The sequence below is a fragment of the Papio anubis genome, chromosome X, assembly GCF_008728515.1.
Source record: "Papio anubis isolate 15944 chromosome X, Panubis1.0, whole genome shotgun sequence".
In the NCBI taxonomy this organism is placed as follows: Eukaryota; Metazoa; Chordata; class Mammalia; order Primates; family Cercopithecidae; genus Papio; species Papio anubis.
In genome coordinates this window covers 136652365-136724453 of record NC_044996.1, presented here as the reverse complement: position 1 = coordinate 136724453, position 72089 = coordinate 136652365, and the positions used below count along the sequence as shown (strand labels likewise).

The window sequence follows — 72089 nt, the reverse complement described above, 5'->3', positions numbered from 1 at the left end:
TAGTGATGTGGACAATGTCAAAGAGCTCTGCATTTCTATTGTCTTACTTAATAACAGATGATCTGTTATAAATTTCTGTGGCCATCTAGCTTTTCCAGGCATGAATTGTATGATTGCAGAGTCTTATAAATTTGGAAATCATCACACTCTGAGTAGTTGATAAAGTTTGGATATTTGTCCCGTCCAAATTCATGTTGAAATGTGATCCCCAGTGCTGGAGGTGGGGCCCGGTAGGAGGTATTTCAGTCATGGGGTGAATCCCTCATGAAAGGCTTGGTGCTCTTCCTGAAGTAATGACTGAGTTATCACTGTTAGTCACCTGGAGATCTGATTGTTAAAAAGAGCTTGTCGCCTGCCCACCTTGTTCCCTCTATCACCATGTGACATGCCTGCTCCCCCATCACCTTCCACCATGAGTAGAAGCTTCCTGAGGCCTCACCAGAAGCAGATGATGGCACCATGCTTCTTGTACAGTCTGCAGAACCATGAGCCAAAACCACCTCTTTTCTTCGTAAATGACCCAGTCCCAGGTATTTCTCTATAGCCATCCAAAATGGACTAATACAGTAGCCAAGACAAAACAACCTGTGTACCTGGGTAGCTGCTGAGCCTCTACAGGAGATGCAAATGCTATTCTAGTTATATATCGTGTCCCACATCATTTCATAAAACCAAGCTGTTGACTATTGACACACTCAACAACTTGGATAGCTCTCAAGGGAGAGGCATCTAAGCGAATCATGCTGGGTGAGGGTGGAGAGACAATCTCAGAAGGTTATATATGGCACGACTCCATTTACGTTACATTCTGGAAATGACAGTTATAGAGATGGAGAACAGATTAACAGGTGTCAGGGGTTAGGGATAGTGGGGAAAGTCTCATGATGGCTGTTAGTGGAGAAAATAAAGGCAATAGAGAACATAAGGCAATTTCATGCTATTCTCAGCAAATCAAGACTCCCCAGTCCAGCTTGGGGCTCTTCCTTACCTGCTGCATATCAATGCACAGACACACTCATCGTTCCTGCTCAGAGAGAAAACCCAGAGCAAAAGGGTAAGATTGCCAGGAAACTATTTCTACTGAATGAGAAGAAAAATCTTCCTAATGCTCAGAGATGCCCAACAGAGTGCCCTGATGACCCTTGAAAGGCAGGAATATTGGGAGGGGGGACACTGAGCCAAGGCTGGAGAGCCAAAAGTGACTGTCCATTGACCACCATGCTTCCGTCGGGTGGGAGACCAGGCAGAAAGCCTCTGAAGTCTTTTCCAGTGCAAAGTCTCGAATTCCTCATTCCTCCTCTCTAAACAAAATACTTCAAAGCCATCTGCTTGCTCTTAGTTAACCTTGCCAGCAAAAGCATACAATGATACGAGCAGATCCAAAAATTCTCCACTCTTAGATTTGTAATGCCATACCATTTTCTTGGTGTGGAATACTTGGATTCATGCCTGCTTTTCCTTTCCAATACCATCTCCCTTACTGAATGCAATTCAGTCTTCCTTACTGAAGGCAGAGGAGAGGTCTGAGCATCTTGAGGAGGAACCATCCTGTGCCTCAGACAATGCACAGAGGCACATCCACAAGTTGTAACTCCCTCTCCAAGCATCATTGGGAGCTGGGCAGCAGTTTGTTAGGGCCAGTGGGAAGACACAAGTTGATGCATTTGCTTTTCTTCTGTGACCTTCTTGGCTTCCTTTAAAAGTTCATGGCAGACCATGAAAGGTTCTCTCTTCCCTCTTATCCTCTCCTCACCCATTTTTTTAATGTGGCACAAATAAGAGTTCAATAGTTTTGCCTTTGCTTTTATACAGTTAATTTAGAATAAAAAAATGAGCCTGTTCCTGCCTTCCAGCAACATAAGCCAGGAAAAAACACACACGATGAGTCTCTCCCTACAAATCACCAGGAGGCCTCCCACTTCCAGGCTCTCATTACACTTTTGTTGGGATTTTGTTTGTTAATTTTTATTTTATGACAGAGACTGGTTTCCCGAAGGAATGTTATATCTGTATTTTGGGTATTTTAAATTTTTCTGACAGCTTTATTGAGGTATAATTGATATGCAAAAAAACTGTACATATTTCATGTATACAATTTGGTGAATTTGGACATATACATACACCTGTGAAACCATCACCACAATCAAAGTGACAGACATGTCCATCACCTCCAAAATTTTCCTGTGTCCCTTTATTCTGAGGTAGCAACAGTTAACAGGAGAGCTACCCTTTAAGCAAATGTTTAAGTGCACATTACAGTATTGTTAACGATAGTCACAATGTTGTAAAGCAGATCACTAGAACTTACTCATTTTGCATAGCTTAAACTTTACATCCACTGAATGCAAAGTTCTGTAAGCATCTCCTTGAGGTTCTTAGACCTTAATGCTACTTACGTAATTGAAATTGTAGATGTTGACCCTTGTCTACATTTAGCCAATCTAGCCTGTCTTCTGTGCATATTTGAAACCACTTCTCACCCTGCCAGTTTAGCTCATAGCTTATTGACATGATAATTCATCTCTATCCCTCTTTGCACCTACTTCTTCTATGCCTTCCTTTTCCCCGGAAGCTTGCATCCCAAGTTATGTGTCTATCAGGAACCCCCAAACTTGGCACTAGTGACATTTGGAGCCAGATGGCTGTTTGTTCTGGGGGCGGTGCTGTGCACTATAGGAGGTTTAGCAGTGACCCTGGCCTCAACTCACTAGATGCCAATACCACCAGCCCCAGCTGTGACAACTAAATAAGTCCCCTGATATTGTCAAATGTGCCCTAAGGAGAGGAGAAAAATCAAACTCCCCTCCCACCCTCATTGAAACCGCTTACTACCTAGTCAATAGGAAAAGGGGCTCTCAGATCCCTCCAGCGTGATTTTTAGAGCAAGCACTCACCTGGGCTGACAAGGAGACTGCTGTGTAGACCCCTGAGGGGAGCCGTTGTGTAGACACCAACATGGATGTGACTGGGAACAGGAGAAATACACAGAGAATGCAGACTGTCCTCCAAAACAGTCACAGTCTCTCAGGCATGCCTCTGAGAAGATGGGACCTGGCATTTGGAGGGAATGCTACAGGGGAAGCACTGTGGCTGAAAGGGGTAGATGAAGTCTGCACGCTAGGCAGGCCGGGGAGGAGATTCGAGAGGACTCAGCTCACACAGAACAGACCCGTCAAGTGCAGAACATCAGGACATAATACAGACCTGCATTTCTGGGAGCCAATTGTTGAATGAGAAAGGCATGGCCAGATGACCCAGGTTCAAGCAGGCTGGATCCACAGTAACAAAGTCAAAGAATCACAGGACATGCTATGAAGCCACTGAAAGCACTGAGTCACACCCAGGATGTCAGGCCAGGCTTGGTTTCCTCAGAGCCTTTTTGATGGGGCCCGGGGCCAGAGATGAGGGAACTTTAAGTGAAAGATGGGTGCTGGGCTGACGAAAATGGCTTCACTTCCCGTTCACCACTTTGCTTATCCTCTGTATGCTTGTGGGAAAACATTCCACTCACTCCTTCCCTCTGAGAAGCCTTATTATTTGTCCACATGACTAGCTTTCTTCCAACACCTCACAGCACTCACATGCACCTATTAGAGTAAATTACCCTGCAACCAAGAGACCCTGGGAAATGGAAAAGCAGAGGAAGTAGAACACTATGGAGGCAGGGAGCCAAGGGCATTCTCCCACTTATAGACTTATTTCCATATCCAAAAACCTAGGATTCAGTTGTTTAATAACTTTACTTTCAGGCCAGTAGAGCCAATTTGTCCTCCTGCTACTTCCCTCTCCAAGACAAAAATGTAAGGTGTTTTCCCATCAGAAAGAAGGAGCTACCGGTCCCTGCATCAACCTGGATGAGCATCACAGCTACTGCTTTGAGGAAAAGCAGCCAGACATACAAGAGTCCACGCAACCTGCTCCCACCTCCATGGACTTTCCAGAACATGGAAAACATGGATGATGACGGAAGTCAGAAGAGTGGCTCTCTCAGGTGTAGAGACAGAGACTGGCCAAGGGCAGGAGGGGTACTGCTGGCTATAAAGGTGTAGACAGATGTAAAACGCATCATGCTGTATGCTTAAGATTAAGGGCATGTACACCACATGCCTTTTACTGATGAAGTAACCACTCCATTTAAAAGTTAAGTGGCTTTCAAATAATGTAAGATCTTAACAATGAAAGCAACCCAGGAAGCACAGTGCTTCTAAGAAATCTCTTCTTTTCTGACCTGAGAAGAAGGCACAACACGTTTGTTCTACATGTGACAGAAAACATGACTAATTGTCCTCAAAACGTAAAGTGGTATATTTCCCACTCTATGAGAGTGACATTTTGAATTGGGTGAAAAGCTTCTTGGAGCCTTGTTTGTAGATGAGAGGGTCATAAAATGTAAAAGGATGTATGCACAATGGAGTGCTATTCAGTCTTTAAGAAGGAAATATCCACATTGGCAGCAACTTGCATGAATCTGGAGCATATTACGTTAAATGAAATAAGACAGGCACAGAAAGTCAAGTACCGCATGGTCACACTTACCTGTGGAATCGACAAAAGTCGAACTCGCAGAAGCAGAGATGAGAATGGTGGTTACCAGTGCCTGGGAGTTGGAAGGTGAAAGAGATGTTGGTCTAAGGATACAAACTTTCAGTTAGAACAGGAGGAATAATTTCATCGTGCAACGTGGCCAAGATAATAATAATGTATCATATTCTTGAAAATCACTGAGAGTGATTTCTAGGTATTCTTACCACACACACACACACACACACACGTGCACACACACACACACACACACAAAGATAAGTGAGAAAAGGCACATTAATTAGCTCAATTTAGACATTCCACAATGTATACATGTTTCAAAAGATCACGTTCTACATGGTAAGTGTATACTATTTCATTTGTTCATTTTATATATATATATATATAAAAATTTGTGTGTGTGTGTGTGTGTGTGTGTGTGTTTGAGACAGAGTCTCGCTCCATTGCCCAGGCTGAAGTGCAGCAGCATGATCTTGGCCCACTGCAACCTCCACCCCCAGGGTTCAAGCGATTCTCCTGCCTCAGACTCCTGTGTAGCTGGGATGACAGGCGCACGCCAACATACCTGGCTAATTTTTTTATTTTTTGGTAGAGACCAGGTTTTGCCATGTTGCCCAGGCTGGTCTTGAACTCCTGACCTCAAGTGATCCGCCCCCCCACCTCAGCCTTCCAAAGTGCTGTGATTACAGACATGAGTCACCGCACCCGGCCTAAATAAATATATGTTTAAAGGTGAAAGGAAACAGAGGAAATTATAACCAACAGCAGAATCTACTGTGGATGGCAACCACGTGGAAACAGCCTCCTGTGCCATCAACATCCTGGGGGTGTCACGGATCCTTGTCCCTGGGGTTCACTATGGATGACCTCAAAGGTGGTGTGCAGAATTTCCGAACCTGGCTTCAGCACCTTGAATGCAGACTCCCTATGATGTGATTCGCAAGGACAGCTGCATTTCAATCTCCGTGAGGGCAGGTCCATCAAACCTGATGTGTCTGTCTGATAATTACCACAGAGCAGCTGAGACGCTGGCCACCCTCCTTCAGAGGACCTGAGCCCAGCCGAAGCTGATGGTCACCTCTACCAAATAGGCATATCTACCGTGTGTTTTGGTGTCTGCATAACTTCTAGCCCTTGTCGTGTTGCCTCAGGAAGACGTGAGTAGCTTGCATCTGGAAAATCAGACTGGAAAAGCAGACTCAAGTCTGAAATCTGTCTCAAAACCACATGGCCTGGAGAACTATTTTCATCTTTTTGTCTGCTCTTTCAGTACTCAGGTTCTAGGTTATTTAAATTATTTTTCTTTTTTTTTTTCAACTTTTATTTTCGTTTCAGGGGGTCCATGTGCATGTTTGTTACCTGGGTATACTGCATGATGCTGAGGTTTGGGGTACAAATGATCCCATCACCCAGACAGTGAACATAGTACCCAACAGTTAGTTTTCAACCTTTCCCCCCTCACCTTCCCCCCCTCACCTTCCCCCATCTGGTACGTTCCTGTGTCTATTGTTGCCATCTTTATGTCCATGAGTACCCAATGTTTAGCTTATAAGTGAGAATTTACTTATAAATGAAATTATGCAGTATTTGGTTTTCTGTTCCTCCATTAATTGGCTTAGGGTTTTTTCTTTTTCTTTTCTTTTTTTTTTCTCCTCTTTTTTTTAAACTGAGGATCTAGATCTAACCCAATGGGGTCGTCTTCTGTTCCAGATAGTTTCAGGAGTGATAACGAAAACCTCTCTGCAGCCTCCAACTTAGAAATAAGACATGGAATCTGTGGAATGCCGTATTGTCAGCAGTAGGATGGTTTCCATGGTAAGGACCAGACTGTTTCAGTGAGGTCACCCAGACCGTGCAGTCTTGTCCCTGAGCTGCTAGAGACACAGATGAGCCAACCAGAAAAGCAATAAAGGTATGAAAAAGAGATATTAAGGATGCAAGAGTGTTGTTTACCACAAATATTGTCTCCAGGCTGTCTGCACAGTAAGTCTGGTGCTACATTTTAAATGCAGCCAGTAGTGACAGGAGAAAATTTTAAATGTCAAGCAAATTCAAAAGAAGACAAGAAAATGGTTTTAAACAAGGTCTTAAGGCATTCACTTGAAGAGCATCAGGGTGAAAACGAGCATTTCCTGGAAATTCAGCTGGCAAAATATCCCTACCCAACAGTGAAAGCTCTCCCAGAGCATCTTATTTCTTTATCTCCTGACTTTTCCAGGCTCCCTCTCCATTCACTTCCAGCTGGGCATAAACACGGACTGTGGAGTCATAAAGTCCTGGGTTTGATTCCCATCTGTGCCACTTATTTAGCTGCATGACCTTGAGCAAATTGCCATTTCTGCTGAGCCTCTGCTTCCCTTTGTTGTTTGTTTGTTTGTTTGGTTAGTTGGTTTTTTGTTTTTTTGTTTGTTTGTTTGTTTGTTTGTTTGTTTCTGAGACTGAGTCTCGATCTATCACCCAGGTTGGAATGCAGTGGCACTATCTGGGCTCACTGCAACCTCTGCCTCCCTGGTTCAAGTGATTCTCGTGCCTCAGCCTCACAAGTAAGTGGGTTACAGGTGCCTGCCACCACGCCTGGCTAATTTTTGTATTTTTAGTAGAGACGGGGTTTCACCATGTTGGCCAGGCTGGTTTCAAATGCCTGACCTCAAGTGATCCACCTGCCTCAGCCTCCCAAAGTGCTAGGATTACAGGCATGAGCCACCGCACCCGGCCTGCTTCCTTCTTTCAAATGGAGATCATAAAACCTTTGTCCTAGGACTTTGAGAAGATTAAGCAAAGCATTAGAACACATAGCATTCAATAGGCACGGATACACTAATTAACACCCCGATTCCCCTTTCTGCCCTTGTGAACTCTCACTGCTAAAAGTAGGCTGCGTAATGTGACCTAAATTCCAAAGTGCAGAATGAAGCAAGCATGCCTCTTTAGGAACATCATGAAGATCTACAGCAGATGTCAGCAAACTTCCTGTAAAGAATCAGATAGTAAATAATTTTGGCTTTGTGAGCCATATGGACTCTGTTGCAAATTCTCAGCTCTGCCATTATAGCATGAAAGTAGCCATAGACAATAGGTAAACAAGGGTGTGGCTCTTTCAATAAAATTGTATTTACCAAAACAGGCTGGAAGCCATAGTTTGCCAACCTCTGGTCTATAGTCTATTGCTAAAAGTAGACTGTTGATTTATGGTTTATTATAGTAAGTATAGTCTTTAACGGCAGAGGATTAGAGAGAAAAGAACGTTGAAATTGGGAAAATTGCATTTGACTCCCGACAAGTCCACTTGCTGCTCATTTACTCTTGGGCAAATCACATAATGTCCTCAAGCCTTGTTCAAAAATTTGCTGAGAGGCTTAAATGCAGGAGTAGTAGAGTAAGTGAATTTCATGTATCAACTGGACTGGACTACAGGGTGCCCAGATACTTGGCAAACATGGTTCTGGGTGTGTGTGAGGGTGTTTCTGGATGAGATTCTCATTTGAATCCGTAGACTGAATAAGCCATAATGCCTTCCCCAATGTGGATGAGCTTCATTCAATTAGTTAAGGGTCTGAATAGAACAAAAGAGCGATCCTTCCCGTGAGTAAGAGAGAATTCTTTCTGCCCAACAGGTTTGAACTAAGGTATCGTCTTTTTCCTGCCTTCAGATTCAAACTGAAATGTCAGATATCTTCCTGGGTCTCAGTCTGCTGCCTTTCAGATGGGAGCTACATCGTAAGTTCTCTTAAGTCCCCAGTTTGCTGGCTGCAAATCTTGGGACTTCTCAGACTTCTTTTATTTATTTATTTATTTATTTATTTATTTATTTATTTATTTTTGAGACAGGGTCTCACTGTGTTACCCAGGCTGGAGTGCAGTGGAGTGATCTCAGCTCACTGCAACCTCTGCCCCACCAGGTTTAAGTAATTCACTTGCCTCAGCCTCCCAAGTAGCTGGGACTACAGACATGCACCACCATGCCTGCTAATTTTTGCATTTTTAGTAGAGACAAGGTTTCACTATGTTGCCCAGGCTGATCTCAAACTCTTGACCTCAAGAGATCCAGCCACCTCAGCCTCCCAAAGTGCTGGGATTACAGGCATAAGCCACCACACCTGGCCCATAATTATTTCTTAAGTATCTGTGATGATTAGTAGATGCACAGGACCTGAGATGGAAACAAAGAGGAAATCACATGCATCTTCCAAACTCAAGGCCATAAGACTTAAATTGAATATTATTTGGGCCATGAAATTATAACCCGAAGATACAGTCCCTAAAGCCTAGAAGGGTTCATTTCTGGTGAGAAAATCCTCATTCACCCCAGTAAAAAGGCAGCAGAGATGTATGCATCTTATTGATGATAATTCTCTCTTAAAAGAATTTCACGTCCAAGCTTTCCTTCATAGCCTGGAATTGCTTAAATACACAGCCTCCTCTAATTTGCCTGACTGGCAGAAGCCCAACCTCAGCTTTCTCAGCATCCATTTCCCAATGGAGAAGTCCCCATTGATCCCAGCCTCATGTCCCCACATCCTCTCCTTGCTCCACTACTCTATTGACAGACTCTTGTGTAGACCTGCACCCTGATTGATGAGATAAAGATGACAGAGGCAAAAAAAAAAAAAGTCTGGCAACAACCACAGCACCAAAACCTAACATTCCAGTGGGGTTTAGATGACATGCATGTTGCCTGGAGCTGGGTTTTGATAGTTTTGCTCCAACTTCTGGGCTCAGGCCTTTCTCCACCTGCTGCCCAAGTACTGGGACACTGTAATCCTTGTGCTTCCTCCAAAGTTGTCTAATCATTCAGCCAGCCTACTCCTCCAATTCCTGATAAAGAGCAATCATTGATGGGGACCACAATCCCTCACACCACCTGCCACAGGGAGACTGCACCCTCAGTGCCATCCCCAACCCTACTGATGTCAGATGAGACCATTATCGAGCAATACATCCTCCTCCCCAATCTCTCCCTCTCTCCTTCCTTCCCCCCTCCCATCATTAAATTGGCTGTCACTTTACCAAGTTTCCTAAGCTTTTTACACCCTTGGAAACTGTTCCTTGAGTAACACACTGCAACATGGGTGTACAAGAAAATCCACTGGGATATAGAAAAAAGTTGTTATATTTTCTACTTATGTTAGTTTACTTGGCCCTTTTTAAACTTCTATTTTTGCATACATTTATCATGTATGTTAGTATACTGTTTCATATAAAATACGTTTAACTGTAGGTATGTATTTGCAGATATGTCGTTCACATATATGCATACACAATCATATAGATGTATGTATGCATCATTATATGTGTATATATTTATGTATACTCAAACACATCTGGTAGAGGCACTCCTAGTTTTTAACAGACAAGGGTGCATAATCAATAAAGCTTGGAGAACACTGCTTTAAAATGCATAGTCCAATTCTACCCCAAAGTCACCTGCCTGTTTGCCATCCTACATCTGTGAGAAGCTCTGCACCAGCCTATACATCATCTTCCTCTTCTTTACTGGCTATTGAGGTCCAAGCTCCCTCAACTTCTAAGATAGTCCCAAATCATCTCTACCATCTGGCATTCACACTCTTGTGTAATCCCCTCCCTTTGAGTGTGGACTGGCCCAGTGACTTACTTCTGACCAATAGCATCTATCAAAAATGATGGGATGACACTTCTGTGATTAGGTTATAAGACCGTGACTGTTTTGATAGCAACTTTCAATGGCCTTCTTGGTTTGCACACTTCAGTGTAGCAAACTGTCATGTTATAAAGGCCCATATGTCAAGGAACCAAATGCACCCCCAAGCAACAGCCAGCTAGAAACTGTGGCCCTCAGTCAAACAGTCCTTGAAGAATTATTTGCATGACAACCAAATGAGCTTGAAAGCAGATCCTTCCCCAGTCCAGCCTTTAGATGAGATGTCAGTCCTGGCTAACACCTTGACTGCAGTCTTGAAAGAAACCCCAATGTAGAAAATCTAGGAGGCTGGGCCCAGATTTCTGTCCCACAGACACTGTGAGATATAAGTGTGTTATATTTTAAGCTGCTACAGTTTGTGGTAATGTGTTATGCAGCAGTAGCTAATTAACAATGCTTTCTCACCAAGGCTACCTGAGGTTTATTATTCTTAACATTTCCCTTGTGCATTGTGGTAATTTAAGAGTTTTTTGCTTTTCTCCCAACTCCCATTTCTTTCTGACTTTCTTCCTTTCCTCAAAAATTCCCAGGCACAAAGTGCCATTTCTCTCACTGATCCTGGCTTCCAATGGTAACTACTGTACAAACTACAAGCCCATCAGAGACACAAGGCAACATAGTCTGCCTCTTCCAGCCTTCCTGTCCCTGGAAGGTATGGAAAGTTGTTCCTTATCTGTGATAAAGCATGGAGCCTACTAGGAATCAGGAAAATTTCTCCAGATCTAAGAAAGGAGCCCTGAATTCATAGGTGTTCTAGCCCATCTGAGCTTTTGATATATGGTAGAAGCAACAGCCAGGATCTGGACAAGAGACAGCTACTCTCACCAACCCAACCCACCATGCCTGCCCTGAGTTATAAAGTCATGCCTTAGGCATTCAGTGAGTAGGAGAAGAAACTTGAAGACTCTTTGCTCCCATCTAACTCTGCCTCTCTTCCATCTCTTACGCTGGTCACCAGCCCTACCCTTCCCTACTAGTTACCTTCAAGAGACTCCAAGCTTTCCGAACTCTGTTATAAACTTTAGACCTCTAAATCCACTACCTAGTTCTGGATCAATAAATGTTGAGTGAGGACATAAATCTCTGGAGGAATTCATGCAGCTGTAATAACAACAGTGCAACGATTAAAGATTCATAACTAACAAAAAAAATCCACTTGCTACTCTCAAAAAGAGTTCTAGATACACACTAAAACGTTCTCTTGAATCAGTATAATCAAATGTTACATTATATTGGAAGACCAGAAATATATATATGCTCTTCATAGTACTGATACGTCTCTTTGTCTCATTTACTAATAGGGTACACAATCAAAGTTAGGAAACCACTGTTTTCAATCACCCAGAGCAACTTTTGCCACCAAAATGCTTACTCCTTCTGAATCTTACATCCTGACATTTTAATAAATTGTTTGTGAATAAAATATTCTAAGAGCAGGAAAAAAGCTGAATATGCTAGAGTTGTTTGTTTTCTGCATCTCTCCCTTCCTTGCATGGCTATCACTTAACTGCCTGATGTGGCCCTTTATAGAAGTCTCCTGCAGTCTATCAGCAGGAAGGACAGAGTTGCTGCCTCAGTGTTATATTTTTTAAAACCATGTGTTCCATTACTTTTCCAGTAGGTAATCACGTAGGTTTCTCAGTGTAAGGAAACAAGTTGGATACAGTGGTGATCAATTTTTCATCAACATGCCCAAGGATACGTGTCCCATGAATGCAAATTTCTTGGCATGCTAAATTTCCCAAAATCAGAGCACTCAAGTGAGTTTAAAGAAAAAGGAAACTGAACACTTGCCATTTTTAAATGCAGAATTAAATATTTGGTCACAACTCTTAAATTACCAAAATGCATTGAAAAGGGTAGAAATAGATTGAAGACTCAGAGAAATCAACACTCTGCAGGGCTAGCTGCAGTGAACATGCTCACTGCTTCTAAAGGTACCATCCTATTTAGTTCTCACAAGGAGAATATGTGTGGAGCCGGGACTCAAATCCACGACTTCTGATTCTAAGACTAGCAAATCCTTCTGACAACGAAAACCATCTTTATCCCAACAGAGCTCACCTATTGAGTTTGCACCCATTGAGTTTCCTTTGCATAGTCAGCACCATGAAGAGTGCTGATAGGCAAACAGTGGACAGTGCATTAAAGTTTGTTCCTTGCTGGTCTCAAGAGCCCTGCTGAGTTTAGGACCCCTAAAGGAGACCAACAGAGTTATGCAGCAAAGAAGGGATATTGCCCATTTAAGGGAAGGAAAGATGTGGAGCTTTTGAGATCCACAGGACATAGGTGAAGGTGCCTATACAGGACTGGTCTATAGAACATATCCAGAAATATATATATATTTTGAGACAGAGTCTCACTCTTGCCCAGGTTAGAGTGCAGTGGTGCAATCTCAGCTCACTGCAACCTCCACCTCCCGGGTTCCGGTGATTCTCCTGCCTCAGCCTCGCAAGTAGCTGGGATTACAGGTGCGCACCACTACGCCCAGCTAATTTTTGTATTTTTAGTACAGACAAGGTTTCACTACGTTGTCCAGGCAGGACTCAGGCTCCTGACCTCAAGTGGTCTGCCTCCCTTCAGCCTCCCAAAGTGCTGGGATTACAGGCGTGAACCACTGCACCTGGTCCATTTCTTTTAAAACACTGGAATATACAGCAGGGTTTGGCGTCTCCTGCTTTTATGTCTATCTTCTGCTGAAATGCTCTTCTTGAACTCCATATGTCCACAATCTAACCCCAAATTGCTGTATTTTCTTCTGCATGGAGCCTTTCTTAGTATATGGCGCCAGCATCTACACAGTTGGGTATCTTACTAAACTCCAATTTGTTCTCTCTCTGACAGAGAAAATTTCAATCCATCCTTCAACATCTAGTTGAAATAACATCCATTTCATTAATCCTTCCCTTAATCCCCAACTAGGAGGGAACTCTCCATCCTCTGGAATTCCATAGTGCTGTGAAAACTTATTACATGGTACCCTGTGTTGTAAATATTTGTATGGATGCCATCTCCCCTTCTAAAATGCAATCTCCTGTAAACAAGTTTAAGCAGAATGGCACAGTGATGCAGGAAAAGCAAAAGTTTTGGGAACAGGTAAATCTGGGTTCAAATTTTGACTCCCCACACTTAGCTCTGAGATCTTGGGCTATGTACTTAATTTTTCTGAGCTTCAGTTCCTTCATCTGTAGCGTCATGAGAGTCTGTTCAGCAAATGAATGGAAAGCATTTAAAACAGTGCTCCCCTCCCCAATATGCACACACCTTGTACTCTGTAAACCATGTAACAATAATAAATACATAGATACGCATGAGCTTCAGTATCACTTTCATTCCCCAGCCCAGCAAGAGGAACATACCCACATGATTGCAAGGCCAGAGAAAAGCACAGTGATTCACCGATGGGAAGAGAATAGTTGAGGTCCCCAGAGACCAGAGGCAGTAGTTCAACATGGAGTCGGAGTAGACATTTGAGCTGTGTAACCAGAGAGTGGTAAATCTACCTCTATCCAGTTCTGGATTCCAAGAAACAAAACAAAGCAGTCAATACTTGGTGAACAAGTGGTAAAAAGGAACCAGGTACTGACACATGCTACCTGGGTGAAGCTTGAAAATATTAGGCTCAGTGAACAAAGCCAGCCACAAAAGTCCACATACTGTATGATTCTATCTACATGAAGTGTCCAGAAGAGGCAAACCCATTGAGACAGGAAGTAGATTTGTGGTTGTCAGGGGCTGCAGCAGGGGAAATGGGGAATAACTGTAAACTGGTAAGAGGGATCCCAATGCGGTGATGGGAATGTTTTAAATGTAGTTAGAGTGATGGCTTTACAACTGAGTGCATTTACTAAAAGTCATTGAATTGTACACTTACAATGGGTACATGTTATGATATGCAAATTATACCTGCAAAAAAGTTGTTAAAAGATATAAACACAGGCTGGGTGTGGTGGCTCACGCCTGTAATCCCAGCACTTTGGGAGGCAAAGGCACTTTGCCTGAATGGACTAAGACACTTACTTTACCTTGGATGTACAATCTTCACACCAACTTCCACCCCTCATATTCCAGTACAAGTGTCGCCGGCAAGGTCACTTAAGATCCTGTGGATCTCTTCCCCTTAAAAATTCCACTGTCCATTCATGTCATGAAATCACTATTTCATAGTTCTCTTACTTCCTCTGCCACGCAGTCTCCTTACATGCTCTCCTGGTGATTTGGAGCGTCCCATCTTTAGCCTGTTTTTCTCCTCACTCTGGGTACTTTCCATAGGGGATCCCATCCATTGTATATGCTGATAGCTCTCAAATATATATATACACACACACACATACATATACACATATATCCCATCCCAGATCTCTCAATGGTGCTACAGGGCCTATAAACACAACTGCACCAAGGGGGCATGCTCACGTCAAACTCAATACATCCAAAAATGCGATCAAAAGACAGGTGGGGTTAAAAGACATCACCATCTACACTGGATCTTGTGCTAAGTTCCTGCTCCTCTCTCAGCCCTCATCAGAGTGCCTAGTAATCTCTCTAATCCATCTATTCATCTCCAGCCGCACTGTTCCTGGTACCAATTTGTTTGGAATACAGGACTGGGCTTCCACCTAGTGTCTCTACACATGGATTCTTGGGTATCTAGAATCTACACTATCCAAAACATTAATATGATTGTGTGGTCTATCCAAAACATTAATCTGATTGTGCAATTCCCCAGCTCAAAATATTTCAGGACCTACCATCACGTGCAGGTTCCTTTAGCAACTTTCCTTTCGCTTTTCCCAGCACATCCTCTTACTACCTATCCACAGGCACCCTGTTGTAGCCTTTTGAAGCTACTTGCAATAGTGCCTTATTTGTCTAAGGCACCATGCTCTTGATACATTTATGTGAGTTACCTCCTGTGCCTTGACAACCTGTGTTTTCCTTCTCCCATCTAGCTAGTCCCTCACAATTCATCAGGACCCCATGTAGCCTCACCTCCCCCGTGGTCTTCTCTGACACTCCCAGGCTGGATTAGCCTTCCGCTGCCTCTGCATCTTTCAGCACTTTGCACATTCCTCCTCCATCTGTTTTTATTACCTGTTCATTCTCTGACTCATTCACCAGACTGTGGAAACCTTGGGGCCAGGATTGAGTCTTTATTCTTTGTCTGCTCAATGGTTAAGGCAGTGCTTTCCCACAGCAGGCACTCAGTAAATATTATTTAAGAAGTGAATAAGAGTTGTGCCCAGACACATCAAAATCTAGTAAAAGTGTTATTTTCTATTTCTTTCTCTCCCAGGTGTTGCCTTTCGTATAATTATAGATTGATATATCATTCTGAGTTATGGCCCCACCAAAACACATGGACTGCATCTTTTTGATCTTCCATCATATGTCAGCCCTTGAATTTATTTCATCATTTCTTTCTCTTTCTGTTGAACTCTCTTCAAACGGTGTCTTTCAGCTACTAAAAGGTCTAAAATATTTATCATGATATTTCTGTGCTCCTTTTAATCTCACTGATTTCTTTCCACAAGAAATGGTAGCCTTGAAGCCCATCATGAAAGCATACCAGAATATAACATTTCAGAGCTATTTTTCACTGACATAATTGAAAGTAATAGAAAACTGAGATTAAGCATATTTCTCAAAATTTAAGATTATGGACAGTTTTATTTACTCATTTATCTTGACAACAATTTTTCTTAATAATTAGATATCATTTACATAGAATAAAATTTCATTACAGATAGCACATTCACAAGCAGTCCTAATGTTATACATATATATCTAATATACAAATAAAAGTAATTTGTTTTAACCTGGCACAACAAATAGCCAGTGGTTTCATCAGAAATCAGATGCCAATGACTGCCTTATGAAAGTAAGACTAATTTCAATCCCCATGTTTTTAAACATAGGCATAAACATATGGCTGTCTTAATACTAAATTTCTTAGAACAGCAACACATATTCTGATTTTTTTGGTCATAATAAGTGCTAAAACTTGGATAACTTCTTTTTACCATCACCCATTATTTCTAAAGATTTAACAATCATCACATTTTTCCATAGGTAGGAGAAATTACAAGTCTATAATAGCCTCAGGTGGTTTTGTATTTGGATGAGAAAAACATGGCAAGGAGAAAGTAAGAGTGTGAACAATAAGAGTTTGTTTTTCTCACATACCAAGAAGTCAGGAGGCGGGTAGCCAAGAGCTGGTGAAAATGATGCTTCTGGGGTCCTGTGCTCTCTCTGCATCTGTCCCTCAACCCACAGCACCTTGTTCCATATCCATCACGGCTGTGACCTTAGGGTCTTGAAGGCTGATTCATGTTCAGGCTTCCATGCATAAAGGATGGGCAAAACATGAAAGGGCATCCGTGGAGTCTCTCTTTATCAAGAGAGAAAAAGGTTTCCAGGATCCCTCCTGGCAGACTCTCACTCACATGACCTGGGCAGGACCATCATATCATGGCTCTAGTTGGAGGAGACCAAAGGGATGCAAGCTGTGGATAGAGGTGGAGTCCACAAATTAAACGTTTCCTCCACAATGTGAATGTCTAATTATCAAAACTGTCAATGTAAAAATAATAAATTTGCTTTCTTTTTGCCTTCTAAACTTTAGAAGAATGTGTCACTCTAGACATTGAGAGAGAGAAAAGAATATAGGTCATATCTCCTAACCCCTTCCCACCTATAGCTTACTATAGCTTTCAAGAAGCTACAAGAAAGAACCACCTTAGGCATTTGCAAAGACTTATCATCCATGCATTGGAGCCATTGCTGATCATGGTGTTGTCACAGATGGGTCCACACTGGATAAGACCATTTTCCAACACGTGCTGTAGTCTTACACAAAGCTTAAAACTACAAAGATTCCAAAAGCAGCTGAAGTAGAACCCAGGACCCTCTGAAATTAAATTGTTTTTTTGAGTCCAACAGGGACTAATTCCTATGAACTGGGCATTTCCTTCAGGGCCATGTGGGGAGTCTGTAGATTGGAAGGCAAATGCACTTATATCCAAACTGCAGGACCTCGGGCAAATTACTGACCCTCTCTGAGCCTAGTATGCTCAACTGTATGATGAGATTAGCCAGGCCCATTTTATACTACCATTTGGAAGACTTAAGAGATGGTATGTATACATAATCACCCAGGAATGGCCTGGTCTGTTGTAGCTTCAAGTTTTCTCCTTTTTGCTTTCTCCTTTGTATCAGATCAGAAGTAAGATCTGTGTGGGAGTGGCCAACCTACCAAAAGACTAATATAAATGAGCTTTCAGTTAGAGGGATCTTCTAGATTCTTGCACATTGATACAGGGAGCACAAATTTGCACAGTTCCTATGAAAGCTAATTTCATTTCTATTTCTCTCAAAATTACTTTTTTTTGTGGAGGGGACAAAGGTTCACTCTTGTTGCCCAGGCTGGAGTGCAATGGCACAATCTTGGCTCACTGCCACCTTTGCCTCCTGGGTTCAGGCAATTCTCCTGCCTCAGCCTCCCATGTAGCTGGGATTACAGGGTCCAACCACCACGCCTGGCTAATTTTTTTTTTTTTTTTTTTTTGTATTTTTAGTAGAGACGGGGTTTCACCATGTTGGCCAGGCTGGTTTGGAACTCCTGACCTCAGGTGATCCACCTGCCTCAACTTCCCAAAATGCTGGGATTACAAGCATGAGCCACTGCACCCAGCCTCGAAATTACTTTTAATGAATGAAAGGGAGGAAACAAGATTCATATCCATATATACTATTTGCATAGAGAAATTCAGTAAGTATATATAAGATGAAGAGAAAAGTGATTACCAGAGATTGGGGATATGACAGGGAGTATGTGGAATCCATACTTTTCACTATATGTATTTTGTGTTATTTTTATTTTGAAATACATGAGAGTATTATCTATTTAAAGTAGAAAATGCAGCCAGGCATGGTGGCTCATGGCTGTAATTCCAGCACTTTGTGAGGCCAAGGTGGGCAGATCACTTGAGCCCAGGAGTTTGAGACCAGCCCAGGCAACATAGTGAGACCCCATTTCTACAAAAACATACAAAAATTAGCCAGGTGTGGTGGCACATGCCTGTAGTCCCAGCTGCTCAGAAGGCTGAAGTGGGAGGAACACTTGAGCCCAGGAGGTTGAGGCTGTAGTGAGCTGTAATTGCACCACTCCACTCCAGCCTGGGTGACAGAATGAGACCTTGAAAAAGAAAGGAAGGAAGGGAGGAAGGAAGGAAGGAAGGAAGGAAGGAAGGAAGGAAGGAAGGAAGGAAGGAAGGAAGGGAAGGAAATACATACTTCTCAAAAGTGGGCCTTTTGTGCTCATTTAGGGGCAAGAATTCTGGCTTATGCTCAGTAGATGCCTAACTAAAGACAAGGATGAAGGATTGTGTGTAAAAGAAAGCTGCTCTGTCTATGTGGCTAAAGCTCACTTTTCAGAGGACCAAAAAGGTAATCTAAATATGAAAAAACTTAATCTAAAAAATTATTTTATGATATTGCTTTAAATAATTACTTCCTTTTGGTTCACCCATGATACTCAGTACTGTTATTTTTTTCAGTCCCAGCCTGTTCGGGAGAAGGGTTTTGTCCAAATTTGTGCTCCTTTGTTCAAGTTTGTGCTCCTTGGTTCAGGGCAAATTTATGACTGTGAAAGTCAAAGTGAAATGCACCCAGTGAAAAATAAATCTCAAGGGGAAAGTAGATAGCATAGTTCTACCTTTCTATCTGAGGATCAAAACTTCCCTACTAAAACCTAGGAACATTTTCTGGTTTGATTTATGCTGTTGTACTTGGTGGTGGTGGTGGTGGTGGTGGTGGTGGTGGTGGTGGTGGTGGTCGTGGTGGTTTATCTTCTTCAGTGAACCATTGCCTTACTTTGAAAAGCAAACATAAATCCAGCGAAGAAAAAAAAAATGGATCATGGAAAAAGCATTAGTACTGTCATTAAGTCCCAAGAGAAAATGTCTTACTGGACCAGGTTTGTGAATAATTTCCTTACCAACCATGACCTTGTTCTGCAGGCTCTCCGTTGCCAGAACGAGAGTAAACCATCATCCTGAAAATCAGTTTCTACTCCTTGACACCATCAGTGGAACCAAATGTCAACATTTCTATATTGGTTTCCTATCCCAGCATAACAAATTACCTCAAATATCATGGCTAAAAAAGCCACATTTATTATCTCACAGTTTACATAGGTCAAAAGTCTAGCTCGGTTTTAGCTGCAGTTTTAGCTCAATGTTTCACAAAGTTGCAATCCAGGTATTAACTGGGCTGTGTTTCTTTCTGAAGCTTGGGATTCTCCTCCAGGCTCATTTCATTTCCTTGTAGCTGTAGGCTCCTATTGTTTTGCTAGTTGTTGACCAGGGGTTGTTCTCCATTCCTTGATGCTTGGCCCACTCTATAGCCCTCCTCACACTTGCAATCTTTTTGACTTTGGAAAGGTTGAGTTCCTCTTAACAGCTCACCTGATTGCATCAGACCCTACCAGATAGTTTCCCTGCTGTGGTTTGAGTATTTTTCCCCTTCAAAACTCACGTTGGAATTTAACCCACAATGAGGCCGTTCTGAGAGGAGGAGGCCTTAAGAGGTGATTGGGTCATGAAGGTTCTGCCCTCCTGAATGGATTAATCCATTTATTAATCAGTGGGTTAATGGATTAATGGGTTATCATGGGAGTGAGACCGGTAGCTTTATAAGAAGAGAAGAAGACACCTGAGCTAGCACATTCAGCCCCCTCACCATGTGATGCCCTGTGCCAATTCAGGTCTCTGCAGAGTCCTCACCAGCAAGAAGGCCCGCACCAGTTGTGACCCCTCAGCTTGAGCTTCTCAGCCTCTATAGCTATAAAAACAAATTCCCTTTATTTGTGAATTACCCAGTTTCATGTATTCTGTTATAAGCGACAGAAAAAAGACCAAGACACTCTCTTTTGATTAAATCAAAGTCGATTGACAAGTGACCAAATCACAGGAGTGATGTCGCATCATACCCGAAGGCTCTGCCCATGCTCAAGGGGTGGAGATTATATAGGGCGTATATACCAGGGAATGGGAATCTCTGGGACCACCTCAGGATTCTGCCCAACTAATTTCCATTTTCTTCTACAACCACAATATCCAAGTGGAAAACAGAGAAGTCTGGCTTCAAGCCCTTTAGTTTTCTTGGCAGAAACTCAGTCACAAGCGATGCATTGCAGATCACTTTTGGCAGTGCCATCTGGGTGCATCTGAATCAGCAGAAAGGGAAAGTTGTTAGGGCTACAGAGGCTTTGGTAGACTCTTGGCATTCCATGAAATGCTGAATGCTACAGGGGATTGTCAGTTGTTTCGCTGATATAGAGAGAGACAAGGAAGAAAGGAAGGAGAGAAAGGGAAGGAGGGAAAGATGGAGGGAAGAAGGACTAACAAATTTTTTTAATAACCATTTTTACCACAATGAGATACTAACTCACAGCAGCCAGAATGGCTACTATTAAAAAGTCAAAAGACAACAGATGTTGGCGAGGCTACAGAGAAAAGGGAATGCTTATACACTGTTGATCGGAATGTAAATTAGTTCAGCCACTGGGGAAAGCAGTTTGGAGATTTCTCAAATAACTTAAAACCAAATTACCATTTGACCCAGCAACCCAATTACTGGGAATATATCCAAAAGAAAACTAATCGTTCTACCAAAAAGATACATGTATTTACATGTTCATGGCAGCACTATTCACCACAGCAAAGACAAGGAATCTTCCCCAGTGCCCATCAGTGGCGGATTAGATAAAGAAAATGTGGTGCATATGCATCATGGAATACTACACACCCATAAAAAGAACAAAATTATGTCCTTTGCAGCAACATGGATGCAGCTGGAGGCCATTACTCTAAGTGAATTAACATAAGAACAGAAAACCAAATAATGCATATGCTCTCTTATAAGTGGGAGCTAAACATTGGATGCTCATGCATATAAAGATGGCAAATCTCAGCACCATGCAAAATAGCCAGGTAACAGACCTGCATGCCTACCCACTGGATCTAAGATAAAAGTTGAAAAAATAATGATAAATAAATATTTTTTAAAAATTTCCTCTATGCATTTATTAAGTACATGTTTAAGGAAGGCCTATCGAGCCTCGAACTGGCTGAACTGGCTTAGGTTCTAAGGATGCAGTGTTGGACAAATGACACATGCAACCTGCCCTAATGGTGATAACATTATATTGAGAAAAACAGCCCACTGCGATAAAAGTAAGCCAATACACAAAATAGTCACAAATTGTAATTTGCACCATTAAAGAAATTCTGTTCAGAAACTGTGTGCTATAGAAGAAAATATGTTAATTCTTTTATTTAACACACTAATGGTACATTGGTCAGGTGGCCGCATTTGCCAGTGTCATTTTGGCTTTCTGGGGTGTCATCTGTGTTGTGCAGACCACACCTTTGGAAACTGCTGTCTTTTCTCTCAGTCCTGGATTAAGATTACAAACTCCTAGCTCAATGTGTGCAGCTCCAGACTCTCAGTAAAGATCTCAAAGCAGGACACCTGCAGCTGACATGTCTCCTCAATCTGCAAGGGTCCGGGCATCCTCCCTGCCAGACATCTGTGGCTATTTACTCAGTAGATGCATCCCCGTGGGGAGGGCTTACTTGGATTTTTATGCTCCCCCTAACAGGGAATTTCTTCTCTCTGAGATTTGCTTCTGCACAATTGGCTTCTGCTCATCATCATCTCCACACAAGTTTCGACGACTCGTTGACTCCAGGTCTTTTTGTTTTCTGTTTTTCCCTGTTAAATCATGTATTCCTTTCCGGGTACGGAAACTGCATTCTTACTTAAAAGCAAGAACCCGAATTTCCCTTTTCCTCTAGCCAGGGGACTAGTTGCATCTATAGCTCACATGTTTTCCATCCATCTCCAAGACAAGCTCAGCATACTGGAGGCATGTGCAGCAGATGTCTTCCTGGTTAACATTTTCCCAGTAGAAGGCCTGTTAACCTTGAGTACCCAAACTTCAGAGAATGTTCACATTTATCCAATGCAACATTTGTGATGTATTTTAGGCTCCTTGTTGGCATTTTCCTGCAGATCTTTGATTTTCCAAGAACAGACTGCTGACGTTTGCAGGGTAGAAGGTGGCTGTGTCTGTGCCAGGTCTCAGTACCACTTCTCTCAATGCCGATGCCTCCTCTACCTACTTGTGATTCCCCATGAAAAACGCCCTCTTTTAATTCACCTGAATAAACTGCCTCTTCACCACTCCTGGATTCTAATACACTGTGTGGGTGTGGCAGGGGATGACACCACTTCCCTTCAGAGCAAGCCTCTGTTTCTTCAGTAAGCATGGGAGGCCACTAAAAAATTAATTTCAGCAAGTTGAAAAAGTCTCGGGCAACATCACAAATGCTAATACAGCAAGGTAAGAGGGGCATGATTGCCTTTTAAAAAGGCCTTTTCATTGATAGTATTATCTCAAATGCTCTTAATAAAAAGAAAGGGTGCCACCCCTGGTTGCAGAGATCTCCTTAATGAGCTCCAGTTTTAAAGGAACATGAAGAAGGAGGAGTCTGCAAATGGAGATGAGCAGGGCCACAGTGAGCTGGGAACTTGTGAAGTGTGCCAAGTTCATCTGCAGCATCTACAGAGACTTTGTCAAGGATAGGCAAGAGATGAAGAGGAAGCAGTCGGAACAGACACTTTGGGTGGCATAAGTAGCACAATACTATCCCATCAGAGCAAGAAATGTTTGCTACTAAGGAGAATGTTTTAAGCTGGTGTGTGAGTCATTTTTTGCTGTGCAACAAATAACAAACTTAGGACCTTGAAACAACACACACTGGTTAGCTCACAGTTGCCTTGGATCAGTTCAGATACAGCTTAACCGGGTCCAGCCCTCAGGGCTTTGCAAGGCTATAATCAAGATGTCAGGCTGTGGTGTCTGGAGCTGGGTGTCCAAGATCACATGGTTTTGGGCAGGAATTAAGTCAGTCCTTGCAGTTGTAGCACCGAGGCCTTTGTGCTCTCACTGGCTGTCAGGCAGGGGTCACTGCCAGCTCCAGAAGCTACCCTCAGGCCCTAGCCTGTGAACCTCTCACAAAATGATAGTTTGTTTCTGCAGTGCCTTTCAGTTGTTCCAGGAAAGTGTCTCTCTCTCTCCAGCCTGCTACCATGGAGTCTTATATGACATAATGTAACCACGAGTGGGTGACAACTCATCTTTGCCATCTAAGGTAACGTAATCAAGAGAATGACATTCATCATATTCACAGGTCTCACCCACACTCAATGGGAGATGATTAGACAGGGCACGTATGACGCATATACCAAGCACCAGAGGAGCTTAGGGTTCAGCCTCTCATAGCTAGACCGGAAGATACAACACGGTTAAGAGGGCCAAAACCAAGAACAATCACAAGATGTAATCTACAATTAGTTTAAACTTAGTTCAGCATTCTAGATGCAGGTAAGAATTCTAGGTCCATTCAAGTTTACTGAAAGGCTGTCCCCAAAAACTGCAGGGAACCACTCCTAGTCATCCTGAAATATAGGCACGTCCCCTCAAGTCTGGAGTTGCCACCAACTTGAAAATAAGGCAAAGAAGTAGACTCCAAACCAAAGACTCACGGTTTAGCTATGAATTGTAAAATACATCAGACGGTTTTTTCTCAAGCTCCTAGAGAATGTTATATTGATTACCAGGAGCTAGTGCTGATTCACTAAATCAGTTCCCTTCAGTCTAACCCAGTTCTTTCTTGATGCAGCCTTCAGTAGAGAGCTGAGAAAATACTGAGAACATGATCCCCATTGACTGTAAGATAACTCACAGAGGTGCTCTTTGTGGGGAAAGTGAAGAAGTATTATCTGAAGTAAAGCGCTCGCTGTTTTTTTAACTGCTTTACCTAGAAGTGGGTCAGCTATAAAGTGGGATGGATATTAATCTGAAGAACGGCATTTTGCAGTGAGAGGAAGGACTGTGCACTCAGCACTGGCCCACTCAATACTAAAATGGATGTTTTGGAATGCTTGTGGATTGCCTATTTTGGGAACAATGGTCCATAAAATAAATCACGACCTGGACATTCAATATTATCCCTACAAGCTTAGCCAGTTGGCAGCAGAAAAATCAATTGAGCTTTCATATCATATGCTGCCTCGCATACAGTTGACCTTTAACTCAATACTATTTAACAGAGATCGAAGTAAACTACTCTATATAGGCTCAGAACTCCACCGAGGAAATACACTATGAGGAATCCTTGGCTTAACAGCTTTCATGTGACAAACATCAATAGTTCTAGTGGCCTTCAGGCACAGTATTAACAAGAGCCAACAGGGAGAACCCACAGTCTACAGAGAGTTACAGCAGTGTATATTGCCTGTGCCTCACAATGCGAACAGATGGATAAATGGGTGTGGGGGGGGGGGCGTTCATCATCAGATACATGTGGAAAATGTCCAGTCAAATGAAGTTAAGCAAGTTTCATTACTGTAATCCTTCCAGATGTCAGCATGTATTTTGAATATCTAAGGGTGGACAATGATTTCACTGAGAATTTCATGGAACTAGATTCTGGAAGCACTCAGGGAAAAACTAAATTATCACAACACCAGGCTGTCTTCATTAGTATGCAATGTCTATATTTAAAAAGCTAAAAGTCAAAGGTCATCTGCCCTGGACACAAGACTTCTGGCTTGTAGAGGTCAGTTCTAAGGGCCTGGAAAAGTCCAAGTTATTCTGGCTAACCAGAGCACACCCAGAGGGGGAAGACAGATGCAGCACAGGATACGCTCAAGAGGATCTCCCTCTGTCTGTCCATGTGCACTGCTATAAAGAAACACCTGAGACTGGGGAATTCATAAGGAAAAGAGGTTTATTTTGGGTCACAGTTCTGCAGGCTGTACAGGAAGTGTGGTGCTGGCACCTGTTTCTGGTGAGGGCCTCAAGAAGCTTCCAATCATGGCGGAAGGCATGACGGAAGCAGACGTGTCACACGGTGAAAGTGGGAGCAAGGTAGGGGAGAAGGTGCCACACACTTTTAAACAATCAGATCTCACACGAACTCAGAGCAAGAACTCACACATTACTATGAAGAGGGCACCAACTCATTCATGAGGGCTCCACTCCCATGACCACCTCCAACCAGGCTCCACCACCTTTAGCATTGGGGATCGCATTACAACATAAGACTTGGAGGGGACACACATCCAAACCATATCATCCCCCTTCCTGTGTCTTGTCGTATCTCATTTTTAGTTGCCTTGTTCACAAGACAGCCTTATGAGCTGCAGAAGATGAAGCCATGGCATCCTTTCATCCCTTATGGTCTCTCTGCCCTCATATATGCATAACTATCAAGAGATAAGATGGTCTCAGCCTCTTAACAAGTTCTCAGTAGGAGGCCTGACCATTTGGGAAGCTTTTCCTTCCAAGTATTCATGGGCTATCAATTTAAAAGCAAGGACATTAAATCTACTCAAGACTCCGGACACATTCCTGGTTCCCTCCTATGGTAGGCTGCTTCTAAAGCGGCTTCTATGAATCCCACCTCCCTGTAGAAGCCTCTCTGCCTATCTGTGGGCTGGACCTAATGACTCACTTTTAAGCAATGGAATATGGCAAAAGCAATGTGACTTCTAACATCACTTGTAAATGTCTGTGACCAATCTATAAATACATAAAGCAGATTCATTGTTGCTAAGGGTTGGGATGGGGGTCCGAGGCCTACGGGTTGAGGGGTAATAACTGAAAATATATGAAGTATCCATCTATAGCTAGACCACCCTGAACATGCCTGATCCCAGTTGATCTTGGAAACTAAGCAGGGTTGGGCCTAGTTAGAACTTGGATGGGAGACCACCTGGGAATGCTGGGTGCTGTAAGCTTTATAAGATAAAATAAAATTTTAAAAATAAATAGATATAAAAATGAAAAGATAAGAAATTTCTTTTGAAGGTGACAAAAATGTTTTAAAATGTATTGTAGTGATGGTTGCATAAATCTGCAAATACACTAATAACCATTGAATTTTACAAATTAAATGGGTGAATAGTATGGTATGTAAATTATATCTCTTTTTTGTAGCAAAACTTTGATAACATTTTATTAAATATAAGTATCTTTAAAAAGCATTTTAACGTCTCTTAAATCAGTTTGCATTTTACAATCAATAATGTCTTTTGATTACTGTTGGGATAGACTGAGAGCATTTTAAATTAAAATTTCTTCATGAGATTTTAGACCACATGGGTGGTGTCAACTCAGAATATAAATTTGCTTGCTGTTCAAAATCCTTTTCCCCTCCCTCTACCTAGTGCTATGATTGAGACATGCAAGTTTCCTTGCTGTTTCTTTTCACATGGTAGTTTTGTTTATTTCTATCCTAGGCCTTTGGTTGTGAGCTGCCCTGTAGAGAAGCCCATATGGCAAGGAACCGAAGGCAGCCTTGGGACAACAACCAACAAGGAACTGAGGCCCTCGAGCCAATACGCCTGCAAGCAAAGAAATCCTGCCAATAACACGGGTGTGAGCTTGGAAGCAGATCCTTCCACAGTCAAGCCTAAAGATGACCATAGTCCTGGCCAACATCTTCAGATGCTGAGGACCCAGTTAAACGACCCCCAGATTCCTGACATAGAGAAACTTGAGATAAAGCCTCTAAAGTGGGGGCCATTTGTCACACAGCAACAGATAGCTCATATAATTCAAAAGAGTTCCTCGGTCCTCTCCTCCATTTTTTATTCTTGGCCAGACCTCTTTTTAGTTTCCAGAAAGGAGCCTTGAAAAAACTTTCTGGTGCAACGCCTCATGCAGGATTATGCAGACCATCCCTGCCCCCACTCCTTGACTCTCATCACTTTCCTCTCCTGGAATGTCCCCTTCTCTCTCCTTAACATGCATATGATGTTGAGACTTCCGTCAGGCCTTTGTGTCTTTTATGAAGTGCAAACCCACCTTCCAGCCATACACTCTCTTTCCCAGAGTGACTTTTCCTGTCTGGGAATTTCCAGGGCACAAGTTGACACATTGAGCAACAATATCTTATGGTATTTTTTAATACATAGGTCACCAATCAGGAAAATTTCTTTTAAATCGCTTTTCAGGAAAAAGAAGTTTATTTTCTCTCAATACTTATATTTCTGTATAAATTTTTAGAGATTTGCATTTCTTTTATCCATTGCTCTGATTCCATTTTTGCTTGCTCTTCTTCAGTATCCCATTTTATATAACTAAGGAATTCCCATTTTTGTCCTTTTCAGAGTTATATTATATGGCACTGTATTTTTTCACATATTTAAACTTATTCTTACCTAATTGATATTAATTTAGATTTCCAGTTGTCTGCTACGTTGTAATATTGTACTTATGTTTAATTATTCCACATCTATGTGTGTATTTTTAGTACCCGAAATACCATCTAAGTTCAGCCACTATAGCTACTTCATCATCCATTTTTGGATTCTTAAGCGTGCCTTGCCCAGAACCTTTAAATGGATTTGCACTAGATTTACTACCTTTCTTGGGCTGAGAAAGTTATTACAGTTTTTAAAGCCCCAAACTTATTACCAGACATTTGGTAGCAAAGGAAAATTGGTTCAAGTTTTGGGAGGCTCTAACTCAAGATGAACTTCATTTCATTCAAGGTTCTTCTTTATCATCCTTGGATGAGATGAAATTTATGTGAAAGTGTTCTTACAGGTAAATAAGAGCTGACATAATAGAAAAATAAATTGTGACAGAATTCACTAAGAAGTTAATAACAAAGTAAATACATTCAAGAAACCCTTCCTAGGCTAACATAATTGAAGGTCGGCCAAGGTCATCATTAACTAATTGTGGACTTACTTCTCCATCCCCTGTTTAAAGGAAATAGTTTACATTCTTCTCCCATATACCCAATTCTCAAGTGATCTAGAATCTGATTTGTGCTTTATAAGCTCAGATACATTTCAGCACAGCTTGTTTGATGTGGCTCTAATATCGAATACACTTTTAGAAAGCAGTTAATCAAACTTAAGAAAGCATATGTGAAAGATGATTATATTAATATATTTTTAATAGCTGTTTATTTCAAGGGCTCTTTGGTTTATAAAATCTACCCTTGTCTACAGTGCCATCCATTTAAATCCAGTTTGCATTCAGCTTACTTAAGGAAGTATTAATACATGCAAACACACACACACACACACACAAAAACACACACACACACATACTGGCTCTTCTCTCAAAAAATCGCTGCAGGGTTGAGACCACATCTCCTGACCCATCAACTCAAGGCTATCTTCTCAGCCATCCTAAGCAAGAGTGTTATGAGCGGTAGGGAAGAATTATTCAGCAAAGATAAAGCAAAATTTCTTCTGGGCTCAGAAAGACTGTTCCATACCTACTATTCGCTGTGCAACTTTATGCTATGTTCTTTTCCCTGTTGCCTTTTTAATGCATGTCATTTCACACCGAGAAAGTAAAGAAAACAGAGGATACTGGAGGCTGGGAATGCAAGGCAAAGGAAGGGATAGGGAGAGATTTGTTAAAGGCTACAAAATTACAGCCAGATAGGAGGAATAAGTTCTAGTGCTCTATAGCACCGTGGGAAGACAATAGTTAACATTAATGTAATACATAGTTTCAAATAGCTAGAAGGAGGATATTGAATGTTCCCAACACAAAGAAATGATACCATGTTTGAGATGATGGAAATGCTGATGACCCTGATCTGATTACTATACATTATAGGTGTTGAAACATCACTATACACCCCATGAATATGTACAATTGTTATTTGTCTATTAAAATATTTTTTAAAAGGAAAAAAGAATTGAAGATTCTCCATATATTCCAGCTGTCCTGGCAAAGGTAAAGAAGCCGACTTTGTCATTAGTAATGTGGGCATCTAGGAACCCCTCAGAGCCCCTGCTGAAATCACACAGCCAGCTGTGTCACCTCTCCAGCCTCCCCACACTCCCTCCCCCTGCATTCATCCTACCCTCAGCCCCTGCAAATCTCATATGCCATGCACAGCTGCTGCAAGTGTTCCCCAAGAACATCTTCAAGAGGAATAAAAAGGGAACGCAGAATTGGCGAAATCTCTAGTTCTACTGATCTATGTGCTTAGGCTCCAGTAAGGAGACTTCACCTACGCACTTCTGGTAAAGTGGTACTCAAGGAAACCGGGTCTCCATAGGACCCAGATTCAGTGAAGGAGAGTAGAAGGCATGTGACTATTCCTCACGAGCAATGTCCCAGTAGGTCAATAAAAAACCTTTGCCCTCATTAAACTCTACGAGCTTTTATTTTTATGAGTTTAAGTTTCTGGTCTATTCACAAAAAGAAAAGAAAAAAAACTCCATAACATAGACTCATGAACTAAACAGAGATGATGAACTAATTTTTTATACAAATCCCTCCTTTTCTGTTTTTACCTTTAAACTTCCATCCTGCCCTCCCCTGTTCTAGTTTCTTCTATTAAAATGAAAAGTTACAACCAATGAATATTAGCTATTTTCTTCCGGGAAGTTTAATGTTACTTAAATTGAACAATGGTGCAGCATTAATAAGAACAGATTAAACTTCTTGCTGCACCACTTAGTAGTTGTGTGACCTTGGGTAAGCTACATAACCCCTTCAGTTTCCTGTGTGCAATATGAACATAGTGATATTACTTATCTCATGGGATTTATAGAGTTAAAACATGTAAACCACTTACAATAGTGTCTGAGACATAGAAAGGGCTCTATGAGGGCTGGCTAAAAGTATCTGTAGACCCAGGCCGGGCGCGGTGGCTCACGCCTGTAATCCCAGAACTTTGGGAGGCTGAGGTGGTCAGATCACAAGGTCAGGAGATTGAGACCATCCTGGCTAATACGGTGAAACCCCGTCTCTACTAAAAATACAAAAAATTAACCAGGCGTGGTGGTGGGCACCTGTAGTCCCAGCTACTTGGGAGGCTGAGGCAGGAGAATCGCTTGAACCCAGGAGGCGGAGCTTGCAGTGAGCCGAGATCGTGCCACTGCACTCCAGCCTGGGCAACAGAGCAAGACTCCCTCTTGAAAAAAAAAAAAAAGTATCTGTAGACTCCTATTCTAATAATATCACTTCTTTATCATAGCTTTTGATACTCCCACTGTATAGCTCTCTTTTACTCAATGCTATGATGCCACACTTCCTGGACTTCTTCCTACTTTCATAAGTAGTCCTTCTCAGCCACTGTTACTTGTTCTACTCTTTGACTCAACTTTAAAGGCAGGTGGTGTCATTTAAAGACATTGCAAAACTATCCAGAATAACCAAAACTACCCTGAGCAAAAAGAACAAAACTGGAGGGATCACATTACCTGACTCTCACCATATACAAAAATCAAATAATGGATTAAAGACTTAAATCTAAGACCTCAAATTATGAAACTACTACAAGAAAACATTGGAGAAACTCTCGATATTGGCGTAGGAAAAGATTTCTTGAGCAATACCCCACAAGCACAGGCAACTAAAGCAAAGATGGACAAATGGGATTACATCAAGTTTAAAAGTTTCTGCAAAGGAAACAATCAGCAAAGCAAAGAGACAACTCACAGAATGGGAGAAAATACTTGCAAACTACCCATCTGACAAGGGATTAACCAGAATATATAAGAAGCTCAAACAATCCTATAGGAAAAAATATAGATCAAAAAATGGGCAAAAGATCTGAATAGACATTTCTCAAAAGAAGACATATTAATGGCAAACAGGCATATGAAAGGATGCTCAACATCACTGATCACCAGAGAAATGCAAAGGAAAACTATAATGGGATACCATCTCACCCCGGTTAAAATGCTTATATCTAAAAGACAGGCAATAACAAATGCTGGTGAGGATGTGAAGAAAAGGGAACCCTCGTACACTGTTGGTGGGAATGTAAAGTAGTACAACCACTATAAAAAACAGTTTGGAGGTTCCAAAATAAAAAATAAAAATAGAGCTACCCTATGATCCAGCAATCCCACTGCTGGGTATGTAACAAAAGAAAAGAAATCAGTAGTATATCAAAGAGATATCTGCACTCCCACGTTAACTGCAGCTTTGTTCACAATAGCTAGGATTTGGAAGCAACCTAAGTGTCCATCAATAGATGGATAAAGAAAATGTGGTACATATACACAATGGAGTACTATTCAGCCATAAAAAAGAACGAGATCCTGTCATTTGCACCAACATGGATGGAACTGGAGGTCATTATGTTAAGTGAAATAAGCCAGACACAGAGAGACAAACATCTCATATTCTCACTTATTTGTGAGAGCTAAAAATCAAAGCAATGGAACTCATGAAGATAACGAGAAGAAGGATAGGAATCAGAGGCTGAGAGGCTGGGAAGAGTAGAGGAGATGGGGATGGTTAATGAATACAAAAAATCATTAGAAAGAATGACTAACACCTTATATTTGATAACAGAACAGGGTGACTATAGTCAATAATAATTTAATCATTTATTTTTAAATAACTAAAACCGTATAATTGAATTGCTTGTAACACAAAGGATAAATGTTTAAGGTTAAGATACCCCATTTACCCTGATGTGATTATTACATATTGCATGCCTGTATCAAAATGTCTCATGCACCCCATAAATATACACACCTACTGGGTGCCCACAAAAATTTTTTAAAAATATTTTTTAAAAAGGCATTGTGATGTCGTGAAGACTAAAGTAGACTCAGAGGCCAGCCATCCAGGGTTTCGGTCATGGTACCAGCATAGAGAGATGGCATGTTCAAGGGCAATTTCAGACACTTAATGAATGAGAAATGAAGTGTGTATCTGCAGAGGTGTGGGCAGGCTCAAGGGAAGCAGCAAGGGAGGGTGACGCTCTGAGGGACTAGCAAGAATATTCGCTCTCCCTCACCTAAATGCCTCTAGGTCTCCTTTCCCCTCCCTAGGCAGCATGAGTCTCCTCCTCACCTGGTCGTTGTTGAAAGAGGGTCTTAGTTGTGCTCGTGCATGAACAAACTCCTACAATATTAATGTGCTGATGAATCTGGTTGCCATGGTCCCCAGCCTCGAGCTCTCAGCCAGTCCCTCCAAGTTCTCTGCAGTACAGGTCTTATGAGTGGCAAAGAATTCCTTTAAATCGGAGCCTGCAAGGCTGTCTTTTCCAGTGTTCTTCTACTGAGGCACAGATGCATTCCTAACTTCCTGCTGGTACCATCACTCCTATTCACAATGTCTCTTTCCCCCAAACATCTGTTTCTCCAGCTGTATACTTGAGAAGATATTGCTCAAGTAAGAAACCACAGGGAAATATGTGGAGTTCTGTCCTCCATCACTGGGGTCCTGCCAACTCGCCTCCTTTCCAGCCTCAACTCTTACTGCCTTCTTTCTAGCCTGCCCCCATCCTCTTGCAAGATGCAACAGCCTGGGCATTTGAGCCCTCACCTTCCCTTGCTTTCATCTCCTGGCTCAAGAACCGTCTGTGGCTGTTGTGCATTAGAGAATAGAGCCAAGAGTTTTCAAGGTCCACCACATCTGAACCCAGGATGCCAGCCTATCCTACTCCCCAACGCCATGCTTCTTAATGCCTCCATTTACCCAAATTTTCAACCTTCTGATTCCTCACCACTTCCACGATGTACTGTGCACTTGCCAACTTTTCCCTGTCATGCATATCCTTCCCCCTGGTCTGGGTGCCCCTCCTGTCTGCCCCTGCACCATCTGGCATTTGGGCCTGACATCTCCCTTCCTGTTTCCAAAATATTAGATCAAATATTCCATGAAACCTGCCCTTACTAACATGGCAGAAGCAATCAACCTTCTGCATGACCACAACTCTCGGTATTTACATAACGTACCCAGCTCTGCTTTCCATTTGAGTTTGAGTGTGAGTCTCCACTCTTCCTCCCTCTGACCCCATTAGAAGTTGAAGTCCCCAAGGACAGAGAGCACTGCAGCAGCAGCATCTTGATGTTTCTCATGGCGCTTTGCATGGAGTGGATCCTCCAAAAATGTTTGCTGAATTTAATGATGCCCTGTTCTGTCTCATCTTGACCTTCAAATAACTCTTCACAAGGCCCCTCTTTCAGGATGAGGCACTAAATGTCTACTAAAGCATGTATTCCTTTCAGAATCATTTACTCTGTTCCTTAAGCTTGTGTCACATGTATAAGTTGTCAGTATTCACTGTATGAATAGATGAATGAATAGACATTGTAATTCATCACTTTACTCAAACAGTTGTTACAACAGCCAGGATTCAGTTGGTGGTTACATTAAATGGTCCTTTGTTGCTACCAAAAAATCTGACTTCCTAACTTATCACTCCACAAATGTTTGTTCCCAGGCTACATAGGATGGGGGCAAGCACAGAAAATGACAGTAAATGTTGAGAAACTCTTAGTCATTACCACAATATCCAATTATGTGCACCCACCTCATTGAGCAGGGTACAGACCAGTTCAAACATTATTGACCTTGCATGGAAAGTCATGGGATGAGTTGGAAAGTTGAAAACAAAGACAAACAAAAACAATCAAACTGCATTCCTTCGCCACAGACAGTTTGAGAAGCATGGCTTTGCTGTAGAGTTTCCAACAGGAATAGGAGAGGTTTCTACTCCAAGCCCTCTTCTAGTACACCCACGACCGCCCCAAGAGACAGGAGACCACTAATCCTGTAGCCTTCACTGTCTTCCTCCCTCTCTATGGCTAAGAAGGTCTAGGTGAGTCATTAGAGTTGTCTTTCTGTTCGCCTGTGGGAACTGCCACACGGTACAGTCAACCCAGGCGTATGGAAAGGAGCCGTGTGTGAGCCAAGAGACTGAGGAAAGGCCCATTGAGGAACTTGCCTCTTCCTTTGTTTTCATCTCTATAATCAGAGACATATTCCAATCTTCATTTGTTTGTTTCTGTTATATGCTAGGCAGGGTTCTCGGATGCATTATGAAACAGAACACAGGAAGAAGAGGAGGAGTAGGAAAAGAAGGAAGAGGAGGTGGGGGAGAAGGACAGGGAAAAGAGGAGGAGATGATGATCAATAATAACAGTGGATATTTCTGAAGCCTTACTCTGCACCACTCACTGGGCTGAAGACTTCTTGTCCACTGCCACACTTAACACTCAGAACTTCCCTGTGATATAGAGGTTGAGGCCTAACACAGTGAGCAAGCTACTGGGTCTGCTGAGCTTAACAAGGAAATTGTTTTTTAAAATGGGAGGTGGGGCAAGCACATTCCCAATTCTGACTTATATTCCTTAATCCTGGGACCAATGGAAAGCGCTTTCTAATATAAATCCATTTGGATTCAGCACAGATTAGCTACCAAAAAAACTGTCTGCACATCAGGAGCATATCTGTGTAATGATATACCAAAACGGTTGGGCGCAGTGGCTCACACCTGTAATCCTAGCACTTTGGGAGGCAGAGGCAGATGGATCACCTGGGGTCAGGAGTTCGAGACCAGCCTGGTCAACATGGTAAACTCCGTCTCTACTAAAAGCACAAAAATTCACCTGGTGTGGTGGAGGGTGCCTGTAATCCCAGCTACTCAGGAGGCTGAAGTGGGAGAATCGCTTGAACCTGGGAGGCAGAGGTTGCAGTGAGCTGAGACTGTGCCACTGCACTCCAGCCTCAGCAACAGAGTGAGACCCGGTCTAAAAAAACAAAACAAACAAAAAAAAGGATATACCAAAACATAAGTCGAATTGTAAAACTGAGCATGAACATCAATGTGTGAATCTAGATATCAAATGTTCAAAGCATTGAAACCTATGAAATTCCAGAAAATAAATCTTTATAAAATATATTGTTTCCTGACCAAAATCTAAAAATGTTCATCTATTTATTACACTACTAGATAAAGCTCTAAAATAGATATTTATATAGTAGAATCTTGCCAAATGACTCTGTGATGGAGACTTGATGACTCACTGCTTTAAAGAAAGAGCCAGCCAAGAATGTGCCAAAATCTTTAAGATACCCATATAACAAACAGTGTTGAAGATAGAGATGTCATGTACAAGGAAATGAGAAAGATACTCAAAATAAAGAGAAAATATCTTGCATAGATAATTGAAATGAATGTGCTTTCATTTCCAAATATTAAACTAACACTAATCATGATAAGAGCTAAATCCCCAGGCAGGGCTTAGAAACCCAAGAGGCATGTGGGGCCCATTAACCAAAAGAGGCTTAAGCTCGGGCGATGACAATATCTGCAAACAAATACATTTATTAAGAAAGAAGTCGTTCAGCATCCTTGAAGAGCAAACTTCCTCTAAAGTGAAGTAGAAATTTATTTCATTAGTGAAAATGTCTATTTAGCACCAAATTGGCACTGTGTCCACATTGCCTGAGCAAACTATAAGGGGAAATTGATGTTTATTTACATCCCATTTCTCCTCCCAAGGGATTTGAAAGACCAGGAGGAAGCTATTAAGGAGACAATGTATTTTTTCCATTGTTATCCTCATTTACGATATAACCATTGCTCCGTCACTAAAATAGCTGCTGAGCCACTTGGTAAGGCAAAAGGGAATTCTAGGCAATATGGCAGACTAAGTTGACACAGACAGACCCTACTCCTTCTGCAACACTGGACAAAACATATGCATATTCCAGCTTGGGGCAGAGGGGAGACTGGGTGGGGAATGTCCTAGGTGCCAGACACAAAGAAGTGATCAAAGTAGAGTCATAAGTGACAGACAGTAACAAGACCACAGTGCAGTATGTGACTTGTATGATAAGATCTGTGGACTGGGGTCTCGGTGCTCACGAGAAGACAGGAGGCATGGCCTTGGGCCTATACAAAGTGACTAAGCTAGTACTGGTCTCAGGGAAATCCAGAAGTCTACATGTATTACCCACCCATGAAACAGAGATGGGAAGAACTATCCACTGGCCAGGGACACAGAGGCCTTTTCAAATCCCCAGGGCCTGGGTCACACAGGTAGAAGCAAACAGGCTTCATATGACATAGAAAATCTGGCATTGTACTATGTTGAGAGTACAGGCCCCCAGCTTTGTTCATTTCTTCGTTTGGAACCTGAAACCAAGAAATTAACATAAAAACTCAAGGGGGACCAGCAGGAGCAAAAGAAAGAAGAAAGAAGGCAAGCACAAAAGGAGCTGAGAGAGCACACGAACATGACAAGCAGGGAGAATGAGCAGCCGAGGACTGGAAATCATCATGCCACCTAAAAAAGACAACACAATAAGCTTCTAAAAAGGAGGGAAGAGGAAAGAGAAAGGATAGAAACACACTGCAATAACAAGGTATTCTTTTTTTAAGAAAAGAACTATTTAAAGAAACACTACACAGAATTCTAGAAATGCACACACATGCCCACACACAGAAACGTACATAGCTTCATTGGCATGAAAAACTCCATCGAGGAATGGAGGAGCTCCAGTTTCCAATAATACAGGCTAAAGTCAACCTCCCATTGAAAGCAACAAAAGAACCGGGTGGCTTGTAGTATCTCAAATCACCTGGAAACGTGGAAGACCTCAGCAGCTGTGGGGGCCTCCCAGGCTAGTTTTTAGGTGCATACTGGAACTAGGGAAGAAAATAGGTATCAGACACCAAACCTTTCATACATGCCTTCATGCCACTGTGAGGCTAGGAACTCACACCTGGCCTTTTGTTCTCATTCTAAGAGAAATCTAATGGGTCTCACAGAAGACCTTGCCCTGTATACTGGTGAGAACAGACAACAGATAAATTAACTCTACTGCCCACTCCTTAACCCAGAGGACTTGATCTGAATGGAAAGGAAAAGGGAAAGAAAGCAAAAAAGAAGGACACACACATGGAAGTTGTGACCACTGACCCACCCTAACTTCCTCAAGAAAAAAGAAGCTAAGGATACCTTCTGTCACCTTTTCTACTCACCATTGTTCTGAGAATCAGAACACACACATGGATGTAGGTTTTAATAAAAGACTTCACATCTTCATAATTTTCAGACAAGATGACTGTCAAATCATAAAAATTCTAACTGAATCTACAAAGAAGCTCTTGGAACTAATAAGAGAGTTTGGCAAGATTTTTGGATACAAGGTCACTAAACAAACATCAACAGGGCTCCAGCAACAATCAACCAGAAAAAAATATGTTAATAATCCCATTCACAATAGCAACAAACAGTGTAAGTTACCTAGTCACAAATCACATAAAGAAGGTACAAGATCTATATGGAGAATATGGTATGGACATAAAAGAAGATCCTGCAATCCCACTCTTGGGTTATACCCTAGAGAACTGAAAACTTCTGTATAGGCATGTATAGAGTAGGTCTAAGCATAATCACCCAAACCAAGAAAGAACAAAAATCTCCTTCATCTTGGTGAATGAATAAACAAAATGTGGCCCATCTATACAACAGAGTGCTATTCACCAATCACATGAAATGAACTACTGATACAACTTGGGTGAATCTCAAAGGCATTATGAGCTAAATAGGCCAGTCTTAACAGGTTACATATTGTACAAGTTCATTTATATGACACTCTCCAAGAAAAAACTGTGGTGCTGGAAGACAGATCAGTCGTTGCAGGAGTTGGAATGGACAGGACGTAACCGCAAAGGAACAGCATTCAGGAGTTTCGGGACTGGCAGAACTGTTCTATATCCTCATCTGACTGGTGGTGACATGTATAAAATCAATAGAGCTGTGTGCATTAAAAAGTAAATTTCACTGTACGTTAATTGAGAAAATAAAATTTTAAAGTACAGGAACTTTTTTAAAATCCAGTTTTTAAAAAACTGGATCTGATGTGATGGGAAGGTAATTCAATATGGTAAAGATGACATTCTCCTCAAAATGAATCTACAAATTTAATGAATTTCACAAAAACCCAAGAGTTTAATAAAACTTGACAAATCGATATTAAAATTTTTAATGAAGAATAAAGATCTAGATGTAACCTTTTGGAGACAATTTGAAGAGAGGAAAGACACGGCTTACCACATGCCAAGAAATATTATAAAGCCCTAGTAGTTAGAACCATGAGAAAGGGGGATAGAGATAGATAAACAAAACCTGACAGTGTGCACAGTTACACCAGGAGATTTATAAATTACTGTTCATGCACTATTCACAATAGCAAAGACACAGAATCAACCTAAATGCCCATCAATGATAGACTGGATAAAGAAAATATGGTACATATACACCCTAGAAAATATGGTACATATACACCCTAGAACACTATGCAGCCATAAAAAAGAACAAGATCATGTCCTTTGCAGGGACATGGATGGAGCTGGCAGCCATTATCCTTAGCAAACTAACGCAGGAACAGAAAACCAAATACTGCACGTTCTCACTTATAAGTAGGAGCTAAATGATGAGAACACATGGACACATAGAAGGAAACAGCAGACACTGGAGCCTATTGGAGAGTGAAGGGTGGGAGGAGGCAGAGGATCAGGAAAAATGACTAATAGGTACTAGGCTTAAGAACTGGATGATGAAATAATCTGTACAACAAACCCCCATGACACAAGTTTACCTATGTAACCAACCTGTACATATACCCCTTTACGTAAAATACAAGTTAAAAAAATATATAAATCGGTGTTCATGTATATAAATTCAAATCTCTCTATCATCTATCAATCATCTATTATCTATCATCTCTCAATCTTCTAGCAATCATCTGTTGCTTATCTATCATTTGTCATCTATCATTTATTTATTTTCTATCAACTATCTATCTACCTAACCATACTCCAGGCACAAAAATAAATTCTAATCAGATTAAATTCCGAAAGGTGAAATGCAAAACATAAGAAAAACCTCCTAAAAATCCAGAAGAAAAAAATATGACAGAAAAAAAATAAAGGATATGAAAAAAGTATGCCCCAAGGGCCATCAGTCAAATAAAAATTACAGCAATACAATTTTACTTCACACCCATCAAATATGTGAAGATGCAAATGTTTGGCATTCAAAACACTGGCAAAGATGAAGAAATGAACTTTTTAAACAGACGTTATCACAGCAGTTTTGGATTAACAGAAAAGCTACAGAAAGTACGGACTTCCCATCTGTTACCTTCCCCCACCTCCACAGTCAACATTTTGGTACTTTTGTTACAACTGATGAATTAATACTAAGAAATTTATTAACTAAAGTCCATAGTTTGCATTGAAGTTCACTCTTTGTGTTATAGTTTTCGTGAGTTTTGACAAATGTATAATTAACTTGTGTCCAGCATTAAAATATCACGCAGAATAATTTCACTGCCCTAAAAACTCCCCGTGTCCACACTATTGCTCCCTTTTCCCCCCTGAAACCCTGGTAACCACTGATCCTTTTACTGTCTCTATAGTTTTCCTTTTTCCAGAATGACGTATCTTTGGAATTATACAGTATGTAGCCTCTTCAGGCCGGCTTCTTTCACTTAGCAATATGCATTTAAGTTTCCTCCATGTCTTTTGGTGGCTTGATAGCTCGTTTCTTTATAGTGCGAAGTAATAGTCCATTGTCCCAGTGTGCCACAGTTTGTTTATCTACTTACCCACTGAAGGACATATTGGTTTCTTACAAGTTTTGGCAATTATGAATTAATGGGCTTTTTATATATCGTTGGGAGAAAGACAAAATGCAACAATGGCTTTGGAAGATAAGGTTGCAACATTTAGTGCAGTTGAAAAATTCTTAAAGAAGAATGAAGACCTAGGTATAGCCTTTTGGGGACATTTTGAAAAGAGGGAGGAAGGGCATGCCTTACCACATACCAAGACTTACTATAAAGCTCTAGTAGTGAGAACCATGAAGAAGGGCCGCATACACAGAGCTCAGCACTTCCATTCCTAGGTACACATCACAGAGAAACTCTTGCCAGGAAACATACAGAAAAATGTCCATTAAACACTTTCTGTAATGGGGAAAATTGCAAACAAACTAGAAGTGTGCCAATTATTGTATTGGGATAGGAGACAATTCTCCATGAGGCTCTCTCAGATGTCTGCACATTTTCTCAGCAGAGGCACTGGCAACTTTTGTTCTGGATGATTTTTCAAGAGTATTTGTATGGTGAACAGCCTCAGAAGATAGTGATAGTGTCTCCCTCTAGAACAAAGTTTAGGCAGACTGGCTTACTGGCCATTGTAAAAGATTTGAGTTTTCTAATTTCAATGTTCCTTGGCTATGACACCGACTGACTGCATGTATAGCAAACACGTGGACTCTTCCACGTCACCTCCATGGAATTCGAGGCACAAGGAGAACTGGTACAAACATGAAGCTCCTGCTGTTCATTGTGCGGTGAGTAACAGAGTCCATTGTCTGATCCAGGAGTCTCATGATTTCTGTCAGCATCCATGGTACTGTGACTGGCAAAACTGTTCATATGAAAGTACGGTAAAATCTCAGACCCTCCTCAGCTCTTGAGAAACGGATAAATAAAATTTTGAAGTGGTTATACAACAGGTTGCCATAGAACAGAATAAATAAATTAAAACAACAGCTATCCACACAGATAAATTTCAATAATAGGCCAGGCACGGTGGCTCACACCTGTAATCCCAGCATGCTGGGAGGCTGAGGTGGACAGATCACCTGCAGTCAGGAGTTTGAGACCAGCCTCGCCAACATGGCAAAACCCTGTCTCTACTCAAAATGCAAAATCAAATAGAAAGATCAGCCCAGCTACTCTGGAGGCTGAGGCATGAGAATCGCTTGAATCTGGGAGGAGGAGGTTACAGTGAGCCGAGATCGCAGGACTGCACTCTAGCCTAGGGGATAGACAGAGACTCTGTCTCAAAAAAAAAAAAAAAAAAATTCAAGATGAACATAGCTAAAGCACAAAATAATATATCCAGCACTTCCATAAAATCAATGTTTCTTTGGGCACATACACATGTGTAAAATACAAATGGGCACTGACATATAATCTTCAGGATAATGCTTAACTCAGGAGAAGCAGGATGGATGAACTGAAGCAGAATTTCTTAAATCTTATGAAAATATCTAAAAATGCTAACATGTGTTCCTTCCATCAGCTGGTATAGAAGTTTACTATATAGATCCACAGTCTTTATATGCAATTCTGAAAAATTTGTTCTTAATTCTCTTTCAAAAATTTTACAGTGGCAAAAACCTAAAATGAATTGAGAGAAGCTACTGATAGTCTTTATTTGCCTCACTTTATGTGACTGTTCAAACATTTCATGCATAACTATGAAGGTGTTTCATCATGGTGTGCTCCCCCAGCCCCGCCAGCAGTATGGCCTACTCAATGGCTTATGCCCATAGTTCATCTTTCTAAAATCTGGAAAATTCTGAATTCTGAGTCTCCATAGCTTCCAAGATTTGAGGTAAGGGCTTGTAATCTTGACATATTCTCTTGAAATACGATATATATATATATGTTACATATTTTATATATATTACATATATTACATATTTTATAATTTAAAGGTACTAAAATGAGGGCCAGGTGTGGTGGCTCATACCTGTAATCCCAGTACTTTGGGAGGCTGAGGTGGGAGGATTGCTTGATTCCAGGAGTTCAAGACCAACCTGCGCAACATAGTGAGACCCCCCCCCCATCACTACAAAAGAGGAAATAAAAAATTAACCAGGTGTGGTGGCATGCACCTGTAGTCCCAACTACTCAGGAGGCTGAGGCAGGAGGATTGTTTGAGCCTGGGAGGTCAAGGTTACAGAGAGCCATGATTGCACCACTGCACTCTAGACTTGGGAACAGAACAAGACCCTGTCTCAAAATATAAATATAAATATATATATATATATGAAAAAGAAAAAAGCTCTAATACCAGCTCCACCACTTTTAAAATGTAAAACCAAATGTGCATTGCAGAATGCACATGATTCTCTACAAAACAGAGCTCAGGGCATAGGTCAAGGAGCCCTTGGACGCATCACATCAGCCTGGTGTCCACTCCTAGCCTCATAGTGACAAAAGGAAACCTGTTCCTTATGCACAGCATGGAGAAGACCATTCTGGAAACATTAATCCATGGTTTTTGTAATTCCTAGAGCATATTCTAGAAAACAAATATATTATTTTAAAACTTGGTAAGATAAAATGATACAAGATTTTTCTGTACCTATGAAAGCGCTAAAGCTTACTTCTGTTCATATTGCCCTTACGGTCCCTGCTTGACTATTAGATTCATGCCTGACCTAAGAGCTCCAGGTCCCCCAAGTGATGAATACAGCTGAGCACTTGTGTCTTTGGATAGGATGCCTCTTACACAGTTCTTCAGAAGCTTTTGGCCTCTCTAGTCTTCCTGTGCCATCACCCAGCTCTGCACAGGCTCTGAGCAGCTCCATGCAGCTGCACCCTGATACCTGTCAGATTCATGCTGGGAGCCTCCTGCCTTCCTTCTCCCTAAGGGCATCTCTGTTGGAGTCATGGTATGGGACAACTTGGGTGTCCGCTGACTGCACGCTCTGCGATGCAGGGGAATGGTTGCCTGCTGAGGGCGAATGTTTGATCAGAGGGGTTTGGAGCCAGATGACAGATGCTCTCCCTTCCTCACCCTGGCTGGCTGGTCTGAAAAACATTCCCGCCCTTTACAGACAGTGTCACCGAATGGAGTAACCAGTAGCCCCTGGTGGTGACCCACTGGGTAAATCGCTCCTGAATTAGATCCTCCTCTCTTCCTGCCCAACCCACCTTGTCCGTGGTTTCTGCCCATGGGGGTTACTCTCCAAAATAAAATGTCCTATCTCAGGCTCATTCTCTGAAAAAAATTAAGCCAAAATAGCTTCATGCCAGTCTCACATTTCCAGGTAGGTCCAGGTATTTTGGGGGAAAAAAAAAAGACTTTTCCCCTAACTCTAAAAAAAAAATCCCAGGTAACCTCAGAAACTCAGAAAACCATTTCTGAGTTGCTATCCATTTCTGTGCACTACTTCTTACCTAGGGCAGTAAGATCTTCTCTGAAGCTCAAGTTTTCTTCCAAAGCACTCACTTAAATTGCCCCTTTTGGCAAACAATTCACAAACCTGCCTCCGGTGTTGTCAAAGACCAAAGCTGACTTATTAAGACACATCCGTGGTTTCCGGGCATTTTAATTGATGGTAGCTCGGTTTAATTCCTGCCTGTCTGCGCAGGCCCTTTGATCAGAATGAGCCCTTGCTTTGCTTCTCTGGTCCTAACGATGAGCTTCTACCCATGCATCCGATTTGCCTGACAAGAGTCACACACTGGAGCTTGGACTTCGCTTCTGTGACTCCTAAGCGGAAATAAAGCAATTGACCTGCGTGAGGAAACACCCCCGAGCTAGACTCCTCCACTTGGTGTCCTGCTCAGCGCCTTACACTGCACAAAACCAAATCCAAACCATAACTGAGCCACAGGAAGTCTTCCTCTGACTTCTCATGCCAGCACTCATTCTAACTTCTCTTCCGGCATGTTCTGTGAAGCAATAAATAGAACTAAGTGTCTTTTTAGGACATTTTTTATTGCAACATGTTTTTCTTCTGCCTCCTGTCATCTTATTGTGTTATGTCACCAAACACCAGAGAGACACAAAACAGATGTTCCCAATAGGAGCAAGCACAGAGGGAATTTCCCTATCAGAAACCATGACGAGGAATCTCTTGGAAATCAGCTATGCTCATGGTGATACTATTTGGAGCCCTGGATGTAAGGTGGAGTGAGCAGCCCACACAGGAAGGGTAGCACTAAGTTTCTCTCTGTGGAATAATGTAAAAGGAAAACAATGTCTTGGCAGTTAAAAAGGAAATGAAAGATCAAATGCTTATTGTTACAAATGCTTTGAGATACTGTCCAAGTTTCTTTGTGGCATTGGAAAAAAAAAGTTTCACAAAAATGTTGTTTGGAAGGAATATACTGCTGCGTAGTTCATGGACATTTTTATAAACAACTATTTTTTCTTGGGATGGTATTGGTGCATTGCAGTCCAACTGAATTTTATGTCTGACATATTTCCATACACAAAATTCCATACCCCCAAATTCTTACCTCCTAATGTGTACAGAAGAAGAATGATAATGTGAATGAAAATAAGAAAGAGTGAAAAATAAGAATTTATAAAGTTCTATTTGGTTCATTACATATATTTAAGACAAAGATATTAGATTATTTATTATCTTGCAGAACTCCATGCCCCTTTTTACAAATACGAACTGAAATAAGTAACAATATAGCTCACAGGCTTCCCATTGAAGAAAGCAGACTTAGCGCATATTTTACATCATTTCTCTCTTAAGACTTCTTAAATTGATGGTAAATGGGTGATCAAAATAACAAATCCATGACAATAAAAATGTTATGGTGTAAAGCTATTGACAGATAAGCAATTTCAACTAAATTCTACATCAAAGTTTCCTAACCCCAGCACTCTTGACGTTTGAATAATTCTAGATTATGAGGGCAGCATCTCCGTAATATGAGTTTAGCAGCATCCCTGGTCCCTACCCACTCAATACCAGTAGCATCTTCCCTCACCCCCAACTACAACAACCCCAAATCTCTTCCAGACATTTATCAAGTATCTCCTGGGGGCACCATCATCCTCGTGAAGAACTAATGGTCTAAAGACAGAGAGAACATGAAGGAATGTTTACTCACACAACTGAGAAGAGAAGGCTGCAGCCTAGAACATTTGTAGAGGGTACCACAGTGCAGAAGACAGGCAAGTTGCACATCAGAGCATCCAAGAAAGTCTAACAGGGATGCTACTGTGCAATAGAAGATCAGAGAGATGGAAGGAGTGAGGGAGCAGAGAATACTGAGACTGAGTGGAGTCTGTAGACAGAACAGTAGAATAAATACATGTGTACATACACACACGTGCAACACACCCACATACACATGCACACCCATGCAGATACATGCCCTCAAACACACTCATACATGCACACACATCTGGATGCACATGCATGCACACATGCTCTGTCATACTCACATATGCAGCAGGCAGAATGTCCATCTACACATGAATAAACAGTATGTGGTCTACCCAGACGACGAAGCATTATTCAGCCAGAAAAGGAGTGAAGGACTGACACATGCTACGACATGGATGAAGCTGGAAAACATCATGCTCCGTGAACGGAGTCAGACACAAAAGGCCACAGGTTGTATGATTCCATTGATATGAAATATCCAGAATAGGTAAATGCACAGACACAGAAAGCACACGAGTAGCAACCGGGAGCCACAGGAGGAGGAAAAGGGTAGTGACTGATTAGTGGATAAGGATTTCATTTCCGGATGATGAAAATGCCCTGGAACTAGACAGAGGAATAATCTTGTGAATGTACTTAATGCCACTGAGCCGGAAACTCGTACACTTAAAATGGTCAATTTTATATGTATTTGACTCCAGTTTTTAAAAAAGAAAAGAAAAAGAACTCTCTTGGTGTTGGGAAATCAGATTACTCTGGGAGCCGAAGGCCAGGTGTTCCCACATTGCTGAGAGCAAAATGCAGTAAAAATCTCTGAGTTTAAACAAATTGGGTTGAAATCCTGGTTACTGCGTATGAGTGAGGTGAGCGTGGACAAATTAATTTTTCTATAGTTGGATTTCCTTTCCTGCAAAGTACATTCCAGGATTGTCCTGAGAGACTATGAATGAGGCAGATGGAAGCTCCTGGCACAGAGCAGGCCCTTCGGTGCTCACGGGCGGCCCTCCCGGCCTCGGTGGCTCCATTCCACTCAGCAGCGTACCCAGCTCTTCTTCATAGCCAGCAGTAGCCTTATTATGCGCTCACCATTTGCAGAATGTAACCAAAATCTGCTGCAGCTTTTTTTGTTTGGCCATGGTTTTCTAGGTGAAGGACTCATTCCGCTAAGTGTAACCTTCACTTACAGAGCGTAAAACGAGCGTGATGCTTAACTGAAGGACCACAAGCATAGCTGTAATAATATTCAAGCAATATTTTCAGACCATGCAAGGGACTCACTGTGAGAATTCAGCCTCTATTTAACTGGTAGGATTGTTCTCACAATTTCTGTCTTACAAAAAACTCGACAGCAAGAATCTCAAAAAGAAGTTGAAACAGATTGCATATGCTTTGTGTCTTCCACAACTGTAGCCCTGCAAACATACTTGGCTGAGTTAATGGTCTTCACAAAGGGCTAGCTGCAGTCACACTTAGTGTACCCCCTTTAGCCAGCTGAGAAAACAAAGGGATTAGACTGCCAAGCTTCACGGTGGCTTTGTCAACCTTCTCATGTCTCCCACGAACGCCTGTAAGATGGAAACTTTGCAGGCCAGCAAGCTGTCCAGGCAGCAGCCTTCTCCTGCCTCTTCATCCTCCTTAGCCCCCTCCAGCTCCCTCCCCCACCCCCCAGCCACAGCCCGCATTTGCAAAACACAGCCTTTGCTTGTCCCTTTCAAATGCATCCCAGCCACTGACAGAAGCTGGCTTTGTTTTTAAAAACTTTTCCTGTAATAGCTCACCGAGGTCAGGCCTCAGTTTTGTAGGCAGCTCTCATTAAACTTAGGTTATCAAAGGCTTTCCTTGCCACTGTCAGTTTGCCAGGCTTAATGGGAATAAGCAGTGTAATGTTCCTATTAATTTTTTTTTTTTTTTGAGACGGAGTCTCACTCTGTGGACCAGGCTGGAGTGCAGTGGCACGAACTCGGCTCACTGAAACCTCCGCCCCCCAGGTTCAAGCGATTCTCCTGCCTCAGTCTCCCAAGTAGCTGGGATTACAGGTCCTATTAAATATAAGAAGCATTTTGAGCAAATATCACAAGGGTTCTAGCTTTATTTACAATTTTTGGTTCTCATCTTGGGGCAATTTTGTCTCCCGGGAGATCTGAGGCAATGTTTGAAAACATTTCTGGTTGTCACAGTTGGGGAGGGAGGGTTGCTACTGGCATCCAGTGGGGAGAGGCGAGGGATGCTTACATCCTCCAGTGCACAGGACAGGATCACCCCATCCTCTTGCAGCCAAGAAATTAGGGGTCCCAGACGTCAATTACACTGAAACTGAGAAAACTTGACTTAGAGGAACACCCCAATAATTTAAACATTCATCTCACTGCCCCCCAAACAAAAAACCATAACTCATAGAAATTTTTCTTACCTATTCATTCTTTACATATGTATTCATTGTTGAATTTGTTTCTGTCTTGAGTCTAATTGGGACTTGCACCGCGGGTTGCTGCAGAGCCTTTGTGCACATTCCTTCCTTGTTTTCCTCGGGAAGTTGCTAGGATAGAAGGGAAAGTCTGCTTGTTTATTCCTAGGATAATCGATGGTGCAGTCAGGCCGGGTTCCTGCAGTACAGTTAGGGTATTTTTTTTTTTTAAGAGATAAACCAGATTCATGCAATGAAATAGCAGGGTTTTTGTTGTATTTGGGTCATTCTTCAATTTTAAGAGAATATATCTCAGCACAACATCACCTGAACAAAAGAGAACTAGAAGTGAAATCCTTAATTCGGTAATAAAGTTGCTCCTTGCCCAAGGAGCTGAGTCCTCAGAGGGAACAGGCCTGGCCTTTAAAGGGCAGAGTTCTTCCCAGATTCACAAAGCAGGAGATAGAGCAGTGCTTCCCAAATGTTGATATGCATCAGAATCCCCTGGAGAGCCTGTGATGGGGCAGATTCCTGAGCTCATGCCTGAGATGCTGACTCCTTGGTTCTGGGATGGGGCTGAGTATTGACATTTTGAGCAAGTGCCCAGGGAAGGAGTGCACGTTGAAAAGCAAGCCTCTGTAGTGTAAAAATGCACATCTTAACACCAATGTCACCTGAAGAGACTCATGGCTCCTTACAATTTGTCTATAGAAGATCCTCATGATCCCAACCAACTTCTTTCCCATATGTACTTCGGGCTCTGAGTTGCTTCTGTTAAATCAAGTTTAGCCTGAAGCTGCCTCCTTACATCTTTTAAGTTCAGCTTAAAGGTTTTTCTGTACAATTGTGAACTATAGCCTAAATGGAATTGTAAACAGACTATAACCTACTCTTCTGCCAATCACTGAGTTTTGGCCAATCACAGGTGACCAACTGTTCAAATCGTGTTCAAATAAGACAAATGCCTAGCTGTAACCAATCTGGCTGTTTCCGTACCTCACTTCTGTTTTCCGTACGTTACTTTCCTTTTTCTGTCTATAAATCTTCCATCACGTGGCTGTGCTGGGGCCTCTGAGCCTACTCCGACTTGAGAGGCTGCCCAATTCACGAATCATTCTTTGCTCAATTAAACCCTCTTAAATTGAATTAGGCTGCAGATTTTCTTTTAACACTTCTTCCTGACTCTCCTATTTGGTTTTGTTGCACACCATGCAGAGTGCAATGGAAATTCTGGGGTGGGACAAGGTCAAGGACAGACTTGAGACAAGAAATACAAAGCACATGAGGCAAAGAATGGAACCCCTGTGAGCATATTTGTCATGGAAAGACAACTTTACAGTGTGGCGATTCTTGGTTCACTCACTCCAAAAGGAGCATGGCATGGTGCCATCAAATATAAGTATCAGATTCACAACAAACAATGTTTAAGACTACTATGCATGGTGATGGAGTCAAAGGTATGAAACTCGACTCTGCCCTTAGGATGTTATCAATGACTTGGAATCCTGGTCCACAATGGGAGAAGCACCGTTGTAAGCACTGGTGCCCTTGTGCAACATAGAGACTCACTCCTGAAAAAAGGAACATAAGAGATTTTGAGGTGCTTGTTTTTCTGCAGGCAGCATGGATCCATTTTATCTATAATGTTGCTTTTCATGGAAACCAGTGACTAAAGCAACAATGGAAATATCCACAGTAAAACAACTTGGAGCGAATGGCACTTGGACAGGGTTTGTCCATGGAAATATCTGACCTCTCTCTGAGCTCCAGAATTGCAGGATTATTATTTCTGTGCTCTTAAGTTGTCAAGGGGAAGACCTGCCTATCGGAACATCTGCATAACTCAGAGTTTTACTGAGCAGTGGAACATTTTGTACTTCTCAGATACACATTTACTAGTCTATCCTCAAAAGTCCAATGTGAAGATTAATTAGTCTAATGTCCATGGAGCACAGACGAGCTGAAAATGTACCATAGACAGATCTGGCCCTCACTCAGTCAACCCTGTCGCACAAATTCAGTTACAGCTGGCTGGGTCTTGAAACATGGACATGATCCGTATCCCTCCTTTAGAGGGCTTGTCATTGAAATACCTGCCATTTCTCTACTGTCCTTCCGAAATCAGAGATGTAAAGCCTGTGGTTTCTTCAAGGAAGGTTAAGTAACTGGCCTTCATATGTGCTAAATAATGACTTTAGTTTTGAAACTCCAAGGAAGCCAAGAAAGGCTTTCTATTTCCAGCTTGCCAGAGGATTGGTTTTCAAACCCGGTGTGCAATCCTAGTGTGCTTCAAACCCGGTGTGCAACCTTTGCGATAACTTGGCAGGCTAAAGACCACAGGATATCGGGCCATGGGAGCAGTGCCTGAAGAGCACAAACCACCTGATCACCCTATGGTGGAGACTCTACTCTGGAATGTGGGAGCAGAAGGAAACTATGAAGGCACTGCAGGGGCAGTAGGACATGCCAGCCTTTCATCCACCTGGTCCCAGACATTCCCCATCACATTCCCCTGTCACATAAGAAACAATGCACCAACTGCTTTTACATTTTAGTCCTTAGATGGCTATTTCTGTGCCTTAACTTTGTCAAGATCAAGACAAAAAGGAGTGTGGATCAGAGATAGAAGCATTCACTCAGCCTAATAGGAAATAGGATCAGGCATCAGGCAATAACTGAAATGAAAGCAAAATGGATGGCAATGAGTGAAGATGTTTGTGAACTATCCCCAAGAGGAGACGCCATCTTGCTTAGTATAAAAGGCATATTTCTCCAAAGCACTTGTCTTCTGTGAACCTATAACCAGAGTCCAAAAGGTAAAGGTTTTTCTCAAGAGCGTATGACCAGTCAACATGAGGACTCGTGGAGGGGAGCCCACCAGACCCCTCCCAATTCCAGGCCCCAGTCCCTTTCCATGAGCCATGTGGTATGTATGTGTTTATTTATTGCCAACATTGTATAGCACTACCTGAAATGGGCAGAAATGTAAAAATTACACTTCTTTGAATTGACATATCCTAAACCACGTATGCAAACATGAGACCTTAAATAGGACAGAAGTAAATGATTTCTGTCTTCTCCTTATATTTGGTCTGCAAATTGACACAGATACTGTTACAGAAATACCAGGGGTTCAGTCTAGGTCCTGTTGCTCACTGCTCAAAAGCCAATCACTGAGAAGACGATTATTGCCAAGGAAAAAGGCTTTAATCGCGTGCTACAGCCAAAGAGATGGGAGATCAGTCTCAAATCCATCTCCCTGACTAAAACTAGGAGTGTATATAGCAGAGAAGAAATGTAACAATGTGTGAGAAACAGGAACTAGGGAAGGGCAAGGAAGCAATCATGATGAATAAGGGGTGCAGCATCTCACAATGCAGTGATCTGGTGAGTTTCAGTTCTTTGATACTATCTTTAGAGATCTGAAGGTTGTTTCCTGAAGGATCTCAGATATAACAAATACAAGTTTCAAGCTTTAAGACCAGAAGGGTCCATTTCTATGTTTATACTAAAAAAAAAAACAACTATCTATGGGACTACTGGGTCAGTTTCAGTTGGGGGCACTTGTGCCCCTCTGGGGACATTTGGTAAAGCCTGAAGACATTTTTGGTTGTTACAACTGGGGTGAGCGGTGTTCCTGGCATCTACAGAGCGGAGGCCAGGGTTGCTGCTAGATGTCCTCCAGTTCACAGGACAGCACTGCCCTTCCCCATCCCTACAAGAAAGAACTACCAAACCCATGATATCAGCAGAGGCAAGGTTGAGAAAACATGACCTAGACTACATATTTATATCATAATATCTAAAACAATAATATATAATAAGATTTGCTATAGTGGACCAAGAGAGGAAAAGATCCATGTGGGTTCGTGAAACACACATTCTCACTAAAATGTTTGCATGCTGGCTAAGTGGAAAGATCAACAAATTGAAACAGGGCGTCACACCTGCCAGTCCTTTCTCTGCCCCAATTTGTAATCTGCAACATTAGGGCATGCTGAGGTGTTTTCCATTTCAAAAGGCCATAAACTGCAACTTGATTATTTTTCAAATAATCAGAATATTTTTAACACAAGTAGCTGCTCCCAAATGCTCAACATTAATGACTAGTTAAGTGTTATACAATGATCATTTCAAAGCTTCAGTCTAATTTCCCAGGTTCATTTGTTTCCATTTTTACTACAATGTTTTTACGTAAACTAACATCAGATTTATTTTCTTAAACAGGTCAACTTCAAATATTAATTTCTGCTATGTTTTGTTTAGTAAGTCTATATTTCATAAACAGTAAAAGATGATTTATTTGTTTGCAAACCAAACCCCTAGCAGAATGTCACAATGTAATTACTACTTTTTAATTGTTTAATTATTTTTTATAACATAAGAAATCAAAACTTGTTTCTTGTATGTCTAATTTCCACTATTATTTATTGGCTAAAATAATGGAAATGATAAAAAGGTAAGAAAACAGTCAATATATCTTTTACTTTCCTACGACTCCCAAAAATACAAGCCTACATGGGTCAGTAAATCTCCAAATCTTCTATGTACCTAAGTCGCAATTACAAGCCAGTGGTCAGTGAACTTTAGTTTTGCTGATTCTGAGTGGCCAGAAGACATCACCTTACAAATCTCTTAGTCACATGGTGCTTGAGAAAGGAATTTTGTACCTTTTATTTGTTTAAAGGCTCTAAGAATGTGTTTTGGGGACATTACAGAACCAAAATGATGTCAATGTCTTCCAGCCAAAGACTCACCAGGAAATCACTTGTAGATAATTATAGTTGGGTTGACTGACTCACTGCAAGCAGGAAGAACACACATCTTGAGGGACCATGAGCATCTCAGTAAAAGGTTAGAAAAAGCTCGTTATAGAACACAGGCTTATGCCAGGTGACTTACGGGAGGATTCAGAAAGCGGGGCTTTGCTTCTGGCTGGATGCTATCAGAAGGCAGAGGTCATTGCCTAATTAGGCATCTCGATACATCTTGTCCAGAAGGCAGGAAGTAAGGCTACAACTGTAATTAGTAAAGAAGCAGCAGTCAGGAAAGTGGGATGTTTGGTCATTTGGGTGGTTTGGACAATGTTCATGTCTCTCCCCACATTCGGATGAGATTATGGAGTGGCCTTGTAGTTTCCTGACCCATCATGGTCATAGAGTGGCCTTGCCTGATGTGGGGGTCCTGTTCAACAGGAGAGCATCATGGCCTAGCTGTGAGGGCCTGACTGACTTCCAGCTGTGAGCCACATTGTCTTGCTGGATGGTCATCTTCCTCCCAACTCACCTAAGAGGCAATTCTGTCTGCTGCAGTCTAAGTTCACAAAGAGATTGCGTCTGCTGGCTGGCAACAATCCCTTCTCCCATGCTGGCTGCAAAGAGAAAAGTCTCTCTGGAGGCCTATGTCATCCAAAGATTCAAACTAAATCCTTAATTTGATTCTTCCCTTCTGAAAGCCTTATTTCTCATCCTTCCCCATTCCCTGAAGTGAGTAGGAATTCACTTGGAATTGGGTATCATATTTAATGTATTTAACCAGGGCACCAACACCTCAGACTGTATTCCAGTTAGGTGTTAGAGGTTCCCTGATTTGCCTGGCTCAAACTCTTCAGTTGCTGGATTTCAGGGAGGTCCAAGGTATCCAGGGACAAGCCAGGGTTATGGATGGGCACTCAGGAGCTAGAAGCAGTGGTTATTTATCAACTCATCCAAAGGTTAGAAAGAGTATGATATTTTTGGAAAATTGAAGTTGAGTTCTGTAGTTCACAAGTGCGAAAAAAAAATCTAGGAGCCAGTTTGTGTGTTGCTAGGGTGTTACAGGTTGAATTATTTTCCAGATACTTTCACTCTGTCCCTTTACTTTCTTTTTATTTTTTATCTTTTATTTTTTGTAGAGACAGGATCTTGTTGTGTTGCCCAAGCTGATCTCAAACTTCTAGCCTCCAGCAGTCCTCCCACCTCGGCCTCCCAAAGCACTAAGATTACTGGTGTGAGACACCATGTACAGTTATCCCTTTACTTTCTTAGGGGAAATATACTTTCCCACCATATTGGAGTTAGCCTTGGCTATATGACTTGCTTTGGCCAATGGGAGGTTAGTGGACTTGATATGCAGAGGCTTGAAAGAATAAACGTGTGCTGGCTGGCTCCCAGATTTGTGGATATGCCCAGAGAAATCAGCAGAGCCACCCAAGTGAATCCAACTTAGATTAGCCAACCCCAACACCACCGCCCATCAACCCACAGACTTGTGCACTGGTAAATGCTCATTATTGTATGCTGCTGAAATTTTGTGATTGGTTGTTATACAGCAGCAGCTGACTGATACACTAGAGTACAAGACCACTGATTTATAATTCAGCCAATCACTTGATTATTTCCATCTGTCATCCAAAAATAAATTCCATACTGTACAGATAGCATGTTTAAGGTCATGGGTACATTGCCCAAAGTTGATCATAAAACAAAAATAATGTACTGACAAGAGGGGAAAATGAACATGTTAAGGCAATAGGATAATAAGGTTATAATTTCAGTGGTCACAAATAGTACTGTCAGAATGCAAAATAAGATATTTATTCATTTATACATTCATTCAACAATGTTTATTGGTAAGAAAAATACAATGTAACCAATACTGATAAAAACCAGGAAGACAGTCGTGGGATAGACATTTTCCTATCCTCATGAGGGTGATAACAGGGGATCTAGAGGTTTGCAGTGAGAATTTCATAAGGATTAAAGAAAAATTAAACTCAATGGATTGGACTCCATGCTCCAGCCCCTTGCTCTCTCCCCACCTTGTGTTCTTATCACTGTGTTTCTTGCAATGACCAATCAGTCTCCACTTTTTCACAGGCTGAGACCAGAGAAAATAAAAAGGGAGAGATTTCTGGTGCCCCAAATTAAATTTGCATGCCTAGAAGTATCCTGAGACTCCAGAAGCACTTCCCAGTGAGAGCTGTGAACATCCCTTTCTTGGAGATATGTAGGCAATGGGTATGAAAATAGTCTTGGGGAAAAGTTTGAAATTCAGTTCTGCCCCATGGAGGTCGGAGAGCAGAACCAAGTGATTGTAAGAGCCCCAGACCCTCTGGTTGGTCTCTGAAAAAATGACTATCCCTGCGCAGGTTTTGTTTCCCATTTTCAATTCAGCTGGCTGAATTTGAGGTCATTAATGGATTGTTTAATGTGTATTCCATTGTGGCAGCTAGTCTGCTTTCAGAAATAAGCTAAAATAATCGATTTCTAAAAATATCCTCCAAGTCCAATTGCTTTTGGCATATCAGACACAGGCAGCATTTCCTACGGAAAGTTTAGCAAGTGGAATATTTTTGTAAACCCAGACTCAGTTGCAGTCATCACCACACTGACAACCATCTGTATCAGTCTACTTATCCCTTCCCATTTTGTTCAAGGGAAGTGAAAGTGAATGGGCAGAACCCGATGTGTTCCAGGAAAGTAGAATAGAAAAGTAATGGAGGCATAGACGTTAAAGAAGGAACCGTGACATGCAAGTCACTCTTTTACTTATATAGTCAATAAGAGTGTACTCATAATACGTGCAAAAAGAAGCATTAGGAAACCTGCTGAAAAGAAAATTGTCAGTTGGTATCACCACCAACAACTGGACTTAATGGCCTGCTGCTCCCAACGTGAGGCCTGCGAAGGATGCAGCTGCGTGTCAGTGGCATGCCTGCCCCAAAAATGTAGAACCCGAACCCAATCCTGGGAAGTTTCAGGCCAGCCAACTTGAGTGTATTTTTCAAAACACCTGGCCTGTACCTTCTGAAAATGCCAATGTCATTAAAGGCAAAGAAAACACAAAAACTAAATACAATGTGGATCAGAGAATCCTAAATGGGGGAAAAGTTTTCCATGAAAAATATTCTCGGGAAAATCGGTGAAATCTGAATATCAACTGTATGTCTGACAATAGTAATGTATCAGGGAAGGTGGCAAAGGTTAATGGGTACAAAAAAACACAGTTGGAAATAATAAGACATACTATTGAACGGCACAACAGGTGACTATAGTCAATAATAACTGTACATTTTAAAATAACTGAAAGAGCAAAATTGGATTGATTGATTGATTGTAACTCAAAGGTTAAATGCTTGAGGCGATGGATACCCAGTTTTCCATGATGTTATTATTTCACATTGCACACCTATCTCAAAACATCTCATGTATTCCATAAATATATACACCTACTATGTACCCACAAATATTAAACATTTAAAGAAGAGTAGACAATACTATACTACGCTGTGATAAAAACAGTAATGTACCAATATTAAATTTATTTCATTTGATAATCATGGTGGGCTTTGGAGATATGCTCTAAAATATTCAGGGGTAAAGGTATAATGTCAAAAATTCACTTTCAAAAGGATGGTTGGATCGTTCTGAAAACACACAGATAACAAGCAAATGGAGCAAAATGTTATCAATTGGCGAATTTGCTGAGTGTTCCTGGGAATACATTCTAGGCCTTTTGTGATTCCTTTATAAATTTTAGTCTTTCAGAATAAAAAGTTAAAAATTCTTCAGCAAAATTTCCTAATGTTTAAAGACTGCGGTAGCATAAATTACTAAGAAATCCTTTACCCCACCATCTGATACGTAATCAGATTGAACTTTAATTCTGTTAGTATGAATTCTTAGTAAAAATGTCATTCAAAACAAGAAATTTCTTGACCTAAGAAATAGCTGCTTAACCTTAGCTAGTTGCTCCGTGGAATCCACAATTTGTTAGGACTTACAGAATGACAATACTGATTTTAAATTTGAAAGAAATTATACAATTGGAATAACCAGTGTTATTTTTATAAAATCAATTGCCATATTCAACCAAAAAGGTAAGATTAGTGGGGGGTGGTCCGACCCGTAGGCAGCTGGAATTCCTAATGTAGCAGAAGATCTTAATGCATGGACCCAGCTTCTTGTCTACACTTGAGTTGTCTGCTACAAGATTAGCTCTTTTTTTTTTTTTTGTCAAAATGGCTGCATTTTTTAAATAAAGTTGTTTGACTAAATTTATCAATGATTGGCCGAATCAGTATTTTCTAAGTTAGTTTAAAAAAAAAAAACCAAAATGAATTTTCTGTACATTAAGTCATGACTGGGGCATTCTCAGAAAAAAAAAAAAAAAAAATTTAAATCAAATATATCTTTACAGGAGAAAGGGAACTTCAAGGTCTTTGAAATACATCAATAAATAATTTTTTGGTCCTCATTCTTTAAAACATTTAAACGAATCATATTTGGAAGGGAAAGACATAAGTGGCAAATAAATTGTAAAGGAGTAGGAATACCTCCTTGAACGGGCCCATCCTTTCACAGGAATACCTAAAATCTTTCTTGTTATTCTTAATGCCAGAAAGCCTGAAAGGCGAATGTTTTGCTGACCTCCAAGAATGGCTAAAGCCAATGCTCAGCAGTAGGCACCAAAACAAGCTTCCAGGGTTGCTGAACGCTGAAGCATGTCGTCTTTCTGCCAACAGTAACCCACACTTTTCTCATCCCTTATGCCATCAACCCACCTCTATCATGTGCTGGGCTAACTCCTGCTCATTCTTCCAAACTGCTGTATCCTACAAGTGTCTCCATACCCCAGAATGCCAGGTGTTCCCTTAAGTCTCCATACCCCTGACTTCTTCCAGCATAGCACTTGTTAAACACTGCGAAACTGTCTGTCTTTGGTCTTTCTTTTCACATGATCATCTCTGACAGCACAGACACTGTTCTTCTTACTCACCTTTGTACCTCTAATCCCTAGACGGGTGTATACGGCAAAAACTCAGTAAATGTCTGCTGGATGAATGATTTAGACAGCGTAGCCCATCCTTCGTGACGCACTGATACTGACCATACTATGTGGCATTTTCTCTTTCCCCACTTTTTTTCTATTTAAAAAATAAAACTAAGTGTACGCTCTGCTCATGGAGAGTTACAAGTTCAAATCAAACACGTGAGCTGTGACTCAATCTGCACCATCTGCCCATTCATCTGGAGATCATCTGATTTTCTCTGGGATTTTTGTAGGGCAAAAAATGCATTATACGGACCAGAAATAAACTAGAAATTGTAGCTGCAGCCTTTTGTGGGTCAGGATATATTTTTTAACATTTAGGGAACATTGTCACCCCATGGGAGACTGACTACTCCAAATTGAAACTCTCAGTTTTATTCAAGCTGGTAACTTTCCTTCTTAGGCTCACCCTTAACAAAGCTCCAGAAAAAAATGTTCCAGGGTGACTGAATGCTCATTCGTAAGTTAATTGCTTGTAGCAAACCCATGGCTGTCTGATAATACAAATACACTGTACATTTGTCTTTCACAGTTCTTTGTGTAAAATGACAGGCAGCTAGACTACATTTGAGGGACTTGTTTGTATAGTGCCATTGCTGAAAATAAGCACTTCATCATAAATCCATTAATCAAAACTAAACCAATGATCCTGCTTTTCTCCAAAAGAATATATCCATTTTCCCAATGCATTACAATAAGTTCAATGAATATTAAACTCACGATGACAGTGATTCTCAGAAAGAGCATTTGGCAGCTCTATTCTTTAAAGTATTTACTGGGACTTTCAATATGATAATCCAACACACTTTGAAAGGAGCTGGCAAGAGGACTGCAACAATCCACTGTGCCTTCCAATCAGTAACTAATTCATCACTACCAACTGGCTTCTTCAGAGGACAGAACCAGCTCTGCTGCCCAGGCTGGAATGCAGTGGTGTGGCCATGGCTCACTGCAGCCTTGACCTCTCAAGCTCAAGCCATCCTCCCACCTCAGCCTCCTGAGTAGCTGGGACTACAGGTGCATGCCACCACACCTGGTTAATTTTTTAATTATTTGTAGAGATGGGGGTCTCTCTATGTTGCCCAGGCCAGTCTTGAACTCTTGGGCTCAAGCAATCCTCCCACCTTGGCCTCCCAAAGTGCTGAGATTACAGGCTTGAGCCACCACACCCAGCCTATCAATGACTTTTAAGAAGCACAATGGAAGATAGTTTATCATGATGTCTGTGACTATTCCTTGCAGCAGCACCTCTCATTTGGGAATGTCTGGAGACATCTTTGGTTGCTGTATCCTGGAAGAGCAGTGCTATTGGCATATAGTGGGTAGATGCCAGGGATGCTGCTAAACATTCTACAATGCACAAGACAGCCCCTCGCCACCACCAAAAATTACCTGGCCCAAATTTCAGTAGTGCTGGTGCTTGAGAAGTCCTGCCTTATAGAAGGTTAACAGATGTAATTTCTAGCTCTGTGCCATTCAGTGTGGCAGCCACTAGCCATATATGGCTACCAAGCCCTTAAAATGTGGCCAGTTCACATTGAGATGTATTGTAAGTGAAAAATACGCGCCAGATTTCAGACTTAGTATGAAAAAGAATGTAAGATACTTTAATATTTTATAATGACATTTTATATTAAAATAATAGATTGGATGAAGGGTTAAATAAAACATGTTATTAAAATTAATTTCATATCTTCCTTTATACTGTTTTCATGTCTACTAGAAAATGTAATATACATATGTGGCTGCCCTGCATTTCCCTTTGGACAACACTAGGCTGGGGGGTTCCTCCTGTTTCCTTGATGATGTGCTGTCTCTATCCATGTAACCCACATTCCGATAAGCAGTTCTCTCAAAGTTAACCTAAATTCAAAAAGCACCCATTTGCTATATTCAGGTAAGGCAAATAAAAGTGCCAAGTTATTTAATCAGATTGAAGATACATGAAGTACAAATTAAAGTTTCCCTATTTCTGTTGATCATAAAACCAAGCTGAGATGAAGCAAATGAAGCATGCAGATGCATTTTCCTTAAGCGCACATCATAAGGAATTGACCCCTTAGCAAACTGTCCAAGTCGACAAATTCAAAAGCTGGAAGGCACAGAAACAGGGCTTTCAGTAGCAAGCAAATATTATATGTCCAAGGAGAGTCAAGCACAGTATCTTGCTCATTAAAAAGAATAAACCTGAAAAGAGCACAAAAATTGGGCAAATCTGTTAAACTGATTATTCATCAGACTAGCAACCCTTCTAAACACAGCACAACAGGGGCAGGGCTGGATGGTAGAGAAAAAGCCACAGGTCCTTTCTTAAAGATCCACTTTAAAAGGCAGGGCAGACAGTTGAAAACATTACATATTGAAACATGAGAATGAACAGGGATATTCCAAATGAGAGTTCAGAGTCAAAACCAGAATCAGTGAGGTGCCATACTTGGGCATGGAAATAAAGGTAGAACTTAGACCAGCAAAAAACCATGTTATGCATAAGACAGAAGTGGAAAGCAGAGTAAGATAATGTTCCGAGCTGAAATAAGTATGATGCTTGTGACTGAGACAGTCATACAAGCTGACTTGCCAAGGCTTTGCATTTATGTTGAGGAGGGTGTAGCAACTGGGCAAACTTCTTTGTGATGGGCCTTAACAACCAGAATGAAAACTTAGAACTTTATCCCATAGGCAACAGGGAGACAGAGAATGGTATGGAAAGAGAGAGAAGTATAAGGAGAACATTTTAGACGTGTACATGAGGTGAATCAGAAAGAGAAGAAATGGCCAAACAACATGTAATTAGCTTAAATGTATAATGATGAACCACCAGGCTGGTAGTACTGTGTCTAGAAGACAAGATGCCAAGTGAACATCAGAAACAGAAAATAAAGATGACTCCAATTTTGAGTTGGAGTAACTAGGGAGGAAGGTACACAGATACAACAATGAATGCCATGGGGGCACTGACATCGGGATGACTGATTGTTGGCTATCAAAGCTGGGACTAGGGTTCCAAGAACAGAGCTATAAATACAAGGATCAAACTAATAGATACACCATGTTGCCTATTATTTTCTAGGACATTAACAACAGTCTGTGGGCTAGGTTGGGAGGTAGGTTCATCCCCACGCTACAAAGAGGTCAAGGTTGCTTGGCCATTGCATGTTGGAGCTGGACCAAGAACTCCCAGAGTTCTATCTTCTAGGATTGCTTTCATCCCAATGTGCCACACTTTTTCCCTCTAAACTGTGCAGATTCTAACTCACTGAGGGTGGTCAAAGTTACAAATAGGAGTTCTGAGAGAGGGAGAGAGAGAGAGAGAGAGTCAACTAAGTTGGGCAAGTCTTGAATTGACAGAAAATCCTGATTTCTAACCTAGATCCCATGCACTGGGTCCAGTTAGGACCATCCATGATGTTCTTAGTTTGTGCACCCTTCCTGCCTCTCAGCATCATTGTCCACTTGTCTATACCCTAGGTTCTCAAATTCTATTACCTGAGAACCTTGGTAAGGCATGATAATACCCACTGAGGAATAATGACCCACATAAGCTTAAAAGGCCACCCACTTCGGAGGTATTTGCATTTTAACAACGGTCTCTTGAAGACACAGTCCTTCAAAACTCTGGAATAGTAACTATGATTCAGTGATTCAGATGGTAGAGTTGGGGGAATATTTCTTCATGATAATCTTCAAATCCTGCAATCAACATATGCATAGGGCCTGCCTTATTACAGGGATAAGATGTAGATTTATCCTCCCTGTACTCCGAATTCTATTTCCTTGGAATGCCTTCCAAATGTGATTTAGTCATCGCTAGAAACCAGTATCTACACCTGGAAGGGGAAAAAAAAAATGTTTTCACCAAAGTGCTAGGTCACCTCCATGAAGGAAAACACGAAATACAGGGCTGTGAATCTTCCCCAACTCATCTCTAGGAGGATAAATGAATATCAAAGAAGTGTGCCGAAAGATGATCAATGAGGAGCTAACAACTCTGCTCCCAGGGAGTTATCACAGTGAATTTGGTGTATGAAAAACCAAAGCTCTTCTATGCTCATTCCAACTTCAGTTTTAAGGGAATTTTGACTTTGTTGCTGTGATATGTAAGCCTCCCCTTAACTCCACTGGCAAATGTTTTGATATAGAAAATAAGTAGCAGGCAATGAGTTTCACACGCTTACCTTGAACTTTAATGAGCGGCGATTTCCCCTCTGGTTTCTGAAATTAGGCGTGTCACATGCTTTAACACAATCAGCTTGTCCTAACACCATGGCAATAACTCCATGTGCCTGCGGATATGAAAGAGATTGCATTATCGGTCTAGTATTCATCATCAACAAAACACCAAGCAAATGTATGGTCAGCATTTTAAAGTGTGAAAATATGTACAACTATTAGGTATCAATAAAGTATACTTTAAAGAAAGAAAAATAAAGTTACGTGTCCTGGCAATGAGAATACCATCATGCCTAGGAGTTACTAAGTACCAAAATGATAACTGATAATGGTGTTTAAATACTCTGTTAAACACTATTCTCTAATTTTCAAAAACATTGAGGCCAATCTTAAAGCCCACTTATTTCACCAGCCAATCTAGTTATATTGAGTGTCGTAGGAAGTATATCATTCTTGGCAAAAGAAAAAAAGACTGATTAAAATCTCAGATAATCAGACAAAATAACTTGGCTTCTAAGTGTTGTTAGTCACTTCCTGACAATCCAACATTTCCGAGTAGGATTCAAGTTTTCACAGGAAATGTAAACTCAGCATTTCTACCATTTTCATCGTGTAAATACAGAAGCAATAAAGGAGAAGAAGAAAAAAGTTTTTCTTTAATTCATTTTAGTAAAACAAGAAGTTAAAACCCCAGACCTCAGTGTCAAAACCACTACAAATGTCAGTGGAGACTGATCAGGGTGCGTTGCAGAGGAGACAGAGGTAAACAAACACCACGGGGATCCCACAGCAGTTGGAGATTTGCCAAAGAGCAGCAGAAGCACGCTTCCCAAATACAAGGGGCGCAGGCAACTTTAATCATGTATTTGCAAGAATAGAAGTCAGGGTGAACCAGCTTCAGCGGAAGCCTCCTGCACCCAATTAGGTTCCAGAAGCAGAAAAGGTGAATTAAATTAATTATATTTGCAGGCATTATTCTGTCTTTATGGTATCGAGAAAAGGAGAAATTTAAGTTGTTAGCAAAGAAATTTGAAAATCTAGCCTTTGTTGGCTGAGAAACAAAAGCTAAAGAAACTTATACGTGGCTGGGAACGGTGGCTCACGCCTGTAATTCCAGCACTTTGGGAGGCCAAGGCTGGTGGATCACCTGAGGTCGGGAGTTTGAGACCAACCTGACCAACATAGGAAACCCCTTCTCTACTAAAAATACAAAAACCAGCCAGGTGTGGTGGCAGGTGCCTGTAGTCCCAGCTACTCAGGAGGGCGAGGCAGGAGAATCGCTTGAACCCGGGAGGTGGAGGGTGCAGTAAGTCTAGACTGCGCCATTGCACTCCAGCCTGGGTAACAGAGCAAGACTCCATCTCAAAAAAAAATAAAATAAAATAAAAGATATTCCAAGGACCAGTAAGCACATGAAAATTGTTCAGCCTCATTAGTCATCAGGAAAATGCAAAATAAAACCACAGTGTGATACCACCATACACCCACCAGATAACAAAAATTGAAGACTGACAATACCAAATGACGTTGAGGAATTGGGGCAACTCAAATCTCATGCATGCATGTTGGCAGGAGTGTAAAATGGTACAACCAGTTTGGAAAAAAGTCCAAGTTTCTTCAAAAGCTAAAAACCCACCCAATGACCCATTGTATCAGGATGTTCTTGCATTGCTATGAAGAAACACCTGCAACTGGTAATTTATGAGAAAAGAGGTTCAGTTGGCACACAGTTCTGCAGGCTGTACAGGAAGCATAGCTCCAGCGTCTGCTTCTGGGGAAGCCTCAGAGGGCTTTGACTCATAGTGGAAGGTAAAGCAGGAGCATGCACAACACATGACCACCGCAAGGAAAGGGGAGTGGGGGCGGAGCAGGTGCCACACACTTATAACCAACCAGATCCAGCAATAACTCACTATCATGAAGACAGCACCAAGATATGGAGGATCCGCCCCCATGATCCAAACACCTCCCACCAGGCCCCACCTCCAGCATCAAGGATTACAAATCAATATGAGGTCTGGGCGGGGACACATATCCAAACTATATCACCCAGCAGTTCCACTCATAGGTATTTGCCCCATCCCATGCCAAGGAAAAGGGAAAACAAAACATACGGGACCACAAAAAAGAGCTGTGCAAGAATGTTCATAACAGCTTTGTTCAGAAGCACCAAAACCTGCAAACAACCCAGGTGTTGGTTAATAGGAACACAGAGAAACCAAACATAGGATAGTCATGTAATGGAATAGCACTCACCAGTGAAAAGCAACAACATGGAGAAGTCTCCAAAAACATGACGCTTAGTGAATGAAAGAAGGCATCCACAGAAAGAGTGCATACCACACAAAGTTCTAGAACAAATAACTCATCTATGGTGGTAAAAGGTCAGAGCAGTGGTAGGCTCTGAGGGAGTGGGCATAAGGATTAACTGGCAAGAGGCATGAGGAAAACTTCTAGGGTGATGGTAATGTTCTGTATTTTAATAAGCATTACACAAATGTATGCTTTTGTCCAAACCCAGTGAATGTGCACTTAAGATTTGTGCATTTCACTGCATGTAAATTTAAGGTGAAAATAAAAAATACTACAAACATTAAACTCTAGTTCGTGATGTGCATGCTGAAGTATTTAGTGGGATGTACACTGGTATCTCCAATTTACTTTGAAACGTGTCCAAAACTAAGATGGATTAGTGTATACAGGGCCGAATAGATGGATAGATACATGTTAAAGGAAGGTTAGTAAAATGTTAATGGTAGAATCTAGGTGGTGTGTAATGGGTGTTCACTGTAAAATTCTTTCAACATTTCCATACGCTTAAAAATCTGTATAATAAAATGTTGGAAAAAGTCTGAAGAAACTAAAACAGTAATGAAGGAAGACTAGCCCTGTATATAGCATGCCGAAACATAAATAAAACCTTAATATTTAACTTAAGTAGAAAGAAAGATCAATGGAACATAGTAGAAAATTCAGAAATAGAACTCCCAATATGGAAATGTAGTATATGTTATATGTGGCAACTCAGGTCAAAAAAGAAATGGATTATTTAATAATTTTGAGAGAAATGAGCTGCCTTCTGGAAGAATATATCTGGTTCTATGCCTCACACCTTATGCCAGGATAACTTCCCAATTGATCAAATATTTACATATATATAAATATGTAGAATTCAGTGATAAATAAAAGAAACCATGGGATAATTCTTCTGTTAATACTAAGGGGGGAAAGTACTTTCAACTATGACCCAAATGCCAGACATGATAACAGACTGATGAATTCAACCACAAAAACGTCAGAACTCTTCAAGCAAAACCATAATAAGCAAACTAAAAAGACAGATAGCAAACTGGGGGAAGATTGTGAGATCTCATAAAGTTAATTTCTCTAATAAATAAGTAGCTTATAACTACAATGAAAAAAAAAAGATGGAAAACAATACGAACAAATAATTCAACAGAAGACAAATTGTTTTTAGTCCCATACAAATATCCTCAACTACAAACAAAAATGGAAAAAATGGATTGCCATGTAGTTTCAACTTGCATTTTTATTGGAAGTTAAAAAAAAAAGCTGCAATGTATAATTCACTTTAAAAAGGAGAGAAAGAAAAACACACACACATACACACATACACACACATATACATAACAACACATAAAAATGTGCTCGTAGATATTTTTAAAAGCTCCAGAACATGCATTGCTTGTTCAGGGTGACAGGGAGGTTTTTTAACAGCTTATCCTTTTATACTTTTTAAATTTTGAACCATGTAAATGCAATACCTAATTTTAAAAATTAGATTTAAGAAAGTGAGAATAATTATGTTGCAAACAAAGGCAGAGTAGCGTGGGAGGCAGCCCAAGCTCCAGCCCAACTCTGCTACTAATTAACTGGGTGAACTTGGGCCAGTCTCTTGGAATCATTGACTATTCTGGCTGCAAAGAATCTCAGAAATATTCTCATTCCACACATGTTTTATGGAATAGGAAACAGAAGCACAGAATAAATTAAGTGACTTAGCCAATGTCACATGCAGTCAGTTTACTGCAGAGCCAACAAAAGCTGTTGATGTGTCAATTTCTTCTTAGATAAGACGGGAGTACTGCCATTAAGAAAAGGCAAGCTGCAGAGATGGGGAGAAAATATTTGCAGATCACATAACTGACAAAGGACTTACATCCAGAATGTATGTTTTTAACTCTCAAAACTCAACAATAGGAACAAAAATAAAAACCTAAAACTGCTTAAGATCATTAGCCATCAGGGATATTCAGATTCCTAAAAACCACAGTGAGATACTCCTGTGCATTTATTAGAATGGCTAAAACTTTAATTTAAAAAGCCTGACAATACCAGACTGGAAAGGATATGGAGTAACTAGAACTCTCATGCATTGCTGGTATACAAAATGCAAAATGGTACAACCACTTTAGAAAACAGTTTGGCAATTTCTCATAAAGTTAAACATATACTTAGCCAATACCACATAACCCAGCAATACCACTCCTAGGTACTTATCCAAGAGAAATAAAAAATTGCGTTTACACAAAAACTTGTACATAAATGTTTACAGCAGTTTTATTTTTAGTCTCCAAAAGCTAGAAACAATCCAAATGTTAATCAACTGTAGTACATCCATGCAATAGACTATTACGCATCCATACAATGGAATATTATGCAGTCATAAAAAAGGAACAAATGTTTGATACATGCATCAAACTGAGTGGATCTCAAAGGCACAATGCTGAGTGAAAGCAACCAACTTCAAAAACCTCCATAGTGCATGATTCCATGTATATGACGTTCTGGGAAAAGGCAGAATTGAAGGAATAGAAAACAGATCAGAGGTTGCTAAGGACTGGGCAGGGAGAGAGGCTGACTAAAAAGGGGGAGCATGAGGAAATTTTAGAAGATATTGGAACTGCTCTGTGTCATCACTGTAGTGTTGGATACACGAATCTATGCATTTTTAAAACCCACAGAATTGTATACCACCAAACGCAGATTTTACAGCATGCAAATTTAAAAATAAATTTTTCCAGCTTTCTTGAGGTATAATTGACAAATAAAAAGTGTATATATTTAAGGTGTACAATGTGGTGTTTTCATATACATTGTGAAACATTAGCTACCACAAAGCTGATTAACATATCCATCACTTTGAAGAGTGAAGTCATCAATCAAAGATCTCTGTGATCCTTTCCAGTTCTAGAAACATAAAGATTCTTTCACTTTCTGTGGCCGGGCACAGTGACTCACATCTGTAATCCCAGCACTTTGGGAGGCCGAGGTGGGTGGATCACCTGAGGTCGGGAGCTCGAGACCAGCCTGACAAACATGAAGAAACACTGTCTCTACTAAAAACACACACACACACAAAATTAGCTGGGCATAGTGGCGCATGCCTGTAATCCCAGCTACTTGGGAGGCTGAGGCAGGAAAATTGCTTGAACCCAGGAAGTTGAGGTTGTGGTGAGCCAAGATCAGGCCATTGCCCTCCAGCCTGGACAACAAGAGCAAAACTCTGTCTCAAAAATAAAAGATTCTTCCAGCTTTTAAAAAACAAATAGCAATTAATTCCCAAGGACTAGAACAGGTTTGTATTACATGTGACACAAAAAATCTTATAATTTTTCTTTAGGAAAGATAAATCTGAATAACTATGAAATTCATAATACGATGACAATGTGGAGAGACAGAAAACCCTGAAAGGAGTGTAAAAATAATGTCCTGGAATTTCATCTCCTTGATAATTCAGCTAGGTTTCAGACATTCTAATTTTTCTCTCATTTGGAAGTGCTAAGTTAATGGAAAAATAAACCAGTCTATTTTTCCATATTTCTCACTGTTTAAGTTTTGCTGATCACATTTTAAACTTCCTTTTTATTTAAAGATGAAATCATTGATAAACACCATCTCTTATGTATCCTTTTTCTCCCTCAAAGCTTGTTCTTGTGACATCTGGACTGTCTAGAAAGACATGATCCTTCGAATTACTCCTTGTTTAGTTACAATCTCTTTTGTTCCAAAAACTTCAAATAAAATATCTCTCATGTAGTATTTTTTACCATTTTGGGGTGATGTACTCCTTTGAGAATATGATGTAAGCTATAACTCTATTTGAAAAGTTTTGAACAAAAACAAGACCATAAATACTGTCTTAGTCCATCTGTGCTTCCATAACAACATACTTGAGGCTAGGTAATTTATAAATAATACAAGTTTATTTATTATGGTTCTGGAGGCTGGGAAGTCCAAGATCAAGGCACCAATAGGTTCAGCATCTGGTGAGGGCTGCTCTCTGCTTCCAAGATGGTGCCTTGTTGCTGTACCCTTTGGAGGGGAGGTTCACTGTGTCCTTATATGCCAGAAAGGATGTAAGAGCAAGAGAGTGCTTCTTCAACCTTGAGCCCTTTAAAAGGGTGCTAATCCCGTCCATGAGGGTGAAGCCCTTCTGACTTGCTTCCCAAAAGCCACGCCTCTTGATACCTTTGCATTGAGGATTACGTTTCAACTTAAATTTTAAAGGGGATACCTTTATTCAAACCATAGCAATACCCCTACATACGCAATTCTGGTGGCAATGTCAGAGGTTCAAGGGTTTTCTGAGTCCTGTGAATTTCAGGATTCCAGGCACATAGAACGCAAGCTCCTGAGGGAAACCCTTGGTTCAAACCCTTGCACTGCTATTTAACAGCTGTATGACCTTGGGCATGTATTTATCCTTTCTCTGCCTTTGTTTGCTCATCCACAAAGTGCAAATAATAGTACTGCTAGGGGCTGGATGTAGTGGCTCACACCTGTAATCCCAGCACTTTGGGAGGCTGAGGTGGGAGGATCCCTGAGACCAGGAGTTTCAGATCAGTCTCGGCAACATAGCCAGACACCATGTTTACAAAACATTTTAAAAAATTCGCTGACTGTGGTGGCACATGCCTGTAGTCACAGCTACTTGAGAGACTGAGGCAGGAGGATAGCTTGAGCCCAGGAGTTTGAGGCTGCAGTTAGCCATGATCACACCTCCACACTCTAGCCTGGGTGATAGAGCAAGACTCTGACTCTTAAAAAAAAGTGCTACTAGGATTTAATCATGCCTTGTCACTGGAAAACTTCAATAAATATCACCTAGAGGGTGAAAGAAAAATTGACTGATGCCATTTTCCAAGGCTTCTAAGTCAGCCTCCTTAGAAATTTGGATTCTATAGAGTATTGTCAAAGTGTCATCTGCAATCCACTGAAGTCAACTGAAGTGCCTCCTGTTGGGAGATCCAGAAATGCAATGTTATCAAAGAAAATTACGTGCAATTCCATAGACTTTCATTTTCTAATGTATGACTAAGGGCTACAACTGGTAATTGACTGAGTTATTAAGAGTTACCAAACGAAAATTAGCACATTACTTGATTTTATGCAAGACTCTCATTAGTTTTCTACTCAGACTCTGCTGCCAAACAACCCATGGCAATATCACAAGATACTTGCATCTCATGCCTACAGATACTTGGCATCTTCTAGACTGGAGGAAGGATGTTATCACAGCATCATCAGCATTGTCTTGACTGAGGGATGGTTTTTATTGTTGCTACTCTTAACTTTGATGATTTATATTTTACAATTGGTTTCATTGTTATCAATTTTGTTTACTGAGAGTCATTCAATGAACCTGAGGACAACAACAATACTATCAATCATATTTTGGCCTATAATTTTCCAATGATTTGGTTTTAAGTTGTATATGTATAACATGGTTCCAATGGGAATCATTCAAATTCTGATGGCTGTAGTAGACATGCACATGATCTCCCAAAATATTATCATATTCTCACTATTGGCACCCAGTGTTTGGTTTTTAGGGGGAAGGGGTGGGGTTGCTGGTCGGTTTGCTCACTATTAGAAAGTAAGAGTTGGCAGTAGAGATGAGAGAATGAATACAGTCTTTTTTTTCCATCAAAGTAGACCATAGTAAAACATGCGTGCACACACACACACACAACTAAGAATCACTAGGTAGCTAAATTTGAAATTAGATATCAATACTTTTCACTTGCCAGACCCTGAAGAAGTGAGTAAACTTCTCTGAATTTAACTAAGAAATCCAGACATCTACCTGGCCTCCTACAGAAAGAAACTTTTTCGTAAAGAGTAATTTGGTAAACACACTGGGCTTTGGGAGCCCCAGGGTCTCTGTCACAACCACTCGACTCTGCTGAAGTCTTGTGAAAGCAGACATGGACAGTACAAAGCAACTAGCGTGACTATGTCCCAATAAAGTTTTATTTACAGAAACAGGTGACAGTCCACTGGCTGTAGTTTTCTGAACTCTGCCATACACCATTGTGAAAATAACATGGCAAAATTCTGGTGATGATATTATTGCTATCATATTTATCATCACCATCATCAATGCCCTTCACTGTTTAGAAAGCACTCCCATTTGACCCTCCCAATCACAGAGGCAGGAGCAAACACTACTCAGGACGCTTTATAACTAAGGAAGGCAAGTTCACAAGAAGCTAAGGCTTCAGCCATGGGGTGGGTGGATGTACTGAGAGCAGCCTTCAGCTCCCCTGACCATTAGACGTCTCCTCTCTGTCACTCAGAGACCTTGGGAAGCCTCGGCCCATTGTACATTTATTTGTAAGGCATAGTTTTCATGTCATTACACTGTCCTCACTACTCCCAGAGAGAAGGTAAACCTTCTCATTACTGAGGTATAAAAAATGCTATGGGAAAAATAGAAAAACTTGTATTTATATTATTATAAGCTTTTAAAAATGATTTTGCCTGAATAGGCTATATTCCTCTTTTCTGTCTGATTATTACCATTTTTATTTCCCAGTTGTAAAAATATATGTTTGCCATTTGTTTGAAGAACAATGCAGCTCTCTCCAATCCATCACATAGCTCTGATCTTAGCAATTCTCACAGCTCATCAGGAAAATGATTGCCTGATTAAACAGGCGTGACTAAGCCACAGCATCCTCAGAATGTGCATGGAGCCCTTGGCCCTGAATGCATCTTACTCCAGCAACGCCAAGCATCGCCTGATGCACAGTGCAAAGAGCAAGACCAAAGGGGAGTTTTCAAAAGAAGAAAATCATGTATTTTATGACCAGCAGCATTTGTAAAAGCTATTTTCCAAGTAATTATGTGAATTGATTTTGGGAAGGCAATATGATTCTTTCAGCCTGATGATTCAACAAAATGAAAACCTTCAGAGGGAGAAAAAAATGATCAGGTAATCTTTCTCCTGACCACGATTCATCCTGTGTTATCTCAGGGCTCCACTGAAGTGCTTGTTGTGCACAAAATGCCCTCTAATAATTTCTTCTTAAACATTCATTGTGAAATTAGCAAAGCAGCAGTCGACAGCTGAGTCTTATAACCTAGAGTTCAATACTGAGAAGTGGGGTTGAGTTGAATCCTATCTCTGCTACAGAGAAAACATCCATACTCCACTCATTGTGACTTCAGATGCAAACTACTTATATTTTAAGACTCAGTTTCTCCATCTGTTAAATGGGACAAAATAGAAACTGCCTTATGTGGTTAACGTATAGATATGCAGTTGACCCTGAGAGAGGAGAGGGGCTGGAGAGTGAGTTAATAATCAATCATGCTTACATGACGAAGCCTCCTTACCAACTCCTAAACTAAAGGGTTGGGAGAGCTTCTGGGCTACTGAAGTCATGGAATAGCTGGGAGAGCGGCACTCCTGGAGAGAGCACGAAGCTCCGCACCCTTTCCCCACACCTCGCCCTGCGTGTCTCTTCCATCTGACTGTTGATCTGTATCCTTTGTAATATCCTTTTTTATAAACCAGTAAACATAAATAAATGTTTCCCTGAGTGTTGTGAGCCATTATACCAAATTATCAAACATGACGAGGTGATTGGAGGAACCTCTAATTTATAGCCAGTGGGTCAGAAGCACAGGTGACAACCTGGGGCTTATAATTGTCATCTGATGTTGGGGAAAGTCTTGTGGAACTCAGCCCTTAACCTGTGGGGTCTGTGCCAACTATGGGCAGTTAGTGTCATAATACAGTAATAGAACACCCCACTGGTGTCCACCAAGAATTGGAGAATTGGTTGCTGCAGGGAAAAAACCCGCACATTGGTATCAGAAGTTGCATGAGTATCAAGAAAACAGTATTCTTCTTTTACTGTCAATTCTCTGAACTGTCCATCCACTTTCTCCTTGAACTCCTGCAATCTGATATCATCAAAGAATTGTCTTGATACTCATTTTGTTCAGAACCACTCATATTTTTTGTCACTGACCAACTTACCTTGCGATCTTACTGGTTTTGAACTCTGAGCATTTCTTGTCAGCTGAGTCCTGCTGCTATGTCTGAATGTGTCCCCCAAAATTCATAGGCTGGAAACTTAATCCCCAATGCAACAGTGTCAGGGTGGGGGAGCTTTTGGCAGGTGTTTAGGTCATGGGGGCTCCACCCTCATGATTGGATTAATGCTGCTATGAAAAGGGCTTTGGCTAAAGCAACTGTGACAAAAACAAAAATTAACAAATGGGACCTAATTAAACTAAAGAGCTTCTACACAGCAAAAGAAACGATCAACAAAGTAAATAGACAATCTACAGAATGGGAGAAAATATTTGCAAACTATGCATCTGGCAAAAGTCTAATATCCAGAATCTTTAAAGAACCTAAACATATTAACAAGCAAAAAACAAACAACCCCATCAAAAAATGGACAAAGGACATGAACACTTTTAAAAAGAAGCTATACATGCAGGCAGGCAATAAGCATATAAAAAAAATGCTCAACATCACTAGTCATTAGAGAAATGCAAATCAAAACCACAATGAGATAGCATCTCACACCAATAAGAATGGCTACTATTAAGAAGTCAAAA

At 41.1% G+C, this 72089-nt stretch overlaps 1 pseudogene; it reads left to right on the top strand.

Annotated features, from left to right (window-relative positions):
• Positions 1 to 25976: 25976 nt before the first annotated feature.
• On the top strand, positions 25977 to 26095 carry LOC116272302 (annotated as a pseudogene).
• The last annotated feature ends 45994 nt before the right edge of the window (positions 26096 to 72089 follow it).